Source organism: Salmo salar, chromosome ssa12 (assembly GCF_905237065.1).
Source record: "Salmo salar chromosome ssa12, Ssal_v3.1, whole genome shotgun sequence".
In the NCBI taxonomy this organism is placed as follows: domain Eukaryota; kingdom Metazoa; phylum Chordata; class Actinopteri; order Salmoniformes; family Salmonidae; genus Salmo; species Salmo salar.
In genome coordinates this window covers 1,912,312-1,984,400 of record NC_059453.1, presented here as the reverse complement: position 1 = coordinate 1,984,400, position 72,089 = coordinate 1,912,312, and the positions used below count along the sequence as shown (strand labels likewise).

Genomic DNA, 72,089 nt, shown 5'->3' with positions numbered 1-72,089 from the left:
TGTTGTCATGTTGTGCTTCTACCATGCTGTGTTGTCATGTTGTGTTTCTGCCATGCTGTGTTGTCATGTTGTGTTGCTACCATGTTGTGTTGTCATGTTTTGTTGCTGCCATGCTGTGTTTCATGTGTTGCTGCCATGCTGTGTTGTCATGTTGTGTTGCTCCCATGCTGTGTTGTTATGTGTTGCTACCATGCTGTGTTGTCATGTTCTTTTGCTACCATGCTGTGTTGTCATTTTGTGTTGCTGCCATGTTCTGTTTCTACCATGCTGTGTTGTCATGTTGTGTTGCTACCATGCTATGTTGTCATGTTGTGTTGCTGCCATGTTCTGTTTCTACCATGCTGTGTTGTCATGTTGTGTTGCTACCATGCTGTGTTGTCATGTGTTACTGCCATGCTGTGATGTCATGTTGTGTTGCTGCCATGCTGTGTTGTCATGTTGTGTTGCTGCCATGCTGTGTTGTCATGTTGTGTTGCTGCCATGCTGTGTTGTCATGTTGTATTGCTGCCACGTTGTGCTGTCATGTTGTGTTGCTGCCATGCTGTGTTGTCATGTTGTGTTGCTGCCATGTTGTGTTGTCATGTTGTGTTGCTGCCATGTTGCTGTCATGTTGTGTTGTTGCCATGCTGTGTTGTCATGTTGTGTTGCTACCATGCTGTGTTGTCAAGTTGTGTTTGCTGCCATGTTGTGTTGTCATGTTGTGGTGCTGCCATGCTGTGTTGTCCTGTTGTGTTTCTGCCATGCTGTGTTGTCATGTTGTGTTGCTGCCATGCTGTGTTGTCATGTTGTGTTGCTACCATGTTGTGTTGTCATGTTTTGTTGCTGCCATGCTGTGTTTCAGTTGTGTTGCTGCCATGCTGTGTTGTCATGTTGTGTTGCTGCCATGCTGTGTTGTTATGTGTTGCTGCCATGCTGTGTTGTCATGTTGTTTTGCTACCATGCTGTGTTGTCATGTTGTGTTGCTGCCTGTTGTTTCTGCCATGCTGTGTTGTCATGTTGTGTTGCTACCATGCTGTGTTGTCATGTTGTGTTGCTGGCGTTTCTACCATGCTGTGTTGTCATGTTGTGTTGCTACCATGCTGTGTTGTCATGTGTTGCTGCCATGCTGTGTTGTCATGTTGTGCTGCTACCATGCTGTGTTGTCATGTTGTGTTGCTACCATGCTGTGTTGTCATGTTGTGTTGCTGCCATGTTCTGTTTCTACCATGCTGTGTTGTCTAGTTTTGTTGCTGCCATGCTGTGTTGTCATGTTGTGTTGCTGCCATGCTGTGTTGGTATGTTGTGTTGCTGCCATGCTGTGTTGTCATGTTGTGTTTCTACCATGTTGTGTTGTTATGTTGTGTTGCTGCCATGCTGTGTTGTCATGTTGTGTTGCTGCCATGCTGTGTTGTCCTGTTGTGTTCCTACCATGCTGTGTTGTCATGTTGTGTTGCTGCCATGTTGCTGTCATGTTGTGTTGCTGCCATGCTGTGTTGTCATGTTGTGTTGCTGCCAAGCTGTGTTGTCATGTTGTGTTGCTACCATGCTATGTTGTCAAGTTGTGTTTCTACCATGTTGTGTTGTCATGTTGTGATGCTACCATGCTGTGTTGTCCTGTTGTGTTTCTGCCATGCTGTGTTGTCATGTTGTGTTGCTACCATGCTGTGTTGTCATGTTGTGTTGCTACCATGTTTTGTTGTCATGTTTTGTTGCTGCCATGCTGTGTTTCATGTGTTGCTGCCATGCTGTGTTGTCATGTTGTGTTGCTCCCATGCTGTGTTGTTATGTGTTGCTACAATGCTGTGTTGTCATGTTCTTTTGCTACCATGCTGTGTTGTCATTTTGTGTTGCTGCCATGTTCTGTTTCTACCATGCTGTGTTGTCATGTTGTGTTGCTACCATGCTATGTTGTCATGTTGTGTTGCTGCCATGTTGTGTTTCTACCATGCTGTGTTGTCATGTTGTGTTGCTACCATGCTGTGTTGTCATGTGTTGCTGCCATGCTGTGTTGTCATGTTGTGCTGCTACCATGCTGTGTTGTCATGTTGTGTTGCTACCATGCTGTGTTGTCATGTTGTGTTGCTGCCATGTTCTGTTTCTACCATGCTGTGTTGTCTAGTTTTGTTGCTGCCATGCTGTGTTGTCATGTTGTGTTGCTGCCATGCTGTGTTGGTATGTTGTGTTGCTGCCATGCTGTGTTGTCATGTTGTGTTTCTACCATGTTGTGTTGTTATGTTGTGTTGCTGCCATGCTGTGTTGTCATGTTGTGTTGCTGCCATGCTGTGTTGTCCTGTTGTGTTCCTACCATGCTGTGTTGTCATGTTGTGTTGCTGCCATGTTGCTGTCATGTTGTGTTGCTGCCATGCTGTGTTGTCATGTTGTGTTGCTGCCATGCTGTGTTGTCATGTTGTGTTGCTACCATGTTTTGTTGTCATGTTTTGTTGCTGCCATGCTGTGTTTCATGTGTTGCTGCCATGCTGTGTTGTCATGTTGTGTTGCTCCCATGCTGTGTTGTTATGTGTTGCTACAATGCTGTGTTGTCATGTTCTTTTGCTACCATGCTGTGTTGTCATTTTGTGTTGCTGCCATGTTCTGTTTCTACCATGCTGTGTTGTCATGTTGTGTTGCTACCATGCTATGTTGTCATGTTGTGTTGCTGCCATGGTCTGTTTCTACCATGCTGTGTTGTCATGTTGTGTTGCTGCCATGCTGTGTTGTCATGTTGTGTTTCTACCATGTTGTGTTGTTATGTTGTGTTGTCATGTTGTGTTGCTGCCATGCTGTGTTGTCATGTTGTGTTGCTACCATGCTGTGTTGTCATGTTGTGATGCTACCATGCTGTGTTGTCCTGTTGTGTTCCTACCATGCTGTGTTGTCATGTTGTGTTGCTGCCATGTTGCTGTCATGTTGTGTTGCTGCCATGCTGTGTTGTCATGTTGTGTTGCTACCATGCTGTGTTGTCATGTTGTGTTACTACCATGCTGTGTTTTCATGTGTTGCTGCCATGCTGTGTTGTCATGTTGTGTTGCTACCATGCTGTGTTGTCATGTTGTGTTGCTGCCATGTTCTGTTGCTACCATGCTGTGTTGTCATGTTGTGTTGCTACCATGCTGTGTTGTCCTGTTGTGTTCCTACCATGCTGTGTTGTCATGTTGTGTTTCTGCCATGCTGTGTTGTCATGTTGTGTTGCTACCATGCTGTGTTGTCATGATGAGTTACTACCATGTTGTGTTGTCATGCTGTGTTGCTACCATGTTGTGTTGTCATGTTGTGTTGCTACCATTCTGTGTTGTCATGTGTTGCTGCCATGCTGTGTTGTCATGTTGTCCTCCTACCATGCTGTGTTGTCATGTTGTGTTGCTACCATGCTGTGTTGTCATGTTGTGTTGCTGCCATGTTCTGTTTCTACCATGCTGTGTTGTCATGTTGTGTTGCTACCATGCTGTGTTGTCAAGTTTTGTTGCTGCCATGCTGTGTTGTCATGTTGTGTTGCTACCATGCTGTGTTGTCAAGTTGTTTTGCTGCCATGCTATGTTGTCATGTGTTGCTACCATGTTGTGTTGTCATGTTGTGTTGCTACTAAGCTGTGTTTTCATGTGTTACTGCCATGCTGTGATGTCATGTTGTGTTGCTGCCATGCTGTGTTGTCATGTTGTGTTGCTGCCATGCTGTGTTGTCATGTTGTGTTGCTGCCATGCTGTGTTGTCATGTTGTATTGCTGCCACGTTGTGCTGTCATGTTGTGTTGCTGCCATGCTGTGTTGTCATGTTGTGTTGCTACCTTGTTGTGTTGTCATGTTGTGTTGCTGCCATGTTGCTGTCATGTTGTGTTGCTGCCAAGCTGTGTTGTCATGTTGTGTTGCTACCATGCTATGTTGTCAAGTTGTGTTTCTACCATGTTGTGTTGTCATGTTGTGATGCTACCATGCTGTGTTGTCCTGTTGTGTTCCTACCATGCTGTGTTGTCATGTTGTGTTGCAACCATGCTGTGTTGTCATGTTGTGTTGCTACCATGCTGTGTTGTCAAGTTGTGTTGCTGCCATGCTATGTTGTAATGTGTTGCTACCATGTTGTGTTGTCATGTTGTGTTTCTACCATGCTGTGTTGTCATGCTGTGTTTCTACTATGTTGTGTTGTCATGTTGTGTTGCTGCCATGCTGTGTTGTCATGTTGTCTTGCTACCATGCTGTGTTGTCATGTTGTGTTGCTACCATGCTGTGTTGTCATGTTGTGTTGCTGCCATGTTCTGTTGCTACCATGCTGTGTTGTCATGGTGTGTTTCTACCATGCTGTGTTGTCAAGTTTTGTTGCTGCCATGCTATGTTGTCATGTGTTGCTACCATGTTGTGTTGTCATGTTTTGTTGCTCCCATGCTGTGTTGTCATGTTTTGTTGCTGCCATGCTGTGTTGTCATGTTGTGTTGCTGCCATGCTGTGTTGTTATGTTGTGTTGCTGCCATGCTGTGTTGTCATGTTGTGTTTCTACCATGTTGTGTTGTTATGTTGTGTTGCTGCCATGCTGTGTTGTCATGTTGTGTTGCTACCATGCTGTGTTGTCAAGATGTGTTATTACCATGTTGTGTTGTCATGCTGTGTTACTATCAAGTTGTGTTGTCATGTTTTGTTAATACCATGCTGTGTTGTCATGTGTTTCTGCCATGCTGTGTTGTCATGTTGTGCTGCTACCATGCTGTGTTGTCATGTTGTGTTTCTGCCATGCTGTGTTGTCATGTTGTGTTGCTACCATGTTGTGTTGTCATGTTTTGTTGCTGCCATGCTGTGTTTCATGTGTTGCTGCCATGCTGTGTTGTCATGTTGTGTTGCTCCCATGCTGTGTTGTTATGTGTTGCTACCATGCTGTGTTGTCATGTTCTTTTGCTACCATGCTGTGTTGTCATGTTGTGTTGCTGCCATGCTGTGTTGTCATGTTATGTTACTACCATGCTGTGTTGTAAAGTTGAGTTGCCACCATGCTATGTTGCTACCATGCTGTGTTTCCACCATGCTGTGTTGTCATGTTGTGTTGCCACCATGCTGTGTTGTCATGTTGTGTTACTACCATGCTGTGTTGTCATGTTGTGTTGCTGCCATGCTGTGTTGTCATGTTGTGTTGCTGCCATGCTGTGTTGTCATGTTGTGTTTCTGCCATGCTGTGTTGTCAAGTTGTGTTGCTGCCATGCTGTGTTGTCATGTTGTGTTGCTGCCATGCTGTGTTGTCATGTTGTGTTGCTGCCATGCTGTGTTGTCATGTTGTGTTGCTGCCATGTTGCTGTCATGTTGTGTTGCTGCCATGCTGTGTTGTCATGTTGTATTGCTTCCATGCTGTGTTGTCATCTGTTGCTGCCATGCTGTGTTGTCATGTGTTGCTGCCATGTTGTGTTGTCATGTTGTGTTGATGCCATGCTGTGTTGTCATGTTGTGTTGCTGCCATGCTGTGTTGTCATGTTGTGTTGCTACCATGCTGTGTTGTCATGTTGTGTGCCTGCCATGCTGTGTTGTCATGTTGTGTTGCTGCCATGCTGTGTTGTTATGTGTTGCTGCCATGATGTGTTGTCATGTGTTGCTGCCATGTTGTGTTGTCATGTTGTGTTGATGCCATGCTGTGTTGTCATGTTGTGTTGCTGCCATGCTGTGTTGTCATGTTGTGTTGCTACCATGCTGTGTTGTCATGTTGTGTTGCTGCCATGCTGTGTTGTCATGTTGTGTTGCTACCATGCTGTGTTGTCATGTTGTGTTGCTGCTATTCTGTGTAGTCATGTTGTGTTGCTGCCATGCTGTGTTGTCATGTTGTGTTTCTACCATGCTGTGTTGTCATGTTGTGTTGCTGCCATGCTGTGTTGTTATGTTTCTACCATGCTGTGTTGTCATGGTGTGTTGCTGCCATGCTGTGTTGCTGCCATGCTGTGTTGTTATGTGTTCTACCATGATGTGATGTTCTGTGTTACTACCATGCTGGGATGTCATGTTGTGTTGCTGTCATGCTGTGTTGTCATGTTGTGTTGCTGCCATGCTGTGTTGTCATGTTGTGTTGCTGCCATGCCATGCTGTGTTGTCATGTTGTGTTGCTACCATGCTGTGTTGTCATGTGTTGCTGCCATGCTGTGTTGTCATGTTGTGTTGCTATCATGCTGTGTTGTCATGTGTTGCTGCCATGCTGTGTTGTCATGTGATGTAGCTACCATGCTGTGTTGTCATGTGTTGCTGCCATGCTGTGTTGTCATGTTGTGTTGCTACCATGTTGTGTTGTCATGTGTTGCTGCCATGCTGTGTTGTCATGTTATGTTGCTGCCATGCTGTGTTGTAATGTTGTGTTGCTACCATGCTGTGTTGTCAAGTTGTGTTGCTGCCATGCTATGTTGTCATGTGTTGCTACCATGTTGTGTTGTCATGTTGTGTTGCTGCCATGCTGTGTTGTCATGTTGTGTTGCTACCATGCTGTGTTGTCATGTTGTGTTGCTGCCATGCTGTGTTGTCATGTTGTGTTTCTACCATGTTGTGTTGTTATGTTGTGTTGTCATGTTGTGTTGCTGCCATGCTGTGTTGTCATGTTGTGTTGCTACCATGCTGTGTTGTCATGTTGTGATGCTACCATGCTGTGTTGTCCTGTTGTGTTGCTACCATGCTGTGTTGTCATGTTGTGTTGCTGCCATGTTGCTGTCATGTTGTGTTGCTGCCATGCTGTGTTGTCATGTTGTGTTGCTGCCATGCTGTGTTGCCATGTTGTGTTGCTACCATGCTGTGTTTTCATGTGTTGCTGCCATGCTGTGTTGTCATGTTGTGTTGCTACCATGCTGTGTTGTCATGTTGTGTTGCTGCCATGCTGTGTTGTCATGTTGTGTTGCTTCCATGCTGTGTTGTCATGTTGTGTTGCTACCATGCCGTGTTGTCATGTTGTGTTGCTACCATGCTGTGTTGTCATGTTGTGTTGCTGCCATGTTCTGTTGCTGCCATGCTGTGTTGTCATGTTGTGTTGCTACCATGCTGTGTTGTCCTGTTGTGTTGCTACCATGCTGTGTTGTCATGTTGTGTTGCTGCCATGCTGTGTTGTCATGTTGTGTTGCTACCGTGCTGTGTTGTCATGTTGTGTTGCTACCATGTTGTGTTGTCATGCTGTGTTGCTACCATGTTGTGTTGCTACCATTCTGTGTTGTCATGTGTTGCTGCCATGCTGTGTTGTCATGTTGTCCTCCTACCATGCTGTGTTGTCATGTTGTGTTGCTACCATGCTGTGTTGTCATGTTGTGTTGCTGCCATGTTCTGTTTCTACCATGCTGTGTTGTCATGTTGTGTTGCTACCATGCTGTGTTGTCAAGTTTTGTTGCTGCCATGCTGTGTTGTCATGTTGTGTTGCTACCATGCTGTGTTGTCATGTTGTTTTGCTGCCATGCTATGTTGTCATGTGTTGCTACCATGTTGTGTTGTCATGTTGTGTTGCTACTAAGCTGTGTTTTCATGTGTGGCTGCCATGCTGTGTTGTCATGTTGTGTTGCTGCCATGCTGTGTTGTCATGTTGTGTTGCTGCCATGCTGTGTTGTCATGTTGTGTTGCTACCATGCTGTGTTGTCATGTTGTATTGCTGCCACGTTGTGTTGTCATGTTGTGTTGCTGCCATGCTGTGTTGTCATGTTGTGTTGCTGCCATGTTGTGTTGTCATGTTGTGTTGCTGCCATGTTGCTGTCATGTTGTGTTGCTGCCAAGCTGTGTTGTCATGTTGTGTTGCTGCCATGCTGTGTTGTCAAGTTGTGTTTCTACCATGTTGTGTTGTCATGTTGTGATGCTACCATGCTGTGTTGTCCTGTTGTGTTCCTACCATGCTGTGTTGTCATGTTGTGTTGCAACCATGCTGTGTTGTCATGTTGTGTTGCTACCATGCTGTGTTGTCAAGTTGTGTTGCTGCCATGCTATGTTGTAATGTGTTGCTACCATGTTGTGTTGTCATGTTGTGTTTCTACCATGCTGTGTTGTCATGCTGTGTTTCTACTATGTTGTGTTGTCATGTTGTGTTGCTGCCATGCTGTGTTGTCATGTTGTCTTGCTACCATGCTGTGTTGTCATGTTGTGTTGCTACCATGCTGTGTTGTCATGTTGTGTTGCTGCCATGTTCTGTTGCTACCATGCTGTGTTGTCATGGTGTGTTTCTACCATGCTGTGTTGTCAAGTTTTGTTGCTGCCATGCTATGTTGTCATGTGTTGCTACCATGTTGTGTTGTCATGTTTTGTTGCTCCCATGCTGTGTTGTCATGTTTTGTTGCTGCCATGCTGTGTTGTCATGTTGTGTTGCTGCCATGCTGTGTTGTTATGTTGTGTTGCTGCCATGCTGTGTTGTCATGTTGTGTTTCTACCATGTTGTGTTGTTATGTTGTGTTGCTGCCATGCTGTGTTGTCATGTTGTGTTGCTACCATGCTGTGTTGTCAAGATGTGTTATTACCATGTTGTGTTGTCATGCTGTGTTACTATCAAGTTGTGTTGTCATGTTTTGTTGCTGCCATGCTGTGTTTCATGTGTTGCTGCCATGCTGTGTTGTCATGTTGTGTTGCTCCCATGCTGTGTTGTTATGTGTTGCTACCATGCTGTGTTGTCATGTTCTTTTGCTACCATGCTGTGTTGTCATGTTGTGTTGCTGCCATGCTGTGTTGTTATGTGTTGCTGCCATGATCTGTTGTCATGTGTTGCTGCCATGTTGTGTTGTCATGTTGTGTTGATGCCATGCTGTGTTGTCATGTTGTGTTGCTGCCATGCTGTGTTGTCATGTTGTGTTGCTACCATGCTGTGTTGTCATGTTGTGTTGCTGCCATGCTGTGTTGTCATGTTGTGTTGCTACCATGCTGTGTTGTCATGTTGTGTTGCTGCTATGCTGTGTAGTCATGTTGTGTTGCTACCATGCTGTGTTGTCATGTTGTGTTTCTACCATGCTGTGTTGTCATGTTGTGTTGCTGCCATGCTGTGTTGTTATGTTTCTACCATGCTGTGTTGTCATGGTGTGTTGCTGCCATGCTGTGTTGCTGCCATGCTGTGTTGTTATGTGTTCTACCATGCTGTGATGTTCTGTGTTACTACCATGCTGGGATGTCATGTTGTGTTGCTGTCATGCTGTGTTGTCATGTTGTGTTGCTGCCATGCTGTGTTGTCATGTTGTGTTGCTGCCATGCCATGCTGTGTTGTCATGTTGTGTTGCTACCATGCTGTGTTGTCATGTGTTGCTGCCATGCTGTGTTGTCATGTTGTGTTGCTATCATGCTGTGTTGTCATGTGTTGCTGCCATGCTGTGTTGTCATGTGATGTTGCTACCATGCTGTGTTGTCATTGTGTTGCTGCCATGCTGTGTTGTCATGTTGTGTTGCTACCATGTTGTGTTGTCATGTGTTGCTGCCATGCTGTGTTGTCATGTTGTGTTGCTACCATGCTGTGTTGTCAAGTTGTGTTGCTGCCATGCTATGTTGTCATGTGTTGCTACCATGTTGTGTTGTCATGTTGTGTTGCTGCCATGCTGTGTTGTCATGTTGTGTTGCTACCATGCTGTGTTGTCATGTTGTGTTGCTGCCATGCTGTGTTGTCATGTTGTGTTTCTACCATGTTGTGTTGTTATGTTGTGTTGTCATGTTGTGTTGCTGCCATGCTGTGTTGTCATGTTGTGTTGCTACCATGCTGTGTTGTCATGTTGTGATGCTACCATGCTGTGTTGTCCTGTTGTGTTCCTACCATGCTGTGTTGTCATGTTGTGTTGCTGCCATGTTGCTGTCATGTTGTGTTGCTGCCATGCTGTGTTGTCATGTTGTGTTGCTACCATGCTGTGTTGTCATGTTGTGTTACTACCATGCTGTGTTTTCATGTGTTGCTGCCATGCTGTGTTGTCATGTTGTGTTGCTACCATGCTGTGTTGTCATGTTGTGTTACTACCATGCTGTGTTTTCATGTGTTGCTGCCATGCTGTGTTGTCATGTTGTGTTGCTACCATGCTGTGTTGTCATGTTGTGTTGCTACCATGCTGTGTTGTCATGTTGTGTTGCTGCCATGTTCTGTTGCTACCATGCTGTGTTGTCATGTTGTGTTGCTACCATGCTGTGTTGTCCTGTTGTGTTCCTACCATGCTGTGTTGTCATGTTGTGTTTCTGCCATGCTGTGTTGTCATGTTGTGTTGCTACCGTGCTGTGTTGTCATGATGAGTTACTACCATGTTGTGTTGTCATGCTGTGTTGCTACCATGTTGTGTTGCTACCATTCTGTGTTGTCATGTGTTGCTGCCATGCTGTGTTGTCATGTTGTCCTCCTACCATGCTGTGTTGTCATGTTGTGTTGCTACCATGCTGTGTTGTCATGTTGTGTTGCTGCCATGTTCTGTTTCTACCATGCTGTGTTGTCATGTTGTGTTGCTACCATGCTGTGTTGTCAAGTTTTGTTGCTGCCATGCTGTGTTGTCATGTTGTGTTGCTACCATGCTGTGTTGTCAAGTTGTTTTGCTGCCATGCTATGTTGTCATGTGTTGCTACCATGTTGTGTTGTCATGTTGTGTTGCTACTAAGCTGTGTTTTCATGTGTTGCTGCCATGCTGTGTTGTCATGTTGTGTTGCTGCCATGCTGTGTTGTCATGTTGTGTTGCTGCCATGCTGTGTTGTCATGTTGTGTTGCTGCCATGCTGTGTTGTCATGTTGTATTGCTGCCACGTTGTGCTGTCATGTTGTGTTGCTGCCATGCTGTGTTGTCATGTTGTGTTGCTACCTTGTTGTGTTGTCATGTTGTGTTGCTGCCATGTTGCTGTCATGTTGTGTTGCTGCCAAGCTGTGTTGTCATTTTGTGTTGCTACCATGCTATGTTGTCAAGTTGTGTTTCTACCATGTTGTGTTGTCATGTTGTGATGCTACCATGCTGTGTTGTCCTGTTGTGTTCCTACCATGCTGTGTTGTCATGTTGTGTTGCAACCATGCTGTGTTGTCATGTTGTGTTGCTACCATGCTGTGTTGTCAAGTTGTGTTGCTGCCATGCTATGTTGTAATGTGTTGCTACCATGTTGTGTTGTCATGTTGTGTTGCTACCATGCTGTGTTGTCATGTTGTGTTGCTGCCATACTGTGTTGTCATGTTGTGTTGCTACCATGCTGTGTTGTCATGTTGTGTTGCTACCATGCTGTGTTGTCATGTTGTGTTGCTACCATGCTGTGTTGTCATGTTGTGTTGCTGCCATGTTCTGTTGCTACCATGCTGTGTTGTCATGGTGTGTTTCTACCATGCTGTGTTGTCAAGTTTTGTTGCTGCCATGCTATGTTGTCATGTGTTGCTACCATGTTGTGTTGTCATGTTTTGTTGCTCCCATGCTGTGTTGTCATGTTTTGTTGCTGCCATGCTGTGTTGTCATGTTGTGTTGCTGCCATGCTGTGTTGTTATGTTGTGTTGCTGCCATGCTGTGTTGTCATGTTGTGTTTCTACCATGTTGTGTTGTTATGTTGTGTTGCTGCCATGCTGTGTTGTCATGTTGTGTTGCTACCATGCTGTGTTGTCAAGATGTGTTATTACCATGTTGTGTTGTCATGCTGTGTTACTATCAAGTTGTGTTGTCATGTTTTGTTGCTGCCATGCTGTGTTTCATGTGTTGCTGCCATGCTGTGTTGTCATGTTGTGTTGCTCCCATGCTGTGTTGTTATGTGTTGCTACCATGCTGTGTTGTCATGTTCTTTTGCTACCATGCTGTGTTGTCATGTTGTGTTGCTGCCATGCTGTGTTGTCATGTTATGTTACTACCATGCTGTGTTGTAAAGTTGAGTTGCCACCATGCTATGTTGCTACCATGCTGTGTTTCCACCATGCTGTGTTGTCATGTTGTGTTGCCACCATGCTGTGTTGTCATGTTGTGTTGCTACCATGCTGTGTTGTCATGTTGTGTTGCTGCCATGCTGTGTTGTCATGTTGTGTTGCTACCATGCTGTGTTGTCATGTTGTGTTTCTGCCATGCTGTGTTGTCAAGTTGTGTTGCTGCCATGCTGTGTTGTCATGTTGTGTTGCTGCCATGCTGTGTTGTCATGTTGTGTTGCTGCCATGCTGTGTTGTCATGTTTTGTTGCTGCCATGTTGCTGTCATGTTGTGTTGCTGCCATGCTGTGTTGTCATGTTGTATTGCTTCCATGCTGTGTTATCATGTGTTGCTGCCATGCTGTGTTGTCATGTGTTGCTGCCATGTTGTGTTGTCATGTTGTGTTGCTGCCATGCTGTGTTGTCATGTTGTGTTGCTGCCATGCTGTGTTGTCATGTTGTGTTGCTACCATGCTGTGTTGTCATGTTGTGTGCCTGCCATGCTGTGTTGTCATGTTGTGTTGCTGCCATGCTGTGTTGTTATGTGTTGCTGCCATGCTGTGTTGTCATGTGTTGCTGCCATGTTGTGTTGTCATGTTGTGTTGATGCCATGCTGTGTTGTCATGTTGTGTTGCTGCCATGCTGTGTTGTCATGTTGTGTTGCTACCATGCTGTGTTGTCATGTTGTGTTGCTGCCATGCTGTGTTGTCATGTTGTGTTGCTACCATGCTGTGTTGTCATGTTGTGTTGCTGCTATTCTGTGTAGTCATGTTGTGTTGCTACCATGCTGTGTTGTCATGTTGTGTTGCTACCATGCTGTGTTGTCATGTTGTGTTGCTACCATGCTGTGTTGTTATGTTTCTACCATGCTGTGTTGTCATGGTGTGTTGCTGCCATGCTGTGTTGCTGCCATGCTGTGTTGTTATGTGTTCTACCATGATGTGATGTTCTGTGTTACTACCATGCTGGGATGTCATGTTGTGTTGCTGTCATGCTGTGTTGTCATGTTGTGTTGCTGCCATGCTGTGTTGTCATGTTGTGTTGCTGCCATGCCATGCTGTGTTGTCATGTTGTGTTGCTACCATGCTGTGTTGTCATGTGTTGCTGCCATGCTGTGTTGTCATGTTGTGTTGCTATCATGCTGTGTTGTCATGTGTTGCTGCCATGCTGTGTTGTCATGTGATGTAGCTACCATGCTGTGTTGTCATGTGTTGCTGCCATGCTGTGTTGTCCTGTTGTGTTCCTACCATGCTGTGTTGTCATGTTGTGATGCAACCATGCTGTGTTGTCATGTTGTGTTGCTACCATGCTGTGTTGTCAAGTTGTGTTGCTGCCATGCTATGTTGTCATGTGTTGCTACCATGTTGTGTTGTCATGTTGTGTTGCTACCATGCTGTGTTGTCATGTTGTGTTGCTACCATGTTGTGTTGTCATGTTGTGTTGCTGCCATGCTGTGTTGTCATGTTGTCTTGCTACCATGCTGTTGTCATGTTGTGTTGCTACCATGCTGTGTTGTCATGTTGTGTTGCTGCCATGTTCTGTTGCTACCATGCTGTGTTGTCATGGTGTGTTTCTACCATGCTGTGTTGTCAAGTTTTGTTGCTGCCATGCTATGTTGTCATGTGTTGCTACCATGTTGTGTTGTCATGTTGTGTTGCTCCCATGCTGTGTTGTCATGTTTTGTTGCTGCCATGCTGTGTTGTCATGTTGTGTTGCTGCCATGCTGTGTTGTTATGTTGTGTTGCTGCCATGCTGTGTTGTCATGTTGTGTTGCTACCATGTTGTGTTGTTATGTTGTGTTGCTGCCATGCTGTGTTGTCATGTTGTGTTGCTACCATGCTGTGTTGTCATGATGTGTTGCTACCATGTTGTGTTGTCATGCTGTGTTGCTATCATGTTGTGTTGTCATGTTGTGTTGCTACCATGCTGTGTTGTCATGTGTTGCTGCCATGCTGTGTTGTCATGTTGTGCTGCTACCATGCTGTGTTGTCATGTTGTGTTGCTGCCATGCTGTGTTGTCATGTTGTGTTGCTACCATGCTGTGTTGTCATGTTGTGTTGCTACCATGCTGTGTTGTCATGTTGTGTTGCTTCCATGCTGTGTTGTCATGTTGTGTTTCTACCATGCTGTGTTGCTACCATGCTGTGTGGCCACCATGCTGTGTTGTCATGTTGTGTTGCTGCCATGCTATGTTGTCATGTTGTGTTGCTACCATGCTGTGTTGTCTTGTTGTGTTGCTACCATGCTGTGTTGTCATGTTGTGTTGCTGCCATGCTGTGTTGTCATGTTGTGTTGCTGCCATGCTGTGTTGTCATGTTGTGTTGCTACCATGCTGTGTTGTCATGTTGTGTTGCTGCCATGCTGTGTTGTCATGTTGTGTTGCTGCCATGCTGTGTTGTCAAGTTGTGTTGCTGCCATGCTGTGTTGTCATGTTGTGTTGCTACCATGCTGTGTTGTCATGTTGTGTTGCTACCATGCTGTGTTGTCATGTTGTGTTGCTACCATGCTGTGTTGTCATGTTGTGTTGCTGCCATGCTGTGTTGTCATGTTGTGTTGCTACCATGCTGTGTTGTCATCTTGTTGCTGCCATGCTGTGTTGTCATGTGTTGCTGCCATGTTGTGTTGTCATGTTTGTGTTGCTGCCATGCTGTGTTGTCATGTTGTGTTGCTGCCATGCTGTGTTGTCATGTTGTGTTGCTACCATGCTGTGTTGTCATGTTGTGTGCCTGCCATGCTGTGTTGTCATGTTGTGTTGCTACCATGCTGTGTTGTTATGTGTTGCTACCATGCTGTGTTGTCATGTGTTGCTGCCATGCTGTGTTGTCATGTTGTGTTGCTACCATGCTGTGTTGTCATGTTGTGTTGCTGCCATGCTGTGTTGTCATGTTGTGTTGCTACCATGCTGTGTTGTCATGTTGTGTTGCTGCCATGCTGTGTTGTCATGTTGTGTTGCTACCATGCTGTGTTGTCATGTTGTGTTGCTGCTATGCTGTGTTGTCATGTTGTGTTGCTGCCATGCTGTGTTGTCATGTTGTGTTGCTACCATGCTGTGTTGTCATGTTGTGTTTGCTGCCATGCTGTGTTGTTGTGTTGCTACCATGCTGTGTTGTCATGTTGTGTTGCTACCATGCTGTGTTGCTGCCATGCTGTGTTGTCATGTGTGTTGCTACCATGCTGTGTGTTCTGTGTTGCTACCATGCTGTGTTGTCATGTTGTGTTGCTGCCATGCTGTGTTGTCATGTTGTGTTGCTACCATGCTGTGTTGTCATGTTGTGTTGCTGCCACCATGCTGTGTTGTCATGTTGTGTTGCTGCCATGCTGTTTTGTCATGTGTTGCTACCATACTGTGTTGTCATGTGTTGCTACCATACTGTGTTGTCATGTGGTGTTGCTACCATGTTGTGTTGTCATGGTGTTGCTACCATGCTGTGTTGTCATGTGTTGCTACCATGCTGTGTTGTCCATGCTGTGTTGCTACCATGCTGTGTTGTCATGTGTTGCTACCATGCTGTGTTGTCATGTTGTGTCGCTACCATGCTGTGTTGTCATGTTGTGTTGCTACCATGCTGTGTTGTCATGTTGTGTTGCTGCCATGCTGTGTTGTCATGTTGTGTTGCTAACATGCTGTGTTGTCATGCTGTGTTGCTACCATGCTGTGTTGTCATGTTGTGTTGCTGCCATGCTGTGTTGTCATGTTGTGTTGCTGCCATGCTGTGTTGTCATGTTGTGTTGCTGCCATGCTGTGTTGTCATGTGTTGCTGCCATGCTGTGTTGTCATGTTGTGTTGCTGCCATGCTGTTTTGTCATGTGTTTCTACCATACTGTGTTGTCATGTGTTGCTACCATACTGTGTTGTCATGTTGTGTTGCTACCATGCTGTGTTGTCATGTGTTGCTACCATGCTGTGTTGTCATGTGTTGTTGTGTTGCTACCATGCTGTGTCTCTACCATGCTGTGTTGTCATGTGTTGCTACCATGCTGTCTTGTCATGTTGTGTCGCTACCATGCTGTGTTGTCATGTTGTGTTGCTACCATGCTGTGTTGTCATGTTGTGTTGCTACCATGCTGTGTTGTCATGTTGTGATGCTGCCATGCTGTGTTGTCATGTTGTGTTGCTGCCATGCTGTGTTGTTGTTTTAGGTCTCTCTTGTTGTGATGTGTGTTTTATCCTATATTTTTATTTTTAATCCCTGTCCCTTTTGCCTTTTGGTAGGCCGTCATTGTAAATAAGAATTTGTTCTTAACTTACTTGCCTAGTTAAATAAAGGTGAAATGAAGCAGACAGTGAATATCCCTTCTCTTTCTCTCTTTTACTCACCCCTTTCTCTCTCTCTCTCTCTCCCCCCCCTCTCTCTCTCTCTCTCTCTCTCTCTCTCTTTTTTGTTTCTTGTTTTGCGATTGTGCTGTGATTTTAAGAGCCCCTTTAAATAAAGATGGGATTTTGATGTACATAAAGAAAGATATGATCTCTCTGTCTCTTTCTCCTCTTTTCACACGGATGTGACTCTGCATTATTTTTTTATTTCTTTTAAAAACAGCGTCAATGTTCCCTTTAATAAATCTCCCTTCGGGACTGAGCATGCGCAGAGAAGCACGCTGTTGAAGTGAAACGTGTGTTGCTCTAATAATAACACAATATTAAAAGCCACTTTCATTGTAACATATCGAAAAGAAAACCTTGAACTATGCAAGATTTTAGTATGTAAAACTAACTCTGAGAAAAGAAACGTTATTGTAGGGAGAGGCGAATTGGAGTTAGGATTTCATTGCGTTAATGGGAAAAGACCGGTGCTTCATAACCAATCAGAGATGCAGTTAGGTCTGTGTTTACAGCATGAACGGTTCGGTCGGGAAGTAAACTTGTTTTGATTCTTTGCTAGTTATTAATGAGTTATTATCCCAGTTATATCTCATTTCTAGTCATCAATGAAGGAGGGACTGGTTGCTTCCTACAAAAACGTGCACATTTCTAACCATCTTTAAAAAAGACAGTCGGAAAAGACGGTTTTTATGTCTTAAAGGGGCAGTGTTGTAGACTTTTATCTATACAGAAGTATGTGGACACCCCTTTAAAATTTGTGGATTCGGGTTATTTCAGCCAAACCCGTTTGCTGACAGGTGTATAAAATCGAACACACAGCCATGCATTCTCCATAGACAAAACATTGGCTATAGAATGGGCCCCGTACTGAAGAGCTCAGTGACTTTCAACGTGGGTAATCGTCATACAGTAGGATGCCACCTTTCCAACAAGTCAGTCCATCAAATTTCAATCAACTGTAAGTCTTGTTATTGTGAAGTGGAAAACGTCTAGGAGCAACAACGGCTAAGCCGAAACAAGTGGTAGGCCACACAAGCTCACAGAACGAGACCGCCTAGTGCTGAATTGCAAGGCGCATAATAAATCGTCTGTCCTCGGTTGCAAAACACTCACTACCGAGTTTTTTTCCACTTCTGCTTCTGGAAACAATGACTTTTCATCGTTAGCTTCATGCCTACGATCCTCAATGCTCAACGCCAAGCGTCGGTGTAAAGTGGTGTAAAGCTCGCCGCCATCGGACTCTGGAGCAGTGGAAAAGCGTTTTCTGGAGTGATGAATCGCATCTGTGTTTTGGCGGACGCCACGGGGACGCTACCTGCCCCCAAAAAATGCATAGTGCCAACTGTAAAGTTTGGTGGTGGAGGAGGAACAATGGTCTGGGGCTGTTTTTGATGGTTCGGGCTTAGGCCCCTTGAAGGGAAATCTTAACGCTACAGCATACAATAACGTTCAAGACGATTCTGTGCTTCCAACTTTGTGGCAACAGTTTGGGGAAGGTCCTTTCGTGTTTCAGCATGACAATGCCTCCCATGCACAAAGCGTGGTCCATAAAGAAATGGTTTGTCTAGATCGGTGTGGAAGAACTTGACTGTGGCCTGTACAGAGCCCTGACCTCAACCTCCTAATCACCCAACATCAGTGCACATCCTCACTAATGCTCTTATGGCTGAATGGAAGCAAGTCCCCGCAGCAATGTTCCAACATCAAGTGGAAAGCCTTCCCAGAAGAGTGGAGGCTGTTATAGCAGCAAATTGGGGACCAATTCCATATTAATGCCCATGATTTTGGAATGAGATGTTTGAAGAGCAGGTGTCTACAAACGTTTGGTCATGTTGTCTATTTTGAAAACATCTTGAATAATCTACCTTAAAACCTCTTGGGGCTAGGGGGCAGTATTGAGAATTTTGAAAAAAATATGTGCCCATTTTTAACTGCCTCCCACACCAACTCAGAAGCTAGAATATGCATATTATTGTTCAGGTTTGGATAGAAAACACTCTGAATTTTCTAAAACTGTTTGAATGGTGTCTGTAAGTATAACAGAACTCATATGGCAGTCAAAACCCTGAGACAAATTCTGACAGGAAGTGGATACCTGATGTGTTGAATTACCTTTAAGCCGATGCCATTGAAACACACAGGGGCTTATTAATTGTTGAGCACTTCCTATGGCTTCCACTAGATGTCACCAGTCTTTAGAAAGTGTTTTGAGTCTTATACTGTGAGAACTGAACGAACAAGAGCCTTGGAACGGTGGTGGCCGATTAGACTCTGGCGCGCGAGTTCATGTTGGGTACTCTCGTTCCAATACGTTTTAAAAGAGAATGCAATCGTCCGTCTTGAATATTATTCATGTTCTGGTTAAAAAAGGCACTAATGATTTATGCTATACAACGTTTGACATGTTTAAACGAACGTAAATATTTTTTTCCCCCTCGTTTATGAAGACAAGTCCGGCGGGCATAGATCATGTGCTAACAACACGGAGCTTTTTGGACATAAATTATGAGGTTTTTCGAACAAAACTACATTTGTTATGGACCTGGGATTCCTGGAAGTGACATCTGATGAAGAGAATCAAAGGTAATGGATTATTTACATAATATTTTCGATTTTTGATCTCTCCAACATGGCGGTTAGTCTGTATCGCAAAGCGTATTTTTCTGGGCGCAGTGCTCAGATTATTGCAAAGTGTGATTTCCCAGTAAGGTTATTTTTAAATCTGGCAATCCAGTTGCGTTCAAGAGATGTAAATCTATAATTCTTTGAATGACAATATAATATTTTACCAATGTTTTCGAATAGTAATTATTTAATTTGTTGTGCTGATTTGACTGGCGGTATTGGAGGGAAACGATTTCCTCAACATCAACGCCATAGTAAAACGCTGTTTTTGGATATAAATATGAACTTGATAGAACAAAAAATGCATGCATTGTCTAACATAATGTCCTAGGAGTGTCATCTGATGGAGATTGTCAAAGGTTAGTGCATCATTTTAGCTGGTTTTCTGCTTTTGGTGACGCCTGTCTTTGAATTGACAAAACATTACACACAGCTATTGTCAATGTACTCTCCTAACATAATCTAACGTTATGTTTTGCCATAAAGCCTTTTTGAAATCGGACAACGTGGTTAGATTAAGGAGATGTTTATCTTTCAAAGGGTGTAAGATAGTTGTATGTTTGAGAAATTTGAATTATGACATTTAATTGTTTTCAAATTTGGCGCTCTTGATATTTCACCTGTTGTTGATAGGGTGTACCAGGGGTGGGACGCTTGCGTCCCACATAGCCCATAGAGGTTAAAGCGTTTACAGCCACAATGTTGATAGTAAATAGCGAAAACTGAAGTTTTCACAGAATTTTCACAACGTTCAAGTTTTGTTCTCAGGTGACCTGAAATTTGCTCAGTGACGAAAACAATTAGAGGAAGTTTTTTTGGGGGGTCATGTTGAAAACAATACGCACACACACACACACACACACACACACACACACACACACACACACACACACACACACACACACACACACACACACACACACACACACACACACACACACACACACACATACACATAACACACACATACACACACATAACACACACATACACATAACACACACACACATAACACACACACACATATAACACACACACACACATATAACACACACACACACACACACACACATATAACACACACACACATATAACACACACACACACATAACACACACACACACACACATAACACACACACACACACATAACACACACACATAACACACAAACACACATAACACACACACACACACACATAACATGCACAAACACACACAGAGCCTAGAGGTTAAGACCTTAAAAGCGTTGGGACACTAACCGAAAGCTTGCTGGTTCAAATCCCCAAGGAGGAAAAATCTGCCCTTCTGCAGTTTGTATTTATTATGGATCCCCATTAGTTCTTGCCAAGGCAGCAGCTACTCTTCCTGGGTTTTTTTATGGATCCCCATTAGTTCCTGTCAAGGCAGCAGCTACTCTTCCTGGGGTCTATTATGGACCCCCATTAGTTCCTGCCAAGGCAGCAGCTACTCTTCCTGGGGTTAATTATTGATCCCCATTAGTTCCTGCCAAGGCAGCAGCTACTCTTCCTGGGGTTTATTATGGATCCCCAATAGTTCCTGTCAAGGCAGCAGCTACTCTTCCTGGGATTTATTATGGATCCCCACTAGTTCCTTCCAAGGCAACAGCTACTCTTCCTGGGGTTTTTTATGGATCTCCAGTAGTTCATGTCATGGCAGCAGCTACTCTTCCTGGGGTTTATTATGGATCCCCATTAGTTCCTGTAATGGCAGCAGCTACTCTTCCTGGGGTTTATTATGGATCCCCATTAGTTCCTGTCATGGCAGCAGCTACTCTTCCTGGGGTTTATTATTGATCCCTGTTAGTTCCTGCCAAGGCAGCAGCTACTCGTCCTGGGGTTTATTATGGATCCCCGTTAGTTCCTACCAAGGCAGCAGCTACTCTACTTGGGGTTTATTATGGATCCCCATTAGTTCCTGCAAAGGCAGCAGCTACTCTTCCTGGGGGTTTATTATGGATCCCCATTAGTTGCTGTCATTGCAGCAGCTACTCTTCCTGGGGTTTTTTATGGATCCCCATTAGTTCCTGCCAAGGCAGCAGCTACTCTTCCTGGGGTTTATTATGGATCCCCATTAGTTTCTGCCAAGGCAGCAACTACTCTTCCTGGGGTTTATTATGTATCCCCATTAGTTCCTGCCAAGGCAGCAGCTACTCTTCTTGGGGTTTATTATGGATCCCCATTAGTTCCTGTAATGGCAGCAGCTACTCTTCCTGGGGTTTATTATGGATCCCCATTAGTTCCTGTCATGGCAGCAGCTACTCTTCCTGGGGTTTATTATGGATCCCCATTAGTTCCTGTCATGGCAGCAGCTACTCTTCCTGGGGTTTATTATGGATCCCCATTAGTTCCTGCCAAGGCAGCAGCTATTCTTCCTGTGGTTTATTATGGATCCCCATTAGTTCCTGCCAAGGCAGCTGCTACTCTTCCTGGGGTGTATTATGTATCCCCATTAGTTCCTGCCAAGGCAGCAGCTACCCTTCCTGGGGTTTATTATGGATCCCCATTAGTTCCTGTCAAGGCAGCAGCTACTCTTCCTGGGGTTTATTATGGATCCCCATTAGTTCCTGCCAAGGCAGCAGCTACTCTTCCTGTGGTTTATTATGGATCCCCGTTAGTTCCTGTCAAGGCTACAGCTACTCTTCCTGGGGTTTATTATGGATCCCCATTAGTTCCTGCCAAGGCAGCAGCTATTCTTCCTGTGGTTTATTATGGATCCCCATTAGTTCCTGCCAAGGCAGCTGCTACTCTTCCTGGGGTGTATTATGTATCCCCATTAGTTCCTGCCAAGGCAGCAGCTACCCTTCCTGGGGTTTATTATGGATCCCCATTAGTTCCTGTCAAGGCAGCAGCTACTCTTCCTGGGGTTTATTATGGATCCCCATTAGTTCCTGCCAAGGCAGTAGCTTCTCTTCCTGGGGTGTATTATGTATCCCCATTAGTTCCTGCCAAGGCAGCAGCTACTCTACCTGGGGTTTATTATGGAACCCCATTAATTCCTCCCAGGGCAGCAGCTACTCTTCCTGGGGTTTATTTGGATCACCATTAGTTCCTGTCAAGGCAGCAGCTACTCTTCCTGGGGTTTATTATGGATCCCCATTACTTCCTGCCAAGGCAGCAGCTACTCTTCCTGGGGTTTATTATGGATCCCCGTTAGTTCCTGTCAAGGCTGCAGCTACTCTTCCTGGGGTTTATTATGGATCCCCATTAGTTCCTGCCAAGGCAGCAGCTACTCTTCCTGGGGTTTATTATGGATCCCCGTTAGTTCCTGCCAAGGCAGCAGCTACTCTTCCTGGGGTTTATTATGGATCCCCGTTAGTTCCTGCCAAGGCAGCAGCTACTCTTCCTGGGGTTTATTATGGATCCCCAATAGTTCCTGCCAAGGCAGCAGCTACTCTTCCTGGGGTTTATTACAGATCCCCATTAGAAAGAGAGGACAGGGGACAGGTTAAGATATATATCTCTCTCTTTACCCTGGACAGACGGACAGACGGACAGGGGACATGTAAAGATGTATCTCTCTCTCTCTACCCTGCCAGACAGAGGGACAGGGGAAAGGGGACAGGTCACGGGGACAGTCTCTCTCTACCCTGCTCTGCTCACTGCTGGCTAAATAAGGCAAAAAGAGAGATGAGAGAGAGAGAGACAGAGAGAGAGAGAGACAGAGAGAGAGAATGACAGAGAGAGAGAGAGAGTTTGTGTGTAAATACCACTGTGTCACAACATCCGCTGGGAGTTTCTCCTCTGATCTTCACTTCCTCCTCTCGTCTTCTCTCTCCGTCTCTCTCTTCTCTCTGTAGATAACATCTCAATGAGTGATAACACAGGAAATGAACTCATAACCAACAAGTGATATACCCAGCTGGCATCACACACACACACACACACATCGTATGACAGAGTGGGTGAGACATACAGGCCCCAGACGATTGGCTAAGAGGGAGGGAGACGCCAACCAGCTCATGCACCACTCTGATTGGACAGGAATAAGGAAGAAGAAGGGGGGGGGGGGGGGGAAGTGTGGAAGGAGGAAGTTTACCTGTAGATATAAAAAGCAGACCAGGTGTAATTTCTAGTCCTCCAGGGCCCGATTGGTGCCCCTAACACACCTGACTCCAGTAGTCACCCAATCACGATCTTCCGTTTAGAATACAATTTTATTAATTCAGCTGAGGGGATGGAGGGTGTTCCACCAATCAGGCCCTCGAAGGACTGGATTTGCCCGCCCACCCACTGGTTCTAAATGCATAGAGTTGTATAGAGTACTCTACTGCCCTCCCCAAATATTTTTGTTTTAGCATTGGCAGTGCCATTTGAGGACTATGACCATTTTGAAGTAGTCAACAAGATGTGGATTTAATGATTATTTTTTTTATGGTTTTGATGAAGGATCACAATCCGTTAAGGTCATCAGAAAGGGATCAGCCAATGAATTAAAAGGGGTTATTTGTTATTGTAGTTTGGTCAGGGCGTGGCAGGGGGTGTTTGTTTAGTTTGTTTCGGGGTTTTTGGTTTATGTTCTATATTTTCTATTTCTATGTGGTTTTTCTAGTTTTTCTATGTCTATGTTAATTTTGTCAATGACCTCTAATCAGAAGCAGCTGTTTCTTGTTCTCTCTGATTGGAGGCCATATTTAGTTGTGTGTGTGTTTTCACTTGTGTTTGTGGGTGGTTGTTTCCTGTTTAGTCTGTGTACCTGATGGGACTGTTTCGTCATTTGTTTTGTTCACGTGTTTTTGTTTTTCTTTCAATAAAAGAAGATGATAAATATACCTGCTGCAGTTTGGTCCACTCCATACGACGAATGTTACACATTTCATAAATACACGTGACAGTCAATCACTAACCTTGGCTTTATACAGGGAGGGAACTTAATTAAACAAATTCAAGAAATGGGACATGAGAAAGTCCTTACCCCAATAACCCAGTATATTGTAGTACCCTGTTCTCACCAGCAGGTGGAGACAGAGAGCTATCTAATCCATCCACACTGTAGTACCCTGTTCTCACCAGCAGGTGGAGACAGAGAGCAATCTAATCCATCCACACTGTAGTACCCTGTTCTCACCAGCAGGTGGAGACAGAGAGCTATCTAATCCAGCCACACTGTAGTACCCTGTTCTCACCAGCAGGTGGAGACAGAGAGCTATCTAATCCAGCCACACTGTAGTACCCTGTTCTCACCAGCAGGTGGAGACAGAGAGCCATCTAATCCATCCACACTGTAGTACCCTGTTCTCACCAGCAGGTGGAGACAGAGAGCCATCTAATCCATCCACACTGTAGTACCCTGTTCTCACCAGCAGGTGGAGACAGAGAGCTATCTAATCCATCCACACTGTAGTACCCTGTTCTCACCAGCAGGTGGAGACAGAGCTATCTAATCCATCCACACTGTAGTACCCTGTTCTCACCAGCAGGTGGAGACAGAGAGCTATCTAATCCATCCACACTGTAGAGTGAGGGCCAGTGTGGAATGAAGAAACCTAGAGAGGAACCAGGCTCTGAGGGGTGGTTAGGAAAAACTCCCCTAGAAAGGGCAGGAACCTAGGAAGAAACCTAGAGAGAAACCAGGCTCCGAGGGGTGGCTAGGAAAAACTCCCTAGAAAGGCCAGAACCTAGGAAGAAACCTAGAGAGGAACCAGGCTATGAGGTGTGGCTAGGAAAAACTCCCCTAGAAAGGGCAGGTACCTAAAAAGAAACCTAGAGAGGAACCAGGCTCTGAGGGGGTGGCTAGGATAAACTCCCCTAGAAAGGGAAGGTACCTCGGAAGAAACCTAGAGAGGAACCAGGCTCTGAGGAGATGGCCAGTCTTCCTCTGGCTGTGCAAGGGTGGATATTATAAGAGTACATTTGCCATTAATAAGGCCATATTGTTCGTCAAGATGTTCAAACGTTCATAAATGACCAGAGACGGAGAGTATAACGTTGTAGTAGTCTAATCTAGAAGTGACCAAAAAAGTTTATGATTTTTTTTTGTTCAACGTTACGAAGATGGGGGAAAAAAAGCTGCCCTTGAAATAGTGTTGATATTTTCGTCAAAAAAAGAAAGAGAGAGATCAGAGTCCAGAGTAACGCCGAGGTCCTTCACAGGTTTATTTGAGACGTCTGTACAACCATCAAGATTAATTGTCAGATCCAACAGAAGATCTCTTTGTTTCTTGGGACCTAGAACTAGCATCTTTGTTTCTTGGGACCTAGAACTAGAATCTCTGTTTCTTGAAATCTAGAACCTCTGTTTCTTGGGACCTAGAACTAGCATCTCTGTTTCTGGGACCTAGAACTAGCATCTCTGTTTCTTGGGACCTAGAACTAGAATCTCTGTTTTTTGGGACCTAGAACTAGCATCTCTATTTCTTGGGATCTAGAACTAGAATCTCTGTTTCTTGAGATCTAGAACCAGCATCTGTTTTTGGGGACCTAGAACTAGCATCTCTGTTTCTTGGGACCTAGAACTAGCATCTCTGTTTCTTGGGACCTAGAACTAGCATCTCTGTTTCTTGGGACCTAGAACTAGCATCTCTGTTTTTTGGGACCTAGAACTAGAATCTCTGTTTTGTCCAAGTTTAAAAGTAAAACATTTGCCATCATCCACTTCCTTATGTTTGAAACATAGGCTTCCAAGGAGGGCAATTTTGGGGCTTCACCATGTTTATGATAAAAAAGAATCCTAATACAGCAAGAAACATACCGTTGCATATCTATCTGTTGTCGCTCTATGTACTGTTGTATATCTATCTGTTGTAGGTCTGTGCTGTTGCATATCTATCTGTTGTAGGTCTGTGCTGTTGCATATCTAACTGTTGTAGGTCTGTGCTGTTGCATATCTATCTGTTGTAACTCTATGTACTGTTGCGTATCTATCTGTTGTAGCTCTATGTGCCATTGCGTATCTATCTGTTGTAGCTCTATGTACTGTTGCATATCTATCTGTTGTAACTCTATGTACCGTGCGTATCCATCTGTTGTAGCTCTATGTGCCGTTGTGTATCCATCTGTTGTAGCTCTATGTGCCGTTGCGTATTTATCTGTTGTAGCTCTATGTGCCTCTCTAACCGGTTGAAAATCAACTGAAAATGTTGTACGTTTCCTCAATGAGGAAAATGTATTGGATTTGCAGCCAGTCACGGCGGTGAGGAGTTGAACAGAGTACCAGGATGTAAACCCTTGTCCGTCGTTTCCCAACACAAACATTTCCATATCACATATCAGAGATATTCAGCATTTTCTGCAGCTTCAACAGGCTTCTCTTAACGTAGCTAATAAAGTGGATCTACCTTTACCTTACGGTCCAAACTGACACACCTGTTGACCGTGTGTGTGTTGATTTGGATATTGCCGTGACAACAGGAGGCTTTTAACACCCCCCCCCCCCTTTAACCACAGATGAACCACACACACACACACGGCCCCAAGAGGGTACTCGTCGTGGTAACCGCCCGTCTGCTGTGGGGTGAAAGGTCAGGGTTCTGCCCGCCTGTGAAATCGCTCGCCTCCGTCAGCCAACACACACAGAGACGGAGTGTGTGTGTGTGTGTGTGTGTAAAGGGGACCCAGAGCCGGATAGAGCTACAGGCTTCAGACTGGGTTAGAGCCAGATAGAGCTACAGGCTTCAGACTGGGTTAGAGCCAGATAGAGCTACAGGCTTCAGACTGGGTTAGAGCCAGATAGAGCTACAGGCTTCAGACTGGGTTAGAGTCAGATAGTTATGAGAGGGTTAGGTAGAAGATGAAGGTTACAGGAGAGAGGGTTAGGTAGAAGATGAAGGTTACAGGAGAGAGGGTTAGGTAGAAGATGAAGGTTACAGGAGAGAGGGTTAGGTAGAAGATGAAGGTTATAGGAGAGGGTTAGGTAGAAGATGAAGGTTATAGGAGAGGGTTAGGTAGAAGATGAAGGTTATAGGAGAGGGTTAGGTAGAAAATGAAGGTTATAGGAGAGGGTTAGGTAGAAAATGAAGGTTATAGGAGAGGGTTAGGTAGAAGATGAAGGTTATAGGAGAGGGTTAGGTAGAAGATGAAGGTTATAGGAGAGGGTTAGGTAGAAGATGAAGGTTATAGGAGAGGGTTAGGTAGAAGATGAAGGTTATAGGAGAGGGTTAGGTAGAAGATGAAGGTTATTGGAGAGGGTTAGGTAGAAGATGAAGGTTATTGGAGAGGGTTAGGTAGAAGATGAAGGTTATTGGAGAGGGTTAGGTAGAAGATGAAGGTTATTGGAGAGGGTTAGGTTGTCACAGGCCAGCTCATAGCCTGTGGCAAAAATGAGAGGACATCGACAACTGGTATAGGCCAATTCAAAATGTTCTTTATTATAAAACAAAACTATTAACTATAAACAGAGAAAAAGGAATGAGGTGTGGAAATGTCATAATGTAAGGTGCATGGATGCGTGAATATGTATGTGTAAACATGACTGAGTGGAAACTAAATACAGCTACAAAGGAACAAACAAAACCGGATCATACCTGGAGGAGCAGGGAGAAAGAGAGCAAGCCCAGCGAGCCAGAAGCTCAGCGAGGAGCCAGACCCGACAGACCAGCCAGACCAGCCAGACCAGGCAGAGGTTAGTGGAGCAGTTGGTTAAATACCCTGAGCCCAGGTGGCTCCAATCACACCAGCTGCAATCACTAACGGGTTAGGTAGAAGATGAAGGTTATAGGAGAGAGGGTTAGGTAGATGATGAAGGTTCCTCGAGAGAGGATTAGGGAGAAGACGAATGTTTAGGGAGAAGACGAAGGTTATAGGAGAGGGTTAGGTAGTAGATGAAGGTTACGGGAGAGAGGGTTAGGTAGAAGATGAAGGTTACAGGAGAGAGGATTAGGGAGAAGACGAAGGTTAAAGGAGAGAGGGTTAGGTAGTAGATGAAGGTTATAGGAGAGAGGGTTAGGTAGAAGATGAAGGTTATGGGAGAGGGTTAGGTAGAAGATGAAGGTTATGGGAGAGAGGGTTAGGTAGAAGATGAAGGATACGGAGAGAGGGTTGGGTAGAAGATGAAGGTTATAGGAGAGAGGGTTAGGGAGAAGATGAAGGTTACAGGAGAGAGGGTTAGGTAGAAGATGAAGGTTATGGGAGAGAGGGTTAGGTAGAAGATGAAGGTTATGGGAGAGAGGGTTAGGTAGAAGATGAAGGTAATGGGAGAGGGTTAGGTAGAAGATGAAGGTTATAGGAGAGAGGGTTAGGGAGAAGATGAAGGTTATAGGACAGAGGGTTAGGTAGAAAATGAAGGTTACAGGAGAGAGGGTTAGGTAGAAGATAAAGGTTACGGGAGAGGGGGTTAGGTAGAAGATGAAGGTTATAGGAGAGAGGGTTAGGTAGAAGATTAAGGTTATGGGAGAGAGGGTTAGGGTTAGGTAGAAGATGAAGGTTACAGGAGAGAGGATTAGGTAGAAGATGAAGGTTACAGGAGAGAGGGTTAGGTAGAAGATGAAGGTTATGGGATAGATAGAAGATGAAGGTTATGGGAGAGAGGGTTAGGGTTAGGTAGAAGATGAAGGGTACGGGAGAGTGGGTTAGTAGAAAATGAAGGTTATAGGAGAGGGTTAGGTAGTAGATGAAGGTTATGGGAGAGGGTTAGGTAGAAGATGAAGGTTATGGGAGAGAGGGTTAGGTAGAAGATGAAGGTTATAGGAGAGAGGGTTAGGTAGAAGATGAAGGTTACAGGAGAGGGTTAGGTAGAAGATGAAGGTTATGGGAGAGAGGGTTAGGGAGAAGATGAAGGTTACAGGAGAGAGGATTAGGTAGAAGTTGAAGGTTATAGGAGAGGGTTAGGGGGTTAGGTAGAAGATGAAGGTTACGGGAGAGAGGGTTAGGGAGAAGATGAAGGTTACAGGAGAGAGGGTTAGGTAGAAGATGAAGGTTATGGGAGAGAGGGTTAGGTAGAAGATGAAGGTTATGGGAGAGAGGGTTAGGTAGAAGATGAAGGTTACGGGAGAGAGGGTTAGGTAGAAGATGAAGGTTACGGGAGAGAGGGTTAGGTAGAAGATGAAGGTTACAGGAGAGAGGGTTAGGTAGAAGATGAAGGTTTTAGGAGAGAGGGTTAGAGGGTTAGGTAGAAGACGAAGGTTACGGGAGAGAGGGTTAGGGTTATGGAGCAGGAGGAGGAAGAGGATGGGTGGGACAGGATGCTGTGTGATGTCTAGAGGAAGAACAGCATTATGGGTAATGAAGAGAGACACATAGCACTTCCTGTTAGAGAGAACGAGAGGGAGAGTAAGAGAGAGAGAGGGAGAGTGTGAGAGTGAGAGTGAGAGAGAGAGAGAGAGAGAGAGAGAGAGAGAGAGAGAGAGAGAGACATAGAGAGAGAGAGAGACATAGAGAGAGAGAGAGACATAGAGAGAGAGAGAGAGAGACATAGAGAGAGAGAGAGACATAGAGGGAGAGAGAGACATAGAGGGAGAGAGAGACAGAGGGAGAGACAGAGAGAATCAGAGACTAGATTGTAAATAGTTCTGCAGTAGACCTGAGTTCTGTCTCCATAGCAACATACACTCTGCACCGTCTAACAACCCATCACACTTTCTCATTGGTCAGTTCTCAACCTTCTGTCCCTCTTCTGCTGTTTCCCTCCCTCCCTCCCTCCCTCCCTCTCCCCCTCCCTCCATCCCTCCCTCCCTCCTACCCATCTCTCTCTCTGGGGACAAACAGTAGTCTGTCAGGCTGAATATCTCAACCCGTGTAGACTAGACGCTAACCACAACTCAATGAGCACACACACACGCACGCACACACACACACACACACACACACACACACACACACACACACACAGACACACACACACACACACACACACACACACACACACACACACACACACACACACACACACACACACACACACACACACACACACACACACACACACACAGCATCCCTAACAGTAGTACAGCAGGAAGCCTAGCGATTGGGGCAGTAACCCAAAGGTAGCTGGTTCGAATCCCCCTCGGGCCGACAAGGTGAAAACTCTGTAGAAAGACTCCTAACCTTAATTCCTCCAGGTTCTCAGTCGATAATGCCTGACCCCGCCGTGACCCCGTGACCCCGCTCTCTCTGAGGGTGTCCCAGGGGGAGTTGAGATAATGACTGTAACAGTAACCCCCAGCTCTAACCCCCAGCTCTAACAGTAACCCCCAGCTCTAACAGTAACCCCCAGCTCTAACCCCCAGCTCTAACCCCCAGCTCTAACCCCCAGCTCTAACAGTAACCCCCAGCTCTAACAGTAACCCCCAGCTCTAACAGTAACCCCAGCTCTAATAGTAACCCCCAGCTCTAACTGTAACCCCCAGCTCTAACAGTAACCCCCAGCTCTAACAGTAACCCCCAGCTCTACCAGTAACCCCCAGCTCTACCAGTAACCCCCAGCTCTACCAGTAACCCCCAGCTCTACCAGTAACCCCAAGCTCTAACAGTAACCCCCAGCTCTAACAGTAACCCTCAGCTCTAACAGTAACTCCCTGCTCTAACAGTAACCCCCAGCTCTAACCCCCAGCTCTAAGAGTAACCCCCAGCTCTAACCCCCAGCTCTAACAGTAACCCCCAGCTCTAACAGTAACTCCCTGCGCTAACCCCCAACTCTAACAGTAACCCCCAGCTCTAACAGTAACCCCCAGCTCTAAGAGTAACCCCGAGCTCTAACCCCCAGCTCTAACCCCCAGCTCTAACAGTAACCCCCAGCTCTAACAGTAACCCCCACCTCTACCAGTAACCCCCACCTCTACCAGTAACCCCCACCTCTACCAGTAACTCCCACCTCTACCAGTAACCCCCAGCTCTAACAGTAACCCCCAGCTGTAACAGTAACCCCCAGCTCTAACCCCCAGCTCTAACAGCAACCCCCAGCTCTAACAGTAACCCCCAGCTCTAACTGTAACCCCCAGCTCTAACAGTAACACCCAACTCTAACCCCCAGCTCTAACAGTAACCCCCAGCTCTAACCCCCAGCTCTAACAGTAACCCCCAGCTCTAACAGTATCCCCCAGCTCTAACAGTAACCCCCAGATCTAACAGTAACCCCCAGATCTAACAGTAACCCCCAGCTCTAACAGTAACCCCCAGCTCTAACTCCCAGCTCTAACAGTAACCCCCAGCTCTAACAGTAACTCCCAGCTCTAACAGTAACTCCCAGCTCTAACATTAACCCCCAGCTCTAACAGTAACCCCCAGCTCTAACAGTAACCCCCAGCTCTAACCCCCAGCTCTAACAGTAACCCCCAGCTCTAACAGTAACCCCCAGCTCTAACTCCCAGCTCTAACAGTAACCCCCAGCTCTAACCCCCAGCTCTAACAGTAACCCCCAGCTCTAACAGTAACCCCCAGCTCTATCTGTAACTCCCAGCTCTAACATTAACCCTCAGCTCTAACAGTAACCCCCAGCTCTAACCCCCAGCTCTAACAGTAACCCTCAGCTTTAGCCCCCAGCTCTAACAGTAACCGTCAGCTCTAACCCCCAGCTCTAACACCCAGCTCTAACAGTAACCCCCAGCTCTAACAATAACCCCCAGCTCTAACAGTAACCCCCAGCTCTAACAGTACCCCCCAGCTCTAACCCCCAGCTCTAACAGTAACCCCCAGCTCTAAACCCTAAAACTTTTTTTTTTCCCAAGATGGCGTAGCAGTTCAGACGTCCTCTACCCTCCTCTTGTCGTGTCCCGTGTATTTATATATTTACATATTTTTTTTCTTCACTTATCTTTTTATATATATATATTCTTTTTTAATTCTAAAAACTCAACCTCAAAGCACTCTCCTGCAACCCGCCTCACCAATTTAAAAAAATTATGTATTATTTACCTCATCTGAATTCCACAACAGAAGCTAGCAAGAGGTTAGCCATTTTCACTGGCTAACGTTGAAGTTCAGCTAGCCACGGTTAGCTGTCCTCAGCTATCCATTAGCTCGAAAAGCTATCGCCAGTTTTTGTACAGCGCGACTCAGACCAGAGCATACCGGACCTATTCTCTCTCCTTTCCCCGATTTCTACCGCAGGCTCTGGACATTTACACCTGGATCTTGCAGCTAACTAGCTGCTACCTGAGTGACTATTGGCAACGTCGGTCACGGAATTAACACACATTATTACGGAGCTAGCCAGCTAGCCAGCTGAAGAGTTCCGTCAGCCACTCCTGGGCTATTCCTGAGCTAGCCAGCTGAAGTGTCTCCTGGGCTACAACTCACCTATCCTGACCCGTTTTACTGCCGATCCGGAGCCCCATCGGGTCTTCACGACTGGACCACCGACGTTATCTGCCCGAGGGAGTTATCCAACTGGCCCCTCCGTCGCGACGTAACCTGATCGCCCATCTGCGGCCCGCTAATCGTTAGCTGTCTTTTCGGCTGCGATCTGAATAGGTCTACATTTTTCTTGGGCCACTATAACTAACTATTTTGCCAACTTGGACAGGTCCCCCCTTCCACACGGAACCCCACAATTATTGCAACCCCTATTACTAGCCTGTTCAACCTCTCTTTCGTGTCGTCTGAGATTCCCATAGGATGGAAAGCAGCTGCTGTCATCCCCCTCTTCAAAGGAGGTGACACTCTTGACCCAAATTGCTACAGACCTATATCCATCCTACCCTGCCTTTCTAAGGTCTTCGAAAGCCAAGTCAACAAACAGATTACCGACCATTTCGAATCCCACCGCACCCTCTCCGCTATGCAATCTGGTTTCAGAGCTGGTCATGGGTGCACCTCAGCCACGCTCAAGGTCCTAAACGACATCGTAACCTCCATCGATAAGAAACATTACTGTGCTGCCGTATTCATTGACCTGGCCAAAGCTTTTGACTCTGTTAATCACCACATCCTCATCGGCAGACTCAGTAGCCTTGGTTTCTCAAACGATTGCGTCGCCTGGTTCACCAACTACTTCTCTGACAGAGTTCAGTGTGTCAAATCGGAGGGCCTACTGTCTGGACCTCTGGCAGTCTCTATGGGGGTACCACAGGGTTCAAATCTTGGGCCAACTCTTTTCTCTGTATACATAAATGATGTCGCTCTTGCTGCTGGTGAATCTCTGATCCACCTCTACGCAGACGACACCATTCTGTACACTTCTGGCCCTTCTTTGGACACTGTGTTAACAACCCTCCAGACGAGCTTCAATGCCATTCAACTCTCCTTCCGTGATCTCCAACTGCTCCTAAACACAAGTAAAACTAAATGCATGCTCTTCAACCGATCGCTGCCTGCACCTGCCCGCCTGTCCAGCATCACTTCTCTGGACGGTTCTAACTTAGAATTTGTGGACAACTACAAATACCTAGGTGTCTGGTTAGACTGTAAACTCTCCTTCCAGACTCACATCAATCATCTCCAATCCAAAGTGAAATCTCGAATTGGCTTCCTATTTCGCAACAAAGCATCCTTCACTCATGCTGCCAAACATACCCTCGTAAAACTGACCATCCTACCAATCCTCGACTTCGGCGATGTCATTTACAAAATAGCTTCCAATACCCTACTCAACAAGCTGGATGCAGTCTATCACAGTGCCATCCGTTTTGTCACCAAAGCCCCATATACTACCCACCACTGCGACCTGTACGCTCTCGTTGGCTGGCCTTCGCTTCATAATCGTCGCCAAACACATTGGCTCCAGGTCATCTACAAGACTCTGCTAGGTAAAGTCCCCCCTTATCTCCGCTCACTGGTCACCATAGCAGCACCCACCTGTAGCACGCGCTCCAGCAGGTATATCTCTCTGGTCACCCCTAAAGCCAACTCCTCCTTTGGTCGTCTCTCCTTCCAGTTCTGTGCTGCCAATGACTGGAACGAACTACAAAAATCTCTGAAACTGGAAACACTTATCTCCCTCACTAGCTTTAAGCACCAGCTGTCAGAGCAGCTCACAGATCACTGCACCTGTACATAGCCCATCTATAATTTAGCCCAAACTACTACCTCTTCCCCTACTGTATTTATTTATTTAATTTATTTTGCTCCTTTGCACCATATTATTTATATTTTATCTTTGAACTTTCTTCAAACTACAAATCTACCATTCCAGTGTTTTTCTTGCTATACTTTATTTACTTTGCCACCATGGCATTTTTTTGCCTTTACCTCCCTTATCTCACATCATTTGCTCACATTGTATATAGTCTTATTTTTTTATTTTTTTCATCTACTGCATCATTGATTGTATGTTGTTTTACACCATGTGTAACTCTGTGTTTTTGTATGTTGTCGAACTGCTTTGCTTTATCTTGGCCAGGTCGCAATTGTAAATGAGAACTTGTTCTCAACTTGCCCACCTGGTTAAATAAAGGTGAAATAAAAAAAAAAAAAAAAAAAACCCAGCTCTAACAGTACCCCCCAGCTCTAACCCCCAGCTCTAACAGTAACCCCCAGCTCTAACCCTCAGCTCTAACCCCCAGCTCTAACAGTACCCCCCAGCTCTAACAGTAACCCTCAGCTCTAACCCCCAGCTCTAACAGTAACCCCCAGCTCTAACAGTAACCCTCAGCTCTAACCCCCAGCTCTAACAGTAACCCCCAGCTCTAACAGTACCCCCCAGCTCTAAGAGTAACCCCCAGCTCTAACAGTAACCCCCAGCTCTAACAGTAACCCCCAGCTCTAACAGTAACCCCCAGCTCTAAAAGTAACCCCCGGCTCTAACAGTTATCCCCAGCTCTAACCCCCAGCTCTAACAGTAACCCCCAGCTCTAACAGTAACCCCCAGCTCTAACAGTAACCACCAGCTCTAACAGTAACCTCCAGCTCTTACCCTCAGCTCTAACAGCAACCCCCAGCTCTAACAGCAACCCCCAGCTCTAACAGTAACCCCCAGCTCTAACAGTAACCCTCAGCTCTAACCCCCAGCTCTAACAGTAACCCCCAGCTCTAACAGTAACCCCCAGCTCTAACCCCCATTCTAACCCCCCAGCTCTAACAGTAACCCCCAGCTCTAACAGTAACCCCCAGCTCTAACAGTAACCCCTGCTCTAACCCCCAGCACTAACAGTAACCCCCAGCTCTAACAGTAACCCCCAGCTCTAACAGTAACCCCCAGCTCTAATAGTAACCCTCGGCTCTAACCCCCAGCTCTAACAGTAACCCCCAGCTCTAAAAGTAACCCCCAGCTCTAACAGTTACCCCCAGCTCTAACCCCCAGCTCTAACAGTAACCCCCAGCTTTAACAGGAACCCCCAGCTCTAACCCCTAGCTTTAACAGTAACCCCCAGCTTTAACAGGAACCCCCAGCTCTAACCCCCAGCTCTAACAGTAACCCCCAGCTCTAACAGTAACCCCCAGCTCTACCAGTAACCCCCAGCTTTAACAGTAACCCCCAGCTCTAACCCCCAGCTCTAACAGTAACCCCCAGTCATCCTCCCCTAACTGGAACAGAACAGCCCTCAGCAATGACCTAGATAACAATCTAACTGTCAAATCAAATCACATTCTATTTGTCACATGGTTGGTAAACAACGGGTCGAGACTAACAGTGAAATGGTTACTTATGGTCCCTCCCCCAACAATACGGAGAGAAAGAATATACAGAAATAATACAAAAGTTACTGTCTCTCTCTATCTACACTATCTATCTCTATCTCTATATCTACACTATCTCTCTATCTACACTATCTATCTCTATATCGCCACTATCTATCTCTCTATCTATCTCTATATCTACTCTATCTATCTCTATATCTACACTATTTCTCTGTCTTTCTCTATCGATACTATCTATCTCTCTATCTATCTCTATATCGCCACTATCTATCTCTCTATCTACGCTATCTATCTCTATATACACTATCTATCTCTCTATCTACACTATCTATCTATATATCTACACTATCTATCTCTATATCTACACTATCTATCTCTATACTATCTATCTCTATATCTACACTATCTATCTCTCTAGCTACACTATCTATCTCTATCTACACTATCTATCTCTATACTATCTATCTCTATATCTACACTATCTATCTCTCAAAATCTACACTATCCATATCTCTTTCTACACTATCTGTCTCTATACTATCTATTTCTATATCTACACTATCTGTCTCTATACTATCTATTTCTATATCTACACTATCTATCTCTCTATCTACACTATCTATCTCTATATCTGCACGATCTATCTCTATACTATCTATCTCTCTGTATATACACTATCTATCTATCTTTCTCTATCGACACTTTCTATCTCTATATCTACACTATCTACCACTCTATCTACACTATCTATCTATCTATCTCTCTATATATACACTATCTATCTATCTCTCTAGCTACACTATCTATGTCTATATCTACACTATCTAGCTCTCTATATCTACACTATCTATCTCTCTATATCTACACCATCTATCTCTCTATATCTACACTATCTATCTCTCAATATCTTCACTATCTATATATCTCTCTATATCTACACTATCTATCTATCTCTCTATATTGCCACTATCTATCGTTCTCTATCGACACTATCTATTTCTCTATATCAACACTTTCTATCTATCTCTCTATATCTACACTATCTATCTCTATATCTACACTATCTATCTCTCTATATCTACACTATGTGTCTCTCTATATCTCCACTATCTTTCGCTCTATATCTACACTATCTATATTGCTCTATATCTTCCTCTCTATATCTACACTATCTACCACTCTATCTACACTATCTATCTCTCTATATCTACACTATCTATCTATCTATATCTGTCTGTCTGGCTGCCTCCCTTTCACGCTCTATCTACACTATCCATCTCAATATCTACACTATCTATCTCTCTCTATCTACACTATCTATCTCTATATCTACACTATCTATCTCTCTATCTACACTATCTATCTCTATATCTACACTATCTATCTCTATATCTACACTATCTATCTCTCTATATCTACACTATGTGTCTCTCTATATCTCCACTATCTTTCGCTCTATATCTACACTATCTATATTGCTCTATATCTTCCTCTCTATATCTACACTATCTACCACTCTATCTACACTATCTATCTCTACATTTACACTATCTATCTCTACATCTACACTATCTATCTCTACATCTACACTATCTATCTCTCTATATCTGTCTGTCTGGCTGCCTCCCTTTCTCTATCTACACTATCTATGTCTCTATCTACGCTATCTATCTCTATATCTACACTATGTATCTCTCTATCTACACTATCTATCTCTCTATCTACAGTATCTATCTCTATATACACTATCTATCTCTATCTACACTATCTATCTCTATACATAGAATATTTATCTATATCTACACTATCTATCTCTATATATAGACTATCTATCTCTATCTACACTAGCTATCTCTATACATAGACTATCTATCTCTAGCTACACTATCTACCTCTATATATAGACTATCTATCTCTATCTACACTATCTATCTCTTTATACACTATTTATCTCTATATCTACACTATCTATCTCTCTATCTACACTATCTATCTCTATATATAGACTATCTATATCTATCTACACTATCTATCTCTATATATGGACTATCTATCTCTTTATACACTATTTATCTCTATATCTACACTATCTATCTCTCTATCTACAGTATCTATCTCTATATACACTATCTATCTCTATCTACACTATCTATCTCTATATATAGAATATTTATCTATATCTACAATATCTATCTCTATATATAGACTATCTATCTCTATCTACACTATCTATCTCTATACATAGACTATCTATCTCTAGCTACACTATCTACCTCTATATATCGACTATCTATCTCTATCTACACTATCTATCTCTTTATACACTATTTATCTCTATATCTACACTATCTATCTCTCTATCTACACTATCTATCTCTATATATAGACTATCTATATCTATCTACACTATCTATCTCTATATATGGACTATCTATCTCTTTATACACTATTTATCTCTATATCTACACTATCTATCTCTCTATCTACAGTATCTATCTCTATATACACTATCTATCTCTATCTACACTATCTATCTCTATATATAGAATATTTATCTATATCTACAATATCTATCTCTATATATAGACTATCTATCTCTATCTACACTATCTATCTCTATACATAGACTATCTATCTCTAGCTACACTATCTACCTCTATATATCGACTATCTATCTCTATCTACACTATCTATCTCTTTATACACTATTTATCTCTATATCTACACTATCTATCTCTCTATCTACACTATCTATCTCTATATATAGACTATCTATATCTATCTACACTATCTATCTCTATATATGGACTATCTATCTCTTTATACACTATTTATCTCTATATCTACACTATCTATCTCTCTATCAACACTATCTATCTCTCTATCTACACTATCTATCTCAATATATAGACTATCTATCTCTATATCTACACTATTTATCTCTATATCAACACTATCTATCACTCTATCAACACTATCTATCTCTATATATAGACTATCTATCTCTATATATAGACTATCTATCTCTATCTACACTATATATCTCTATATATAGACTATCTATCTCTATCTACACTATCTATCTCTATATACAGACTATCTATCTCTATATACACTATTTATCTCTATATCTACACTATCTATCTCTCTATCTACACTATCTATCTCTCTATCTACACTATCTATCTCTATATATAGACTATCTATCTCTCTATCTACACTATCTATCTCTATATTTAGACTATCTATCTCTATATCTACACTATTTATCTCTATATCTACACTCTCTCTCTTTCCTCCCCCCATCTCTCTCTCTCTCTCTCTCTCTCTCTCTCCTCCCCCCATCTCTCTCTCTCTCTCTCTCTCTCTCTCTCTCAATTCAAGTGAAATAAACAACAACAAATGTACAGTAAACATTGCACTCACAGAAATTTCAAAAGAGTAAAGACGTTTCAATTGTCATATTATGTCTATATTCAGTGTTGTAACGATGTGCAAATTGTTAAAGTACAAAAGGGAAAATAAATAAACATAGGTTGTATTTACTCTCTCTCTCTCTCTCTCTCTCTCTCTCTCTCTCTCTCTCACTCTCTCTCTCTCCCCCTCTCTCTCTCTCTCTCTCTGTCTCTCTCTCTTTCTCTCTCTCTGTCTCTCTCACTCTCGCTCTCTCGCTCTCTGTCAGTCTCTGTCTCTGTCTCTGTCTCTCTCGCTCGCTCTCGCTCTCTCGCTCTCGCTCTCTCTCTCCCTCCCTCTCTCTCTCTCTCTCTGTCTCTGTCTCTCTCTCTTTCTCTCTCTCTGTCATCTGTCTCTGTCTCTGTCTCTCTCTCCCTTTCTCTCTCTCACTCTCTCTCGCTCGCTCTCGCTCTCTCGCTCTCTCTCTGTCTCTCGCTCTCTCTGTCTCTCTCTCTCTGTCTCTCTCTCTCTGTCTCTCTCTCTCTGTCTCTCTCTCTCTGTCCATCCATATCTGTAACCTGAGAGGTGTAATGATGATTAACAGATAAACGACTTGTAACTGTCTATTCATTGTGATGGGTGAGGTTGATATTTGCATGCAAGTGGTGTGTGTGTGTGTGTGTGTGACGTGTGTGTGTGTGTGTGTGTGCGCTGCAGTTCTCTCGCCCATCATCTCCCCGCCCTGTATCCCATCCTCTGCAGCACGGAGCGTGTCTGTATCTGCAGTCAAAGCCAGCGTCGTGCCAACTCTATCCAATCACACAGCACAAAGAACCTCCTTTATTCCAATAGCAGAGCCTCCTTCAACACACACAGCAAACTCTTTTCTTCTTCTTCTTCTCTCTGGTCCTCCGGTCAGAAACGGACGGTTTTCTTCGGTAAAAAAAAAGGATAATGTCTTCTAACGGCTGTTGTAGCGGCGGCGGCGGCGGCGGCGGCGGCGGTGACGTCCTGCAGATCCAACTCGGGTTGATAAACGCGGGGAATAAATATCTAACGGCTGAAACGTTCGGTTTTAAAATCAACGCTTCGGCACCGAGTCTAAAGAAAAAACAGATGTGGACGTTGGAACAGAACACCGGCGGCGACGCGCCGGGAGACTCGAACGGCAACGTGGTGTTTCTCCGGTCGCACCTCAGACGGTATCTGGGTACGGATAAAGACGGGAACGTCACCGGGGAGAGCGAGAGTCGAGGTAAAGACTGCAGGTTCGTGTTAACGGCGCACGATGACGGACGTTGGTCGTTGCTCTCCGAGCCCTACGGGAGATACCTGGGAGGCAGCGAAGATCGGATCAGCTGTTTCGCTCAGGTATTCTTGGTTTCGTAGACTAGACGTAACATAGTTAACGTAAAAAACGGGGGACATTTTAAATGAATGATATATGTTACAGTTGGTATTGTTACAAGACAGAAGAGGGGTTGGGTTGGTTGGGGTGTATAAACATAAACATTTAGCTAGTGACCCTAAGGTTATGTGTTCGAATCTCATCGTGGACAAGTTGAGCATTTTACCTTATTAGAAACGTTGTGATTAGTTAGCATGTTAACCCTAAAAACCCTTTAACCTAACTCCTAACCTCAACCTAATTCCTAACCGTTTAACCTAACTCCTACCCTTAACCTAACTCCTAACCCCTTAACCCCTAACCCCTAGCCTAGCTAACGTTAGCCACAACAAAATTGTAATTTGTAACATAGTGTACAAATTGTAATTCAAAACGTATCATTACGAATTGCAATTCGTAACATACTGAAAATCCAACAAATGTATTTACGTACCGTATGAAACCGTATCATCGTACTAAATGAAAGTGTCTTGGATTTTCCATACAGAATAGTAGGAGATCCTCTGAGACCAGGTTGGAGTGTGTGTGTGTGTGTGTGTGTGTGTGTGTGTGTGTGTGTGTGTGTGTGTGTGTGTGTGTGTGTGTGTGTGTGTGTGTGTGTGTGTGTGTGTGTGTGTGTGTAGCCTGTAAGTGCTTGGGTTTACGAGCAGTGTTGAGGAGTAGTGAGTTAACTTCATTTTGAAGTAGCTTGGTAGTAGCTGAACTAAATTCAAATATAGGTAGTGTTTTCAGTTGTTAATTACTGTTTTAGCATGTAGCGGTGTAGCTAACTACTGGAACTACACACTACTGTTTTAGCATGTAGCGGTGTAGCTAACTACTGGAACTACACACTACTGTTTTAGCATGTAGCGGTGTAGCTAACTACTGGAACTACACACTACTGTTTAACCATGTAGCGGTGTAGCTAACTACTGGAACTACACACTACTGTTTTACCATGTAGCGGTGTAGCTAACCACACACTACTGTTTTAGCATGTAGCGGTGTAGCTAACTACTGGAACTACACACTACTGTTTTAGCATGTAGCGGTGTAGCTAACTACACACTACTGTTTTAGCATGTAGCAGTGTAGCTAACTACACACTACTGTTTTAGCATGTAGCAGTGTAGCTAACTACTGGAACTACACACTACTGTTTACCATGTAGCGGTGTAGCTAACTACTGGAACTACACACTACTGTTTTACCATGTAGTGGTGTAGCTAACTACTGAAACTACACACTACTGTTTTATTATGTAGCGGTGTAGCTAACTACTGGAACTACACACTACTGTTTTACCATGTAGCGGTGTAGCTAACTACTGGAACTACACACTACTGTTTTAGCATGTAGCGATGTAGCTAACTACTGGAACTACACACACTACTGTTTTAGCATGTAGCGGTGTGGCTAACTACTGGAACTACACACTACTGTTTTACCATGTAGCGGTGTAGCTAACTAATGGAACTGCACACTACTGTTTTAGCATGTAGCGATGTAGCTAACTACTGAAACTACACACTTACTGTTTTGAAGTAGTTCCTTTGTTTTTCAGCATCAGACTTGAAACATAGTGTTTAACAGGCTAAATTACACATTATGTTAACATAGGAACCCAAAGTGATGTGTCTTGTGATTTGTAGTTGTTGCCATTTCAGATTTACATATGCTAATTTATCACAAAGTAAGTTAGATGTAGTGAACTACTTTTTCAAGGTATTTTAGTTCAGTAAACTATATTTATATTTATCTTTAGTTTAGTTAAGTAAACTATATTTATCTTAAGTTTAGTTCAGTAAACTATATTTATCTTAAGGGGTATTTTAGTTCAGTAAACTATATTTATCTTAAGTTTAGTTCAGTAAACTATATTTATCTTAAGGGGTATTTTAGTTCAGTAAACTGTATTTATCTTTAGTTTAGTTCAGTAAACTATATTTATCTTAAGGGGTATTTTAGTTCAGTAAACTATATTTATCTTAAGTTTAGTTCAGTAAACTGTATTTATCTTAAGGGGTATTTTAGTTCAGTAAACTGTATTTATCTTAAGTTTAGTTCAGTAAACTGTATTTATCTTAAGGGGTATTTTAGTTCAGTAAACTGTATTTATCTTAAGTTTAGTTCAGTAAACTGTATTTATCTTAAGGGGTATTTTAGTTCAGTAAACTGTATTTATCTTAAGGGGTATTTTAGTTCAGTAAACTGTATTTATCTTAAGGGGTATTTTAGTTCAGTAAACTGTATTTATCTTAAGGGGTATTTTAGTTCAGTAAACTGTATTTATCTTAAGTATAGCTTAAGTTCTTTCAGTGTAAAGTAATTGGTAGCTTGGCAAACTATATTTTTCAGAGTAGCTTCCCCCAACGCTGTTTCATGTGTTTTATAGACTGGTTTCTACAGTGAGGGGGGGAAAAGTATTTGATCCCCCTGCTGATTTTGTACGTTTGCCCACTGACAAAGAAATGATCAGTCTATAATTTTAATGGTAGGTTTATTTGAACAGTGAGAGACAGAATAACAACAACAAAAAAGACAGAAAAACGCATGTCAAAAATGTTATAAATTGATTTGCATTTTAATAAGGGAAGTAAGTATTTGACCCCCTCTCAATCAGAAAGATTTCTGGCTCCCAGGTGTCTTTTTTACAGGTAACGAGCTGAGATTAGGACCACACTCTTAAAGGGAGTGCTCCTAACCGCAGTTTGTTACCTGTAAAAAAGACACCTGTCCACAGAAGCAATCAATCAATCAGATTCAATAAATCACTTTGTCACAATTTGACAACTATTGTTGTGAAAAAAAGGTTTATAGATATATTGGTGATCAATTTTTTTTTTACTTTTTCTTTAACTAGTCAGTTAAGAACAAATTCTTATTTTACAATGACGGGTCTACCGGGGAACAGTGGGTTAACTGGCCTTGTTTAGAGGGGGGGCAGAACGACAGATCAGCTCGGGGATTCGTTCTCGCAACCTTTTTGGGTTACTAGTCCAACGTTCTAACCACTAGGCTACTCTGCCGCCCCCCGGGAAATTGGCGGGGGGCGGCAATTTCCCTGAGTTTTAGGAACTTAGTCGTGGTCTCAATTTACAGTTGGGAGTTAGAATTGTCACGGGTGTCGTAGGGTTTAGACCAAGACGCAGCGGGAAAATGTACACTCATCTTCTTTTATTAAAGGACAAAGAAGGAAAAAACAAAACAAACACGACGACAAAGAACAGGCCGGTAGGGCACAAATCTATACACAGCAACAATCTGCCACAAAAAACCCCATGACAAAACAAACTCCTAATTATAGGACCTTCAATCAGAGGCAACGATAACCAGCTGCCTCCAATTGAAGGTCCAACCCCAATTAACTAAACATAGAGCTACAATAGACTAGACAGAACATAGAAATACACTAACATAGAACTAACAAACCCCGGACCACATAAACCAAACACCCCTCTACCGAAATACATAGCCCGAACCACATAAAACAAATACCCTTCTGCCATGTCCTGACCAAACTACAATAACAAATAACCCCTATTACTGGTCAGGACGTGACAAGAATAGTAAAATACACAAGGTGACGTTTTTCGAAATTTGGTTGTGAACCAGCAGTTTCTTTCTCTTTCAATTAGCCCGTGTAAACATTTTCATTTAAATCGCTAAGTTAGTTATCTAAACGTGTTATCATGGTTGAATTACAGCTGGTGGTCCCCTAGTCAGTCTCACTCAGATATCATATTTAAAAACAGCAAACATTTCTCTCCACCTGATAGAAAAAGAAAATGTAGAATTGCAGGAAATGAGTTATAAAATTGCAAAATTGTCTCGGCATTGACTTCCTGTCTAAATAAAGAGACCTTGGTCTCAGCATTGACTTCCTGTCTAAATAAAGAGACCTTGGTCTCAGCATTGACTTCCTGTCTAAATAAAGAGACCTTGGTCTCGGCATTGACTCCCTGTCTAAATAAAGACACCTTGGTCTCAGCATTGACTCCCTGTCTAAACAAAGAGACCTTGGTCTCAGCATTGACTCCCTGTCTAAACAAAGAGACCTTGGTCTCAGCATTGACTCCCTGTCTAAATAAAGAGACCTTGGTCTCAGCATTGACTCCCTGTCTAAACAAAGAGACCTTGGTCTCGGCATTGACTCCCTGTCTAAATAAAGAGACCTTTGTCTCGGCATTGACTCCCTGTCTAAATAAAGACACCTTGGTCTCAGCATTGACTCCCTGTCTAAATAAAGAGACCTTGGTCTCAGCATTGACTCCCTGTCTAAACAAAGAGACCTTGGTCTCGGCATTGACTCCCTGTCTAAATAAAGAGACCTTGGTCTCGGCATTGACTCCCTGTCTAAATAAAGAGACCTTTGTCTCGGCATTGACTCCCTGTCTAAATAAAGAGACCTTGGTCTCGGCATTGACTCCCTGTCTAAACAAAGAGACCTTGGTCTCGGCATTGACTCCCTGTCTAAATAAAGAGACCTTGGTCTCGGCATTGACTCCCTGTCTCTAAATAGGGGGCGCTAAAATGTTTTGGTCGCTGTGTGTGGGGGGTGGGGGTGGATGTGGGTATGCAGACCTGCGAGAAAGGATATGTGTGTGTGTGTATAAACAGGATGTGTGTGTGTGTGTGTGTGTGTGTGTGTGTGTGTGTGTGTGTGTGTGTGTGTGTGTGTGTGTGTGTGTGTGTGTTTCAGACAGTATCAGCAGCAGAGAAGTGGTGTGTCCACCTGGCCATGCATCCCCAGGTAACTAACACACACACACACACACACACACACACACACACACACACACACACACACACACACACACACACACACACACACACACACACACACACACACACACACCTACATACATACATACATACATACAGTTGGAGTCGGAAGTTACATACACCTTAGCCAAATACATTTAAACTCAGTTTTTCACAATTCCTGACATTTAATCCTAGTAAAAATGTCCTGAATTATTTATTTCAGCTTTTATTTCTTTCATCACATTCCCAGTGGGTCAGAAGTTTACATACACTCAATTAGTATTTTGTAGCATATCTTTTAAATTGTTTAACTTGGGTTAAATGTTTTGGGTAGACTTCCACAAGCTTCCCACAATAAGTTGGGTGAATTTTGGCCCATTCCTCCTGACAGAGCTGGTGTAACTGTAATCAGGTTTGTAGGCCTCCTTGCTCGCACACACTTTTTCAGTTCTGCCCACAAATTTTCAATAGGATTGAGGTCAGGGCTTTGTGATGGCCACTCCAATACCTTGACTTTGTTGTCCTTAAGCCATTTTGCCACAACTTTGGAAGTATGCTTGGTGTCATTGTCCATTTGGAAGACCCATTTACAACCAAGCTTTAACTTCATGACTGATGTCTTGAGATGTTGCTTCAATATATCCACACAATTTTCCTCCCTCATGATGCCATTTATTTTGTGAAGTGCACCAGCCCCTCCTGCAGCAAAGCACCCCCACAACATGATGCTGCCACCCCTGTGCTTCACGGTTGGGATGGTGTTCTTCGGCTTGCAAGCGTCACCCTTTTTCCTCCAAACATAACGATGGTCATTATGGCCAAACAGTTCTATTTTTGTTTCATCAGACCAGAGGACATTTCTCCAAATAGTATGATCTTTGTCCCCATGTGCAGTTGCAAACCGTAGTCTGGCTTTATTTATGGCGGTTTTGGAGCAGTGGCTTCTTCCTTGCTGAGCGGATTTTCAGGTTATGTCGATATAGGGACTCTGTCACGACTTCCCCTGAAGTCGGTTCCTCTCCTTGTTCGGGGGCGACGTTCGGCGGTCGACGTCACCGGTCTTCTAGCCATCGCCGATCCACCTTTCATTTTCCATTTGTTTTGTCTTGTTTTCCCCACACACCTGGTTTACATTTCCCTCATTACTTGTCGTGTATTTAACCCTTTGTCCCCCCCCCCCCCCCCATGTCTGTGTGTGAAATTGTTTATTGTCGAGGTTGGCACGCTTCCGGCTGGTTTGCGCCGGGTTTTGTTTTTATTTACCCTTTGCTTTGTTGCAGCCGATACTTTGTACTTGGGTTTTGTACTTTGTGCTGCCTTACTTGTTCGTTGGGCATTTGTTTCTGTGACGCGGTTGCGTTCTGTGCATTATGATTGCCTCAGTAAAGTTCTTCTTTGTTCACTCATCTCTGCTCTCTTGCGTCCGACTTCCAAGCAACAGCTACACCCATCACCCCTTGACGGACTCATTTTACTGTGGATGTAGATACTTTTGTACCCGTTTCCTCCAGCATCTTCACAAGGTCCTTTGCTGACGTTCTGGGATTAATTTGCACTTTTTGGAACCAAAGTACGTTCACCTCTAGGAGACAGAACGCGTCTCCTTCCTGAGCGGTATGACGGCTGTGTGGTCCCATGGTGTTTATACTTGTTTGTACAGATGATCGTGGTACCTTCAGGCGTTTGGAAATTGCTCCCAAGGACAAACCAGACTTGTGGAGGTCTACAATTATTTTTCTGAGGTCTTGGCTGAGTGTTTTTGATTTTCCCATGATGTTAAGCAAAGAGGCAGTGAGTTTGAAGGTAGGCCTTGAAATACATTCACAGGTACACCTCCAATTGATTCAAATGATGTCAATTAGCCTATCAGAAGCTTCTAAAGCCATGACTTCATTTTCTGGAATTTTCCAAGCTGTTTAAAGGCACAGTCAACTTAGTGTATGTAAACTTCTGACCCACTGGAATTGTGATACAGTGAATTGTAAGTGAAATAATCTGTCTGTAAACAATTGTCGGAAAAATGACTTGTGTCATGTCATGCACAAAGTAGATGTCCTAAACGACTTGCCAAAAACTATAGTTTCTTAACATTAAATTTGTGTAGTGGTTGAAAAACGAGTTTCAATGACTCCTACATAAGTGTATGTAAACTTTCGACTTCAACTGTCCATACATACATACACACATACATACATACATACATACATACATACATACATACATACATACATACATACATACATACACACACACATACATCACCCTGTCTCTAACCCCTCCCCCTCCCCTCCAGGTGAACCTGTTCAGCCTAACCAGAAAGTGTTATGCCTACCTGACCTTTAACCCCTCCCCACTCCAGGTGAACCTGTTCAGCCTAACCAGGAAGTGTTATGCCCACCTGACCTCTAAACCCCTCCCCCCTCCAGGTGAACCTGTTCAGCCTAACCAGGAAGCGGTATGCCCACCTGACCTTTAACCCCGACCACTCTGAGGTCTCTATAGACCGTGACATCCCGTGGGGGGTTGACTCTCTGATCACCCTGGTTTTCCTGGACCAACGTTACCACCTGCAAACGTCTGATAACCGCTTTCTGAAGAACGACGGCAGCCTCGAGGCCACGCCGGACAAGACCACCGGATACACGCTGGAGTTCCGCTCCGGGAAGGTGGCGTTCAGGGATTGTTCCGGGCGTTACCTGGCGCCGTCGGGTCCCAGCGGGACCATGAAGAGCGGGAAGAACAGCCGCGTGGGGAAGGATGAGATGTTCTCTCTGGAGCAGAGTCACCCTCAGGTGGTTCTCACCGCCGGCAACGAGAGGAACGTCTCCACCAGGCAAGGTAGGACCAACACAACCTTACTAGAACCTCACCAGGCAAGATAGGACCAACACAGCCTTACTAGAACCTTACCAGGGAAGATAGGACCAACACAGCCTTAGTGGAACCTCACCAGGCAATATAGGACCAATACAGCCTTAGTGGAACCTTACTTGAACCTTACCAGGCAAGATAGGACCAACACAACCTTAGTGGAACCTTACTAGAACCTCACCAGGCAAGATAGGAGCAACACAGCCTTAGTGGAACCTTACTAGAACCTTACCAGGGAAGAGAGGATCAACACAACCTTAGTGGAAACTTGCTAGAACCTTACCAGGCAAGATAGGAGCAACACAGCCTTAGTGGAACCTTACTAGAACCTTACCAGGGAAGATAGGACCAACACAACCTTACTAGAACCTTACCAGGCAAGATAGGACCAACACAACCGTAGTGGAACCTTACTAGAACCTTACCAGGGAAGATAGGACCAACACAGCCTTAGCGGAACCTTACTTGAACCTTACCAGGGATGATAGGAGCAACACAACCTTAGTGGAACCTTACTAGAACCTTGCCAGGGAAGATATGAGCAACACAACCTTAGTGGAACCTTACTAGAACCTTGCCAGGGAAGATAGGACCAACACAGCCTTAGTTTAACCTTACTAGAACCTTACCAGGGAAGAACAACAACAACCTAGAACTAGAGCCTTGTAAAACCTTTCCAGAACATCCACCGGGCAAAGTAGGACACGCAGAAAGTGAACGAGGTGATATCTATAACGGGTAGTAGCTAAACAGAATTGACCTCATCTCTTCAAATGGCTCATAACTTTTAAAGGAACAAAAACAAGTTTTTACACAATACAGGAAGTTCCAGTAGAGTATTTATAGTCTGATGAAGAAGAGGATGAAGAAACCCCCTGTGTACCGCGACCCTTTTTATTTCAACGTCTGTGAGGACCTAAAACGATCACGAGCTGTGGTGTCTGGGAAGGGGGTTGATGCTTCCTCTGGAACAGGACAGGAAAGAGAAGAGGAATGTTTTCATTTAGAGAAACTCTTTCCACGTTCCTTCTGGTGACATCACTTCCTCTTCCTCTCTCAGCTGGGGGAGAGAGAGGGGGGGAGGGGGGCTCAGACAGGGTCAGATTAGAGTCTCCTCTCTCAGCTGGGAGAGAGAGGGGGGAGGGGGGCTCAGACAGGGTCAGATTAGAGTCTCCTCTCTCAGCTGGGAGAGAGAGGGGGGGGGAATCAGACAGGGTCAGATTAGAGTCTCCTCCTAGCTGGGAGAGAGAGAGGGGGAGGGGGGCTCAGACAGGGTCAGATTAGAGTCTTCCTCCTCCTCCTCTTTCCTCCTCCTCCCCCCTCCTCCTCCTCCTCCTCTTTCCTCCTCCTCCTCTCTCCTCCTCCTCCTCTTTCCCCCTCCTCCTCCTTCTCCTCCCCTCCTCTTTCCTCCTCCTCCCCCTCCTCCTCCTTCTCCTCCCCTCCCCCTCCTCCTCCTCTTTCCTCCCCTCCTCCTCTTTCCTCCTCCTCCTCCTCTTCCTCCACCTCCTCTTTCCTCCTCCTCCCCAGATCCTCTTTCCTCCCCTCCTTCTCTTTCCTCCCCTCCTCCGCCCTGCAGCATGTGTTTTCCATCTGCCCCCCTTTCTCTTCCTCCCATTTTCTCTGTTTCAGTCTCTCTCTCTCTCTGCCCTTTTTTCTCTGTCCCCACCTCACCACTGAACACATTTTTCCGCAGAAATTCTATCCGACCTTTGTGGTCGGTCCCAGTTTACAAACTGTGTCTCTGTGTGTGTGTGTGTGTGTGTGTGTGTGTGTGTGTGTGTGTGTGTGTGTGTGTGTGTGTGTGTGTGTGTGTGTGTGTGTCTGTGTGTGAGGGGGGATGGGGTTAGAAAAGCCTAAGTCAGCAACTGCTTTGAGAAAACTAAACGAGGGAGGAGAGGAGAAAAGAGATCTGCAGACTGAGAGAGACTCAGGGGAGAGAGACTCAGAGGAGAAAAGAGGAGAGAGACTCAGAGGAGAAAAGGGGAGAGAGACTCAGAGGAGAAAAGGGGAGAGAGACTCAGAGGAGAAAAGGGGAGAGAGACTCAGAGGAGAAAAGAGGAGAGACTCAGAGGAGAAAAGGGGAGAGAGACTCAGAGGAGAAAAGAGGAGAGAGACTCAGAGGAGAAAAGAGGAGAGAGACTCAGAGGAGAAAAGGGGAGAGAGACTCAGAGGAGAAAAGAGGAGAGAGACTCAGAGGAGAAAAGAGGAGAGAGACTCAGAGGAGAGAGACTCAGAGGAGAAAAGGGGAGAGAGACTCAGAGGAGAAAAGAGGAGAGACTCAGAGGAGAAAAGAGGAGAGAGACTCAGAGGAGAAAAGGGGAGAGAGACTCAGAGGAGAAAAGAGGAGAGAGACTCAGAGGATGAAAGGGGAGAGAGACTCAGAAGAGAGAGACTCAGAGGAGAAAAGGGGAGAGAGACTCGGAGGAGAAAAGGGGAGAGAGACTCAGAGGAGAAAAGAGGAGAGAGACTCAGAGGAGAAAAGAGGAGAGAGACTCAGAGGAGAAAAGAGGAGAGAGACTCAGAAGAGAGAGACTCAGAGGAGAAAAGGGGAGAGAGACTCAGAGGAGAAAAGAGGAGAGAGACTCAGAGGAGACGAGGACAAGGCTGGAGATCACTCTGTCATGCTGATTGAGTTCGAATAACAGACTGGAAGCTTTAAAAGGAGGGTGGTGCTTGGAATCATTGTTTTTCCTCTGTCAACCATGGTTACCTGCAAGGAAACACGTGCCGTCATCATTGCTTTGCACAAAAAGGGCCTCACAGGCAAAGATATTGCTGCCAGTAAGATTGCACCTAAATCAACCATTTATCGGATCATCAAGAACTTCAAGGAGAGCGGTTCAATTGTTGTGAAGAAGGCTTCAGGGCACCCAAGAAAGTCCAGCAAGCGCCAGGACCGTCTCCTAAAGTTGATTCAGCTGCGGGATCGGGGCACCACCAGTACAGAGCTTGCTCAGGAATGGCAGCAGGCAGGTGTTAGTGCATCTGCACGCACAGTGAGGCAAAGACTTTTGGAGGACGGCCTGGTGTCAAGAAGGGCAGCAAAGAAGCCACTTTTCTCCAAGAAAAACATCAGAGACAGACTAATATTCTGCAAAAGGTACAGGGATTGGACTGCTGAGGACTGGGGTAAAGTCATTTTCTCTGATGAATCCCCTTTCCGATTGTTTGGGGCATCCAGAAAAAAAGCTTGTCCGGAGAAGACAAGGTGAGCGCTACCGTCAGTCCTGTGTCATGCCAACAGTAAAGCATCCTGAGACCATTCATGTGTGGGGTTGCTTCTCAGCCAAGGGAGTGGGCTCACTCACAATTTGGCCTACGAACACAGCCATGAATAAAGAATGGTGCCAACACATCCTCCGAGAGCAACTTCTCCCAACCATCCAGGAACAGTTTGGTGACGAACAATGCCTTTTCCAGCATGATGGAGCACCTTGCCATAAGGCAAAAGTGATAACTAAGTGGCTCGGGGAACAAAACATCGATATTTTGGATCCATGGCCAGGAAACTCCCCAGACCTTAATCCCATTGAGAATTTGTGGTCAATCCTCAAGAGGCGGGTGGACAAACAAAAACCCACAAATTCTGACAAACTCCAAGCATTGATTATACAAGAACGGGCTGCCATCAGTCAGGATGTGGCCCAGAAGTTAATTGACAGCATGCCAGGGCGGATTGCAGAGGTCATGAAAAAGAAGGGTCAACACTGCAAATATTGACTCTTTGCATCAACTTCATGTAATTGTCAATAAAAGCCTTTGACACTTATGAAATGCTTGTAATTATACTTCAGTATTCCATTGTAACATCTGACAAAAATATCTAAAGACACTGAAGCAGCAAACTTTGCGGAAATTAATATTTGTGTCATTCTCAAAACTTTTGGCCACGACTGTATGTGTCGAACTGCTTTGCTTTATCTTGGCCAGGTTGTAAATTGGACAGTGCAGTTAGATTATATCCAATATCAGATATGCCAATATCAGATATGTCTATGTCCCGGGAAATTTTCTTGTTACTTACAACCTCGTGCTAATCGCATTAGCGTACGTTAGCTCAACCGTGGTTGAGAGAATGCCAAGAGTGTGCAAAGCTGTCATCAAGGCAAAGGGTGGCTACTTTGAAGAATCTAAAATACATTTTGATTTGTTCTAACACTTTTTTTGGTTACTACATGATTCCATATGTGTTATTTCATAGTTTTGATGTCTTCACTATTATTCTACAATTGTCATAGGCGTCGTAAAGATTGGACCAAGGCGCAGCGGGTAAAGTGCTCATCTTCTTAATTTATTAAAGAAAACACTTAAACAAAATAAACAAACGACAAAAACAGTCCAGTAAGGTGCACAGACTATACTAGAAACAACCACCCACAAAAACACAAGTGAAAACAAACCCAACTAAATATGGCCTCCAATTAGAGACAACGACAACCAGCTGCCTCTAATTGGAGGTCATTGCCAAAAACCCAACATAGAAATAGAAAACTAGATATACACATATGGGTATTAGTGAGTGATCTAGCATAGACTGGTACTGTATATCTAATATATGATGGGTATTAGTGAGTGATCTACTAGTATAGACTGGTGCTGTATATCTAATATATGATGGGTATTAGTGAGTGATCTAGTATAGACTGGTACTGTATATCTAATATATGATGGGTATTAGTGAGTGATCATCTAGTATAGACTGGTACTGTATATCTAATATATGATGGGTATTAGTGAGTGATCTACTAGTATAGACTGGTACTGTATATCTAATATATGATGGGTATTAGTGAGTGATCTACTAGTATAGACTGTATGATATCTGTGACTCCTCCCCACCTGATCCCAGGCATGGACCTTTCGGCCAATCAGGATGAGGAAGGTGACCAGGAAGTGTTCCAGGTGGAGATGAGTCGTGATACAGGAAATAGGAAGTGTGCGTTCCGGACCGCTGCAGGGAAGTACTGGACCCTGACCTCCACCGGAGGACTGCAGTGTACCGCCTCCACTAAGTAATACACTGTACACACTAATACACACTAATACACACTAATACACACTACACACACTACACACACTACACACACTATACACACTATACACACTATACACACTATACACACTATACACACTATACACACTATACACACTATATACACTATACACACTATACACACTACACACACTATACACACTATACACACTATACACACACTATACACACTACACACACAGACTCTCTACCTGCGTCTCAGAACCTCTTAACGAAATATGTTATTTTAACTGTGTGTGTGTGCGTGCGTGTGCATGTGTGCGTGCGTGTGTGTGTGTCTGTGTGTGTGTCTGTCTCTGTGTGTGTGTCTCTGTGTGTGTGTGTGTCTCTCTGTGTGTGTGTGTGAGTGCGTGTCTGCGTGCGTGTGCGTGTCTGCGTGCGTGTGCGTGTGTGTGTGTCTGTGTCTGTGTCTGTGCGTGTGTGTCTGTGTGTGTGTGTGCGTGTGTGTGTGTGTGTGTGTGTGCGTGTGTGTGTGTGTGTGTGCGTAGATCAGCTAACAGCCATTTTGACCTGGACTGGTGTGACGGGAAGGTTTCTCTCAAAGCCTCCAACGGGAAATACGTCGACGCCAAGAGGAACGGACAACTGGCCGCCACCGTCGACAACGCAGGTTAGTCCGTCGCCGTAACCACGGCCACAGCGACCTAGCGACTCTCGTCAATCAATCAACTATTCATTAACTCATCAAACCAATCAGCTAATCAAATCAGTGTTCGATCTGTTTCCTTCCTGTTTTTTTTGTTTGTTTTTTTCCAGGGGAGGCGGAGCAGTTCCTGATGAAGCTTATCAACCGGCCAATCATAGTCCTCCGTGGAGAACACGGTTTCATCGGCTGTCGTAAGGTCGGCACGGGAACGCTGGATTCGAACCGGTCCTCTTACGACGTCTTCCGGCTGGAGTTTAAAGACGGAGGGTACAGCCTCCGAGGTAAACACACCTACTACACAGGGCTCAGATGGAGACTACAGCCTCCCAGGTAAACACACCTACTACACAGGGCTCAGATGGAGACTACAGCCTCCGAGGTAAACACACCTACTACACAGGGCTCAGATGGAGACTACAGCCTCCGAGGTAAACACACCTACTACACAGGGCTCAGATGGAGACTACAGCCTCCCAGGTAAACACACCTACTACACAGGGCTCAGATGGAGACTACAGCCTCCCAGGTAAACACACCTACTACACAGGGCTCAGATGGAGACTACAGACTCCCAGGTAAACACACCTACTACACAGGGCTCAGATGGAGACTACAGCCTCCGAGGTAAACACACCTACTACACAGGGCTCAGATGGAGACTACAGCCTCCGAGGTAAACACACCTACTACACAGGGCTCAGATGGAGACTACAGCCTCCGAGGTAAACACACCTACACAGGGCTCAGATGGAGACTACAGCCTCCGAGGTAAACACACCTACTACACAGGGCTCAGATGGAGACTACAGCCTCCGAGGTAAACACACCTACTACACAGGGCTCAGATGGAGACTACAGCCTCCGAGGTAAACACACCTACTACACAGGGCTCAGATGGAGACTACAGCCTCCTAGGTAAACACACCTACTACACAGGGCTCAGATGGAGACTACAGCCTCCGAGGTAAACACACCTACACAGGGCTCAGATGGAGACTACAGCCTCCGAGGTAAACACACCTACTACACAGGGCTCAGATGGAGACAACAGCCTCCGAGGTAAACACACCTACTACACAGGGTTCAGATGGAGACTACAGCCTCCCAGGTAAACACACCTACTACACAGGGCTCAGATGGAGACTACAGCCTCCGAGATAAACACACCTACACAGGGCTCAGATGGAGACTACAGCCTCCCAGGTAAACACACCTACTACACAGGGCTCAGATGGAGACTACAGCCTCCGAGGTAAACACACCTACTACACAGGGCTCAGATGGAGACTACAGCCTCCGAGGTAAACACACCTACTACACAGGGCTCAGATGGAGACTACAGCCTCCGAGGTAAACACACCTACTACACAGGGCTCAGATGGAGACTACAGCCTCCGAGATAAACACACCTACTACACAGGGCTCAGATGGAGACTACAGCCTCCCAGGTAAACACACCTACACAGGGCTCAGATGGAGACTACAGCCTCCGAGGTAAACACACCTACACAGGGCTCAGATGGAGACTACAGCCTCCGAGGTAAACACACCTACTACACAGGGCTCAGATGGAGACTACAGCCTCCGAGTTAAACACACCTACACATGGCTCAGATGGAGACTACAGCCTCCGAGGTAAACACACCTACTACACAGGGCTCAGATGGAGACTACAGCCTCCGAGGTAAACACACCTACACAGGGCTCAGATGGAGACTACAGCCTCCCAGGTAAACACACCTACTACACAGTGCTCAGATAGAGACTACAGCCTCCGAGGTAAACACACTTACACAGGGCTCAGATGGAGACTACAGCCTCCGAGGTAAACACACCTACACAGGGCTCAGATGGAGACTACAGCCTCCCAGGTAAACACACCTACCACACAGGGCTCAGATGGAGACTACAGCCTCTGAGGTAAACACACCTACACAGGGCTCAGATGGAGACTACAGCCTCCGAGGTAAACACACCTACTACACAGGGCTCAGATGGAGACTACAGCCTCCGAGGTAAACACACCTACTACACAGGGCTCAGATGGAGACTACAACCTCCCAGGTAAACACACCTACTACACAGGGCTCAGATGGAGACTACAGCCTCCCAGGTAAACACACCTACTACACAGGGCTCAGATGGAGACTACAGCCTCCCAGGTAAACACACCTACTACACAGGGCTCAGATGGAGACTAAAGCCTCCGAGGTAAACACACCTACTACACAGGGCTCAGATGGAGACTACAGCCTCCGAGGTAAACACACCTACACAGGGCTCAGATGGAGACTACAGCCTCCGAGGTAAACACACCTACTACACAGGGCTCAGATGGAGACAACAGCCTCCGAGGTAAACACACCTACTACACAGGGCTCAGATGGAGACTACAGCCTCCGAGGTAAACACACCTACTACACAGGGCTCAGATGGAGACTACAGCCTCCGAGGTAAACACACCTACTACACAGGGCTCAGATGAGACTACAGCCTCCCAGGTAAACACACCTACTACACAGGGCTCAGATGGAGACTACAGCCTCCCAGGTAAACACACCTACTACACAGGGCTCAGATGGAGACTACAGCCTCCGAGGTAAACACACCTACACAGGGATCAGATGGAGACTACAGCCTCCGAGGTAAACACACCTACTACACAGGGCTCAGATGGAGACTACAGCCTCCCAGGTAAACACACCTACTACACAGGGCTCAGATGGAGACTACAGCCTCCCAGGTAAACACACCTACACAGGGCTCAGATGGAGACTACAGCCTCCGAGGTAAACACACCTACACAGGGCTCAGATGGAGACTACAGCCTCCGAGGTAAACACACCTACTACACAGGGCTCAGATGGAGACTACAGCCTCCGAGTTAAACACACCTACACATGGCTCAGATGGAGACTACAGCCTCCGAGGTAAACACACCTACTACACAGGGCTCAGATGGAGACTACAGCCTCCGAGGTAAACACACCTACACAGGGCTCAGATGGAGACTACAGCCTCCCAGGTAAACACACCTACTACACAGTGCTCAGATAGAGACTACAGCCTCCGAGGTAAACACACTTACACAGGGCTCAGATGGAGACTACAGCCTCCGAGGTAAACACACCTACACAGGGCTCAGATGGAGACTACAGCCTCCCAGGTAAACACACCTACCACACAGGGCTCAGATGGAGACTACAGCCTCTGAGGTAAACACACCTACACAGGGCTCAGATGGAGACTACAGCCTCCGAGGTAAACACACCTACTACACAGGGCTCAGATGGAGACTACAGCCTCCGAGGTAAACACACCTACTACACAGGGCTCAGATGGAGACTACAACCTCCCAGGTAAACACACCTACTACACAGGGCTCAGATGGAGACTACAGCCTCCCAGGTAAACACACCTACTACACAGGGCTCAGATGGAGACTACAGCCTCCCAGGTAAACACACCTACTACACAGGGCTCAGATGGAGACTAAAGCCTCCGAGGTAAACACACCTACTACACAGGGCTCAGATGGAGACTACAGCCTCCGAGGTAAACACACCTACACAGGGCTCAGATGGAGACTACAGCCTCCGAGGTAAACACACCTACTACACAGGGCTCAGATGGAGACAACAGCCTCCGAGGTAAACACACCTACTACACAGGGCTCAGATGGAGACTACAGCCTCCGAGGTAAACACACCTACTACACAGGGCTCAGATGGAGACTACAGCCTCCGATCTAAACACACCTACTACACAGGGCTCAGATGAGACTACAGCCTCCCAGGTAAACACACCTACTACACAGGGCTCAGATGGAGACTACAGCCTCCCAGGTAAACACACCTACTACACAGGGCTCAGATGGAGACTACAGCCTCCGAGGTAAACACACCTACACAGGGATCAGATGGAGACTACAGCCTCCGAGGTAAACACACCTACTACACAGGGCTCAGATGGAGACTACAGCCTCCCAGGTAAACACACCTACTACACAGGGCTCAGATGGAGACTACAGCCTCCCAGGTAAACACACCTACTACACAGGGCTCAGATGGAGACTACAGCCTCCCAGGTAAACACACCTACTACACAGGGCTCAGATGGAGACTACAGCCTCCCAGGTAAACACACCTACTACACAGGGCTCAGATGGAGACTACAGCCTCCGAGGTAAACACACCTACACAGGGCTCAGATGGAGACTACAGCCTCCGAGGTAAACACACCTACTACACAGGGCTCAGATGAGACTACAGCCTCCCAGGTAAACACACCTACTACACAGGGCTCAGATGGAGACTACAGCCTCCCAGGTAAACACACCTACTACACAGGGCTCAGATGGAGACTACAGCCTCCGAGGTAAACACACCTACACAGGGATCAGATGGAGACTACAGCTTCCGAGGTAAACACACCTACTACACAGGGCTCAGATGGAGACTACAGCCTCCCAGGTAAACACACCTACTACACAGGGCTCAGATGGAGACTACAGCCTCCCAGGTAAACACACCTACTACACAGGGCTCAGATGGAGACTACAGCCTCCCAGGTAAACACACCTACTACACAGGGCTCAGATGGAGACTACAGCCTCCGAGGTAAACACACCTACTACACAGGGCTCAGATGGAGACTACAGCCTCCGAGGTAAACACACCTACTACACAGGGCTCAGATGGAGACTACAGCCTCCGAGATAAACACACCTACTACACAGGGCTCAGATGGAGACTACAGCCTCCCAGGTAAACACACCTACACAGGGCTCAGATGGAGACTACAGCCTCCGAGGTAAACACACCTACTACACAGGGCTCAGATGGAGACTACAGCCTCCGAGGTAAACACACCTACACAGGGCTCAGATGGAGACTACAGCCTCCCAGGTAAACACACCTACTACACAGTGCTCAGATAGAGACTACAGCCTCCGAGGTAAACACACCTACACAGGGCTCAGATGGAGACTACAGCCTCCGAGGTAAACACACCTACACAGGGCTCAGATGGAGACTACAGCCTCCCAGGTAAACACACCTACTACACAGGGCTCAGATGGAGACTACAACCTCCCAGGTAAACACACCTACTACACAGGGCTCAGATGGAGACTACAGCCTCCGAGGTAAACACAGCTACACGGGGCTCAGATGGAGACTACAGCCTCCGAGGTAAACACACCTACTACACAGGGCTCAGATGGAGACTACAGCCTCCGAGGTAAACACACATACTACACAGGGCTCAGATGGAGACTACAGCCTCCCAAGTAAACACACCTACACAGGGCTCAGATGGAGACTACAGCCTCCGAGGTAAACACACATACACAGGGCTCAGATGGAGACTACAGCCTCCGAGGTAAACACACCTACTACACAGGGCTCAGATGGAGACTACAGCCTCCGAGGTAAACACACCTACACAGGGCTCAGATGTAGACTACAGCCTCCGAGGTAAACACACCTACTACACAGGGCTCAGATGGAGACTACAGCCTCCGAGGTAAACACACCTACTACACAGGGCTCAGATGGAGACTACAGCCTCCCAGGTAAACACACCTACTACACAGGGCTCAGATGGAGACTACAGCCTCCGAGGTAAACACACCTACACAGGGCTCAGATGGAGACTACAGCCTCCGAGGTAAACACACCTACTACACAGGGCTCAGATGGAGACAACAGCCTCCGAGGTAAACACACCTACTACACAGGGCTCAGATGGAGACTACAGCCTCCGAGGTAAACACACCTACTACACAGGGCTCAGATGGAGACTACAGCCTCCGAGGTAAACACACCTACTACACAGGGCTCAGATGAGACTACAGCCTCCCAGGTAAACACACCTACTACACAGGGCTCAGATGGAGACTACAGCCTCCCAGGTAAACACACCTACTACACAGGGCTCAGATGGAGACAACAGCCTCCGAGGTAAACACACCTACACAGGGCTCAGATGGAGACTACAGCCTCCGAGGTAAACAGACCTACTACACAGGGCTCAGATGGAGACTACAGCCTCCGAGGAAAACACACCTACTACACAGGGCTCAGATGGAGACAACAGCCTCCGAGGTAAACACACCTACTACACAGGGCTCAGATAGAGACTACAGCCTCCCAGGTAAACACACCTACTACACAGGGCTCAGATGGAGACTACAGCCTCCAAGGTAAACACACCTACACAGGGCTCAGATGGAGACTACAGCCTCCCAGGTAAACACACCTACTACACAGGGCTCAGATGGAGACTACAGCCTCCCAGGTAAACACACCTACTACACAGGGCTCAGATGGAGACTACAGCCTCCGAGGTAAACACACCTACTACACAGGGCTCAGATGGAGACTACAGCCTGCGAGGTAAACACACCTACTACACAGCGCTCAGATGGAGACTACAGCCTCCGAGGTAAACACACCTACTACACAGGGCTTAGATGGAGACTACAGCCTCCCAGGTAAACACACCTACTACACAGGGCTCAGATGGAGACTACAGCCTCCGAGGTAAACACACCTACACAGGGCTCAGATGGAGACTACAGCCTCCCAGGTAAACACACCTACTACACAGGGCTCAGATGGAGACAACAGCCTCCGAGGTAAACACACCTACACAGGGCTCAGATGGAGACTACAGCCTCTGATGTAAACACACCTACTACACAGGGCTCAGATGGAGACTACAGCCTCCGAGGTAAACACACCTACTACACAGGGCTCAGATGGAGACTACAGTCTCCGAGGTAAACACACCTACTACACAGGGCTCAGATGGAGACTACAGCCTCCCAGGTAAACACACCTACTACACAGGGCTCAGATGGAGACTACAGCCTCCGAGGTAAACACACCTACTTCACAGGGCTCAGATGGAGACTACAGCCTCCCAGGTAAACACACCTACTACACAGGGCTCAGATGGAGACTACAGCCTCCCAGGTAAACACACCTACTACACAGGGCTCAGATGGAGACTACAGCCTCCGAGGTAAACACACCTACTACACAGGGCTCAGATGGAGACTACAGCCTCCCAGGTAAACACACCTACACAGGGCTCAGATGGAGACTACAGCCTCCCAGGTAAACACACCTACTACACAGGGCTCAGATGGAGACTACAGCCTCCCAGGTAAACACACCTACTACACAGGGCTCAGATGGAGACTACAGCCTTCAAGGTAAACACACCTACTACACAGGGCTCAGATGGAGACTACAGCCTCCCAGGTAAACACACCTACACAGGGCTCAGATGGAGACTACAGCCTCCGAGGTAAACACACCTACACAGGGCTCAGATGGAGACTACAGCCTCCGAGGTAAACACACCTACTACACAGGGCTCAGATGGAGACTACAGCCTCCAAGGTAAACACACCTACTACACAGGGCTCAGATGGAGACTACAGCCTCCGAGGTAAACACACCTACTACACAGGGCTCAGATGGAGACTACAGCCTCCGAGGTAAACACACCTACCTCACAGGGCTCCAGGAAAATATATTTTAGTTGTTGCCTGAGTCCGTTTTTGGATTTTTTTTTCTCCCAAATTCCGTTTTCTTCATTTAGTTTTTTTCCAGGTTTCTGTTTTCCCCTTTTCTGGTTTTCGTTCTCAAAATTACACTTTTTTTTTTACAGGAAAAACTACTTTTATTTTATGTTCTAAGTCCACAACAATGCTTAAATCACATCAGTAGACTGCTTTCAGGTCTGGATATTTTTTGTTGTGAAATATTTAATTTTTGGGGGTGTAGTAACTTTATAATTCCAATGCCCAGCACATCATGTGAGCTGAGTTCATCTCTCCATAAACCGCTCCATCGCTCCATGTCCTTTCCTACTGCTCGGAGCTGAGTTCATCTCTCCATAAACCCCTCCATCGCTCCATGTCCTTTCCTACTGCTCGGAGCTGAGTTCATCTCTCCATAAACTGCTCCATGTCCTTTCCTACTGCTCGGGGCTGAGTTCATCTCTCCATAAACTGCTCCATGTCCTTTCCTACTGCTCGGAGCTGAGTTCATCTCTCCATAAACCACTCCATCGCTCCATGTCCTTTCCTACTGCTCGGAGCTGAGTTCATCTCTCCATAAACCACTCCATCGCTCCATGTCCTTTCCTACTGCTCGGTGCTGAGTTCATCTCTCCATAAACTGCTCCATCGCTCCATGTCCTTTCCTACTGCTCGGGGGCTGAGTTCATCTCTCCATAAACTGCTCCATGTCCTTTCCTACTGCTCGGGGGCTGAGTTCATCTCTCCATAAACTGCTCCATTTCCTTTCCTACTGCTCGGAGCTGAGTTCATCTCTCCACAAACCACTCCATCGCTCCATGTCCTCTCCTACTGCTCGGAGCTGAGTTCATCTCTCCATAAACTGCTCCATGTCCTTTCCTACTGCTCGGGGCTGAGTTCATCCCTCCATAAACCACTCCATCGCTCCATGTCCTTTCCTACTGCTCGGGGCTGAGTTCATCTCTCCATAAACCACTCCATCGCTCCATGTCCTTTCCTACTGCTCGGGGCTGAGTTCATCTCTCCATAAACTGCTCCATGTCCTTTCCTACTGCTCGGGGCTGAGTTCATCTCTCCATAAACCGCTCCATGTCCTTTCCTACTGCTCGGGGGCTGAGTTCATCTCTCCATAAACCGCTCCATCGCTCCATGTCCTTTCCTACTGCTCGGGGGCTGAGTTCATCTCTCCATAAACCACTCCATCGCTCCATGTCCTTACCTACTGCTCGGAGCTGAGTTCATCTCTCCATAAACTGCTCCATGTCCTTTCCTACTGCTCGGGGCTGAGTTCATCTCTCCATAAACCGCTCCATCGCTCCATGTCCTTTCCTACTGCTCGGGGGCTGAGTTCATCTCTCCATAAACCACTCCATCGCTCCATGTCCTTTCCTACTGCTCGGAGCTGAGTTCATCTCTCCATAAACTGCTCCATGTCCTTTCCTACTGCTCGGGGCTGAGTTCATCTCTCCATAAACTGCTCCATGTCTTTTCCTACTGCTCGGAGCTGAGTTCATCTCTCCATAAACCACTCCATCGCTCCATGTCCTTTCCTACTGCTCGGAGCTGAGTTCATCTCTCCATAAACTGCTCCATGTCCTTTCCTACTGCTCGGGCTAAAAACCACTCCACGCTCACAGGGGGAGGGGGGGGGACTGCCGCTCCAAATTGAGGTTGTTCTGAGAACAAAAGGGGTTGCAACTCAATATTAGGAAGGTGTTCCTAATATTTTGGTATAATCTCTGTCTCCTTCCTCTCTAGATTCACTGGGGAAGTTCTGGTGCGTGGGGGAAGAGTCCGCAGTTGTTTGCAACGGGGACACGCCCACCTACTTCCTGTTTGAGCTGTGTGACTACAACAAGATGGCGGTGCGAGCGCCGGAGGGGCGGTACCTTAAAGGAGACCACGCTGGTGTTCTAAAGGCCAATGCTGAAGGGGTGGACAACGCAACACTCTGGGAGTACTGACCGCTCTATAAAGTTTAACATACATCATTCTGGGTAACTTCAATTACCCCACTGTAGATATCCTTTAAATAAGTATACTCCGTCTGTTATGACTTTATATGGGCATATGGAATGTATGGAATAAAAAGGAAGGTTTCAGACTTTCCTAAGTCTGAGGGTGAGTTTTAACCTTCCCTAAGTCTGAGGGTGGGTTTTAACCTCCCTGAGTCTGAGGGTGGGTTTTAACCTCCCTGAGTCTGAGGGTGGGTTTTAACCTCCCTGAGTCTGAGGGTGGGTTTTAACCTTCCTGAATCTGAGGGTGGGTTTTAACCTTCCTGAATCTGAGGGTGAGTTTTAACCTCCCTGAGTCTGAGGTGGGTTTTAACCTTCCCTAAGTCTGAGGGTGGGTTTTAACCTCCCTGAGTCTGAGGGTGGGTTTTAACCTCCCTGAGTCTGAGGGTGGGTTTTAACCTCCCTGAGTCTGAGGGTGGGTTTTAACCTTCCTGAATCTGAGGGTGGGTTTTAACCTTCCTGAATCTGAGGGTGAGTTTTAACCTCCCTGAGTCTGAGGGTGGGTTTTAACCTCCCTGAATCTGAGGGTGGGTTTTAACCTCCCTGAGTCTGAGGGTGGGTTTTAACCTCCCTGAGTCTGAGGGTGGGTTTTAACCTCCCTGAGTCTGAGGGTGGGTTTTAACCTCCCTGAGTCTGAGGGTGGGTTTTAACCTTCCTGAATCTGAAGGTGGGTTTTAACCTCCCTGAGTCTGAGGGTGGGTTTTAACCTCCCTAAGTCTGAGGGTGGGTTTTAACCTCCCTAAGTCTGAGGGTGGGTTTTAACCTTCCTGAATCTGAAGGTGGGTTTTAATCTTCCTGAATCTGAAGGTGGGTTTTAACCTCCCTGAGTCTGAGGTGGGTTTTAACCTTCCCTAAGTCTGAGGGTGGGTTTTAACCTCCCTGAGTCTGAGGGTGGGTTTTAACCTCCCTGAGTCTGAGGGTGGGTTTTAACCTCCCTGAGTCTGAGGGTGGGTTTTAACCTTCCTGAATCTGAGGGTGGGTTTTAACCTTCCTGAATCTGAGGGTGAGTTTTAACCTCCCTGAGTCTGAGGGTGGGTTTTAACCTCCCTGAATCTGAGGGTGGGTTTTAACCTCCCTGAGTCTGAGGGTGGGTTTTAACCTCCCTGAGTCTGAGGGTGGGTTTTAACCTCCCTGAGTCTGAGGGTGGGTTTTAACCTCCCTGAGTCTGAGGGTGGGTTTTAACCTTCCTGAATCTGAAGGTGGGTTTTAACCTCCCTGAGTCTGAGGGTGGGTTTTAACCTCCCTAAGTCTGAGGGTGGGTTTTAACCTCCCTAAGTCTGAGGGTGGGTTTTAACCTTCCTGAATCTGAAGGTGGGTTTTAATCTTCCTGAATCTGAAGGTGGGTTTTAACCTCCCTGAGTCTGAACTTTAACTTAACTTAACTTACCACCCAGGGCTTTTTACTTGTGACATGTAGTTAAATGCACTAAAGAGGAACCAATGGGTTCATAATGAAGATACAAACCTCCAGAGTCCTTTTTAAACGTGTCCGTTTTCAGAGGATAAAGATACGAACATTTTAAAAAACCCAACTGCATAGTTATAGAACACTGTAACAAAATGGAAGAAAATGAAACGGAATCTACAAGAACCAAATATCATTTCCTATAAACAAAACACTATTGAAGAATCCTTGGATAGCTTTTCACAATTCACAGGCGTTGGTCCACATGGAAAACTAAAGGCATTTTCTATGACAGAATATATTTTTAAAAAAAGCAATTACAATTTAAACATGCAACTTAAAAAAAAAAAAAAGGTTTATTCCACCAAATGTCGATTTTGAAATATTTTGGACATCAGAGCAACCTTGAGAGAATCTTATTAATTGAGTCAGAAAATTATGTTCATATGATAGGGAAGATGTACACTATTGGTCAAAAGTTTTACATCACCTACTCATTCAAGGGTTTTTCTTTATTTTTTACTATTTTGTACATTGTAGAATAATAGTGAAGACATCAAAACTATGAAATAACACATATGGAATGATGTAGCAACCAAAAAAAGTGAGGAGGAAGAGGAGGAAGATGACCTGGCCTCCACAATCCCACTACCTCAACCAAACTGAGATGGTTTGGGATGAGTCGGACCGCAGACTGAAGGAAAAGCAGCCAACAAGTGCTCAGCATATGAGGGAACTCCTTCAAGACTGTTGGAAAAACATTCCAGGTGAAGCTGGTTGAGAGAATGCCAAGAGTGTGCAAAGCTGTCATCAAGGCAAAGGGTGGCTACTTTGAAGAATCTCAAATATAAAATATATTTTGATTTGTTTAACACTTTTTTTTTTGGTTACTACATGATTCCATATGTGTTATTTCATAGTTTTGACGTCTTCACTATTATTCTACAATGTAGAAAATAGTACAAAATAAAGAAAAACCCTGGAATGAGTAGGTGTGGCAGGCACAATGGCAGAATCATGTCTTAAGTGTAAAACTAACAATGTCTCGATAATCCGTGCATTCTGGGAAAGTTATGACATCATAAAGTTATGTCCTGAGTTGGAACGTTGGCTGTCGGTAGTAAACAACTAGACAATGTAAACTTCCTTTTGAAATCCGTCTGTCTGTATATTTCAAGACATGACATATGAGGGGGTTGTAAGAGACCCAATTTGAGGGGGCCATACTTTTCTCGTCAATGATTTAGGAAACAAACCGTTGACTTAATAAACTGGAAATCAAAATGATCCATCCATCATTACAACAGCGGATGAATCCAAAATGTTTATTTAAATATTGAAAAAACCGTGTGTGGGGCCTACGGAGAAAAATTCACAACAGTGCGATTTGAGTCCATGTTTCATAAGAGTTCTACAAGCCACCGGAACGTTCCAGTGGAGGAAGGAGGATGAGGGGGGAGGGGAGGGGAGGAAGGAGGATGAGGGGGGAGGGAGGGAGGGAGGGGAGGAAGGAGGATGAGGGGGGAGGGAGGGAGGGAGGGAGGGGAGGAAGGAGGATGAGGGGGGAGGGAGGGAGGGAGGGAGGGGTGGGTGGGTGGGGAGGGAGGGAGGGAGACATATGGGACGTGTATAGTAGCAGTGGGAACATGTGGGTCTGAGCGGAAGTGATGTCATTGGTGTTTGGTAACGTTAGGGGTCTGTTTGGGGTCTTTGTTTACGTGTGTTGTCATTGTAAAATTCTATTTAAAAAATGAAAACACTCACACTTTACAGTTATACAGTTTACAGTTATACACTTTACAGTTAACACTCACACTTTACAGTTATACACTTTACAGTTAACACTCACACTTTACAGTTATACACTTTACAGTTATACTACACTTTACAGTTATACAGTTTACAGTTATACACTTTACAGTTATACACTTTACAGTTAACACTCACACTTTACAGTTAACACTCACACTTTACAGTTATACACTTTACAGTTATACAGTTTACAGTTATACTACATTTTACAGTTATACAGTTTACAGTTATACACTTTAAAGTTATACACTTTACAGTTAATATGGGGCTAAATATAGGGGCTATATGGGGCTAAATATAGGGGCTATATGGGGCTAAATATAGGGGCTATATGGGGCTAAATATAGGGGCTATATGAGGCTAAATATAGGGGCTATAAGGGGCTAAATATAGGGGCTATATGGGGCTAAATATAGAGGCTATATGGGGCTAAATATAGCGGCTATATAGGGCTAAATATAGGGGCTATATGGGGCTAAATATAGGGGCTATATGGGGCTAAATATAGGGTCTATATGGGGCTAAATATAGGGGCTATATGGGGCTAAATATAGGGGCTATATGGGGCTAAATATAGGGGCTATATGGGGCTAATACTGGAAACCCCCTAACTGGAAATTTCTCACCTGTCTGAACTCTTTAACCCTCTCAGAGACAGGACGTTTCTCACCTGTCTGAACTCATTAACCCTCTCAGAGACAGGACGTTTCTCACCTGTCTCATCTCTTTAACCATCTCAGAGACAGGACATTCCTCACCTGTCTGAACTCTTTAAACATGTCAGAGACAGGACGTTTCTCATCTGTCTGAACTCTTTAACCATGTCAGAGACAGGACGTTTCTCACCTGTCTGAACTCTCAGAGACAAAGTCTGTATCCCAAATAGCACCATAATCCCTAGCCCCTGTACAGGGCATTATGACCTTTAGACCAGGGACGGCCCATTTCACCAGCGAGGGCAAAAGTAGTGCACTGTATAGGGTACGGGTATTCAGATTGGATCCCTATGAGGTCAAGAGCCCATTGGTTCTCTGTTCTGGCTGATCATTATTTACACCCACCTGTTGTCCCAGGTCTAAATCAGGCCCTGATTTAGAGGGGAATCACCCACGTGTTGTCCCAGGTCTAAATCAGGCCCTGATTTAGAGGGGAATATCACCCACGTGTTGTCCCAGGTCTAAATCAGGCCCTGATTTAGAGGGGATATCACCAACGTGTTGTCCCAGGTCTAAATCAGGCCCTGATTTAGAGGGGATATCACCCACTTGTTGTCCCAGGTCTAAATCAGGCCCTGATTTAGAGGGGAAGAATGAATAAAAACAGCGGAACTGTCTTCCAGGGCCAGAGTTGAATTTGTGGATTACAGGGGAAAAGGGCGCCATTTGGGACAGAGCCATAATGTTTCTAAACCATCTCTTCCTCTGGCTGCTACTAAACTGGAGAGTCCAACACCGTCTAACTGAGTCACACTGACTGGCTATAATGATTATAATAATAACTGGCTAGAACCATGGAACCATAGTTGAGAACTGGTTCCAACTGGCTAGAACCATGGAACCAGAGTTTATAACTGGCTAGAACCATAGAACCAGAGTTTAGAACTAGTTAGAACCATGGAACCATAGTTGAGAACTGGTTAGAACTGGCTAGAACCATGGAACCATAGTTGAGAACTGGTTAGAACTGGCTAGAACCATGGAACCATAGTTTAGAACTGGTTAGAACTGGCTAGAACCATGGAACCAGAATTTAGAACTGGCTAGAACCATAGTTTAGAACTGGTTAGAACTGGCTAGAACCATGGAACCATAGTTGAGAACTGGTTAGAACTGGCTAGAACCATGGAACCATAGTTTAGAACTGGTTAGAACTGGCTAGAACCATGGAACCAGAATTTAGAACTGGCTAAAACTATGGAACCAGAGTTTAGAACTGGTTAGAACTGGCTAGAACCAGAGTTTAGAACTGGTTAGAACTGGCTAGAACCATGGAACCATAGTTTAGAACTGGTTAGAACTGGCTAGAACCACGGAACCATAGTTTAGAACTGGTTAGAACCATAGTTTAGAACTGGTTGCGATACAGAGGTTGAGATTTAAAAAAACGTGATGATCTGGACCACGTGTTTCTGTGACGTAATACACGTCTTTCTTGATGACGAGGAGCACGAACTCTTTACTGATGAAAACACTCGCCTGTCTTGAACCTCTTGAGTAGTCTAATATCGTGGCTGCGCGCTGCTATTGGCCCGTGAGCACAAAGGGGGAATCCGATTGGGTTGTGGCGGTGCCTTGCTTTGTTTTTTTTTCTATGTAACTCTGTTTCTTGGCAAATTTTAATGAAACTGTTTTTCTTTTCATAATGTGGCATTTTGTATTTCAACTTATAAAGCCCAATAAAACTTCCCTGAGAAACTCCTGTGTGTTTTTTTTTCCTTCTTTTTAACTTCCTGACTCGATGATTGACAGGAGCACATGGTTTACTTCCCGCCTCTCTGGAATGTTGGGAAGCCTCCGTCATCATCTTGACAACCTCGCTACAGGTCAACTCCCAGCTGTTGGTCTGTGGGAAAGCTGAGACAAACACTACACACTACACACACACACACACACACACACACACACTACACATTACACACGCACTACACACACACAATACACACACACACTACACACACACACACACACACCCTTATCTCGCTAATCCGCTAGTCATTAGTATCACAGCTGGGAGGATTAGCATAGCGTCCGTTAGCTTAGCTTCAACCTATAACACAGTTTGGAGGATTAGCATAGCCTTCGTTAGCTTAGCTTCAACCTATAACACAGCTGGGAGGATTAGCATTGCCTCCCGTTAGCTTAGCGTAGCATAGCTTAGTTTCACCCCAGATGACAGCATAGCTAATAGGGCAATAAACTTTAGCCTCTTAACCACCCACTCAGTTCACACAGCTCTCTCTAGACAGACAGCTCTCTCTAGACAGACAGCTCTCTCTAGACAGACAGCTCTCCCTAGACAGACAGCTCTCTCTAGACAGCTCTCTCTAGACAGACAGCTCTCCCTAGACAGACAGCTCTCCCTAGACAGACAGCTCTCTCTAGACAGACAGCTCTCTCTAGACAGACAGCTCTCCCTAGACAGACAGCTCTCCCTAGACAGACAGCTCTCTCTAGACAGACAGCTCTCCCTAGACAGACAGCTCTCTCTAGACAGACAGCTCTCCCTAGACAGACAGCTCTCCCTAGACAGACAGCTCTCTCTAGACAGACAGCTCTCCCTAGACAGACAGCTCTCCCTAGACAGACAGCTCTCTCTAGACAGACAGCTATCTCTAGACAGACAGCTATCTCTAGACAGACAGCTCTCTCTAGACAGACAGCTCTCCCTAGACAGACAGCTCTCTCTAGACAGACAGCTCTCCCTAGACAGACAGCTCTCTCTAGACAGACAGCTCTCCCTAGACAGACAGCTCTCTCTAGACAGACAGCTCTCCCTAGACAGACAGCTCTCCCTAGACAGACAGCTCTCTCTAGACAGACAGCTATCTCTAGACAGACAGCTCTCTCTAGACAGACAGCTCTCTCTAGACAGACAGCTCTCCCTAGACAGACAGCTCTCTCTAGACAGACAGCTCTCTCTAGACAGACAGCTCTCCCTAGACAGACAGCTCTCCCTAGACAGACAGCTCTCTCTAGACAGACAGCTCTCTCTCTAGACAGACAGACAGCTCTCCCTAGACAGACAGCTCTCCCTAGACAGACAGCTCTCTCTAGACAGACAGCTATCTCTAGACAGACAGCTCTCCCTAGACAGACAGCTCTCCCTAGACAGACAGCTCTCCCTAGACAGACAGCTCTCTCTAGACAGACAGCTCTCTCTCTCTCTAGACAGACAGCTCTCCCTAGACAGACAGCTCTCTCTAGACAGACAGCTATCTCTAGACAGACAGCTCTCTCTAGACAGACAGCTCTCCCTAGACAGACAGCTCTCTCTAGACAGACAGCTATCTCTAGACAGACAGCTCTCCCTAGACAGACAGCTCTCCCTAGACAGACAGCTCTCTCTAGACAGACAGCTATCTCTAGACAGACAGCTCTCTCTAGACAGACAGCTCTCCCTAGACAGACAGCTCTCTCTAGACAGACAGCTATCTCTAGACAGACAGCTCTCCCTAGACAGACAGCTCTCCCTAGACAGACAGCTCTCTCTAGACAGACAGCTCTCCCTAGACAGACAGCTCTCCCTAGACAGACAGCTCTCTCTAGACAGACAGCTATCTCTAGACAGACAGCTATCTCTAGACAGACAGCTCTCCCTAGACAGACAGCTCTCTCTAGACAGACAGCTCTCTCTAGACAGACAGCTCTCCCTAGACAGACAGCTCTCTCTAGACAGACAGCTATCTCTAGACAGACAGCTCTCTCTAGACAGACAGCTATCTCTAGACAGACAGCTCTCTCTAGACAGACAGCTCTCCCTAGACAGACAGCTCTCCCTAGACAGACAGCTCTCTCTAGACAGACAGCTCTCCCTAGACAGACAGCTCTCCCTAGACAGACAGCTCTCTCTAGACAGACAGCTATCTCTAGACAGACAGCTCTCTCTAGACAGACAGCTCTCCCTAGACAGACAGCTCTCTCTAGACAGACAGCTATCTCTAGACAGACAGCTCTCCACTCAACCTAAACACAGAGGTTCCCTGTGACTTTCTCCTTTTCTCTCTTCTTTCTCTCCTCTATGTCTCTCTCTCTCTCTCTCTCTCTCTCTCCAACAGAATAATGTTGACTTGACTTTTTCCTTTTCTCTCTTCTTTCTCTCTCTCTCTCCTCTCTCTCTCTCTCTTTCTCTCCTCTCTCTCTCTCCAACAGAATAATGTTGACTTTACTTTCTCCTTTTCTCTCTTCGTCCCTCTCTCTCTCTCTCTCTCTCTCTCTCTCTCTCTCTCTCTCTCTCTCAATTCAATTCAATTCAATTCAATTCAATTCGCTTTATTGGCATGACGTAACAATATACATATTGCCAAAGCTTATTTTGGATATTTACAATATAAAAATAAATAAAAATGAGAATCAAATATTGTCAACGGGACAACAGTAACAACAATAACCAAGGGTCAAAATAACCAACACATTCAACAATAACAATGATCATACAGTAGAGGACATGTGCAGGTTTATTGGTCTGTCAGACACTGTCCCTCAACTTATGGCAGGCAGCAATGTAGTGCGCTGCCAACCCACAGCTCTCTGCGTCCTCCCCCAACAGGACGGGTAGCCTATCCTCATCAGAGAGGTCTGTCAAACCTTGAATAAGGGTTTCAAATTTGGGGAAATAACACTCTCTAATTGTTTTATATTTTTGACATTTTGTCAGGAAATGCAGCTCCGTCTCAGGTTCTGCTGTGGTGCAGTGGTTGCACAGCCTTTCCTCTACAGGGAGCCAGGTTTTCCTGTGTCTACCCTTTTCAATGGCAAGGCTGTGCTCACTGAGCCTGTACTTTGTCAAGGTTTTTCTAAGGTTTTGATCAGTAACCATGGTCAAATATTTAGCCATAGTGTACTGTCGATTTAGGGCCAGATAGCACTGCATTTTGCTTTGTGTTTGTGCTTGTGTTTCCCAATAAGCAATGTAGTTTTGTTTTGACTGTGTTGTAATTTGGTTTATTCTGATTGATTGGATGTTCTGGTCCTGAGGCTTCAGTGTGTTAGTAGAACAGGTTTGTGAACTCAGCCCCAGGACCAGCTGGATGAGGGGACTCTTTTCTTTGCTCAGCTCTTGGCATTGCAGGGCTTGGTAATGATATGAGAGGGGGTCACTGTATTTTAGATGTTTCCAAAACTTAATTGCTCTTTTTTGAGTTTTTATTATTAGTGGATTTTGGCCTAATTCTGCCCTGCATGCATTGTTTGTAGTTTTCCTCTGGACACGTAGGAGAATCTTACAGAACTCTGCATGTAGGGTTTCAATGGGGTGTTTGTCCCATTTGATGAAATCTTGTTTTGCAAGTGGAC

The 72,089-nt window shown here is 45.3% G+C and overlaps 1 protein-coding gene across 1 annotated transcript; it reads left to right on the top strand.

Annotated features, from left to right (window-relative positions):
* Positions 1 to 39,302: 39,302 nt before the first annotated feature.
* Positions 39,303 to 64,380, top strand: LOC106591642 (fascin). Its single transcript, XM_045690478.1, has 7 exons — positions 39,303 to 39,935; positions 44,657 to 44,707; positions 47,148 to 47,559; positions 52,442 to 52,604; positions 53,134 to 53,255; positions 53,402 to 53,572; positions 62,605 to 64,380. The coding sequence occupies exons 1-7, from the start codon at positions 39,519 to 39,521 to the stop codon at positions 62,808 to 62,810; spliced, it is 1,542 nt and encodes a 513-aa protein (XP_045546434.1). The 5' UTR covers positions 39,303 to 39,518; the 3' UTR covers positions 62,811 to 64,380.
* Positions 64,381 to 72,089: the final 7,709 nt, after the last annotated feature.

What these genes read in the sequence shown, in the direction of transcription:
- LOC106591642 (XM_045690478.1), top strand. Translation starts at nt 39,519, where the DNA reads ATGTCTTCTAACGGCTGTTGTAGCGGCGGCGGCGGCGGCGGCGGCGGC. An exon ending in GGATCAGCTGTTTCGCTCAG is followed by an intron (nt 39,936 to 44,656) that starts GTATTCTTGGTT and finishes TGTGTGTTTCAG; the next exon opens with ACAGTATCAGCAGCAGAGAA. An exon ending in GAACGTCTCCACCAGGCAAG is followed by an intron (nt 47,560 to 52,441) that starts GTAGGACCAACA and finishes ACCTGATCCCAG; the next exon opens with GCATGGACCTTTCGGCCAAT.